Source organism: Malania oleifera, chromosome 3 (genome assembly GCF_029873635.1).
Source record: "Malania oleifera isolate guangnan ecotype guangnan chromosome 3, ASM2987363v1, whole genome shotgun sequence".
Taxonomy (NCBI): domain Eukaryota; kingdom Viridiplantae; phylum Streptophyta; class Magnoliopsida; order Santalales; family Ximeniaceae; genus Malania; species Malania oleifera.
The window spans coordinates 23,310,185-23,382,273 of NC_080419.1; the positions used below are offsets into that span (position 1 = coordinate 23,310,185).

The window sequence follows — 72,089 nt, forward strand, 5'->3', positions numbered from 1 at the left end:
GGGATAATATAACAAGTAATACCTTATATATCAAAAGACTAAAAATACCCTAATAGGTAATATTAAATGTCCTAAAGATGTCATATTAAGCAGTACCTTATATATTAAAATTCTAATAAATACCCTAATAAGTGATACTAAATGTAAATGTAGTAATAATACCAAATATGTACCTAAAATACTATAATGAGTTACGTATACTAAAATATCAATAAAAATATACACATAAAAAAAAACAAAACAATACCATAATATTACTATCATGTCAGCATACCAAATATATAACGTAATACATAATACTAAGAAGACCATAATAATATCACATATATACTAAAATACTAAAACACAAACAAATGCCATGGTAATATAATATCATATTGATAATGAGGACCCTAACACAATGATAAACTGGAACCTTATATAGATATACAGAACTTGAATATTGCGTATTAAAAATACGACAAAAAATTATTACATCCAAATATTTAATAATGGAAATCTTACCTCCATAATAAAAATAAAAATCCTACAATAATGAGAACAAACAAATTAGTATTTATAAATATGGACATTAATTATTGAAAATCCTAAAACAGTAAATATAAGCAAATGTTAATACCAAACAAATACCAAAAGAAATTTAAACTTTAAAACAAAAAAAAATGTGTGTATGTGTATTTACCCGCTGTGTATTTTAACGTGTGTGAACAGTGTGTTTGTGTGAGTATTCTGTGTATTTACAGAGGGACTTACTGAGGTGTGTGTGAGGCTGTGAGTCCTACAGGATATACACACAGATGCAGAAGTAAAATATAAAAAAAAACTTAAACTTTATGTAATAAAACACAAGCTGAATCAATATATATATATATATATATATATTTGTATGTGTGTGTATGTATATACAGCAGAGGGGCAGGGAACTCAACATGGGTTCTCGGCTAGAGGGACTGGTCCTGGAGCAGAGGTTCATGGCCGGAGGAGGTTGCAGAGGCTGGTTGGGTAACTTGGCCGCGGGGCAGAGGAGCTGTTGCTGGGTGGTCTCGAAGTTGCAGGCGAGGTCAGGTGCTGCAGATGGTTGTTGCTGGCCGCGGACTTCAACTGGAGTAGAGGATATTGTAGAGAACTGGCCGTGGGGGCTGACCGTTGCAGGAGTTTGGTTTGTGGAGCGGGGAAGATGCCGGAGACGACAACCAGCGCAAGGTCTCCGAAAACTATGGCAGTGGGCGTCGTCGGAGTGTTGCAGCGACTTGGAAGTTGTGGCTAGGCCGTGGAGGATCTGGTGAATGAGCAGTGGCCAAACGGAGATATGGGGAGACCTGAGTTGCTGCTGCCGCTTGGTGTCAGACTGACAAAGCCGTGGTCGTAGGGCGACGACGATGGCGACGGCGTGGGTACGATGGCGGCGTTCGCGGCTTGCGGAGGCGATGGTCGTGGAGATATTCTCGCGATAGCTATTAGGGCTGTGGTCTGGTATTGAAGCTGGTGGGAGTCACGGCTGCAGAGGGAGAAATTGGTGAGAGAGAGATTGGAGAGAGCAGAGGATCGAGAGACGCGCAGGGCTCGTGTAACTGTAGCAAGATCAGTTTTTTTTTTTAGGGTTGCCTCCGGCGCTGTGTGTGCCCCCGGCTGTGTTGTGCAGCGCCCCCCCCCCCCCCCCCCTTTTTATAAAAACTCAACCCTAAAAAAAAAAAATCCTTCTTTTCTTTTCCTTTTTCATTTTTATTCTCTTCATACTTTTATGGTAACAATATATACAATAATAATGATAATAATAATGAAAATAAAATAAATAATAATAATAATAATAATAATAATAGTAAATATGATAATAGTAAAATGGTAATAAAATAATAATAAATGAAATTTTAAAATAAAATAACAAAGATAATAAAATAATAATAATAGTAATATAATAATAATAACAATAGCAAGATAATAAAGTGATAATAATAATATTTTAAAAATATTTAATAACAATAATAATAAAAATAATAATAGAATCAAAATAATAATAATAATAACATAATAAAATGAAGATAATAAAAACACTAATAATAATAATAGTAATAATAATAATAATAGCAAAATAATAATAATAATATTAAAAATAATGATAATAATATTGGGTCTGGGTAAAAATGGGGTGTCTACAGGTATAATTCCAGAAACTCGGGTAAATTATAGTTTAAAAATGCTGAATATGTGGAGTTGGGGAAAATATGAATGTGATAATTGTTATGGTAAATTCAGTTGTGTGATTGGGAATTATATGTGTGTTATGTTGATCTTATGGGTCACGCCCGGTTTTGATTATGACAAATACTCATTGTATCTAATGAGTGTTTGAGGTTTTTGTGCAGGAACTAAGGGTGATAAGATCAAGATGTGCACAAAGTAAGAAAAGCTTGAAGACCAATTTATAATTCAGCATTATAATATATTTATATTGGTCTGTAATAGTAAGTAGGTATTTGGTTTGTAATAAGCTCACACACATCACATGTATGATTTACTACATAAGCCAAACAAACCATGAATGAGAAAATGACATAGAAAGACCTTAGGGTTTTCCCTTCGGTCGACCGACACCGGACTTTTTCGGTGTCTTCAAATTGGACCCCAAGTGCCCCTAGGACACTCACACTTTCACATATATTTGTTAGGCTCTTGAATAGGGCTTGTTTGCTTCAATACGGGACCGAAATGCACACACGATGTACTTTCGGTCAACCAGCCAAGCCAGTTCATTTTGGCCTGGTCAACCGAGACACCCTGGGTCAAAGTTTGACCACCTGGTCGACCAGCAAAGGTAGTTCAAAAGGTCCTGGTCGACCGAAACTCCCTTGGGTCAAATTTTGACCACCCGGTCGACTAGCAAAGGTAGTTTAAAAGGGCCTGGTCGACCGAAACTCCCTGGGGTCAAAAGTTTAACCAACTGGTCGACCGAAATTGGTAGTTCAAAAGGCCCTGATCGACCAAAACCCTCCTGGGTCAACAATTGACCATCTGGTCGACCGAGAACATTTGTTCTCCAACTACCTGGTTGACCAAAGGGTCCTCGGGAGAATTCCCAACAGTCTGGTCGATCGAACCAGGCAGTTTAAAATGCCCTGGTAGACCGAAACTCAGAAAATTAGGAAATCGCCCTGTCCTGGTCGACCAAGACCTCAGTTCAATATTCCCCTGGTCAACCGGACCATTTGAAACTTGGTCGACCGAAACATTTCTGGTCGACCGGACCTCTCGGGTTGCCCTGATTTTTTACCGCAATTAACATTTTTTAAACAGGGTTAAAATGCTTTAAACATCATTAAACTTTTCTAATAATACCCAATAGGTCCCCAACAGTCATATTTTCTCCCATGCCTATATATATGAATTCATTTGAGAAAATAATAAGGGCTTAGCCACCTTGATTAGGGAAGAATTCTCTTAAAAATAAAAACCATATACTACTCATTTTCTTACTCAAATCACTTATACTTGCCTTCTTATTGCCTACATCATTTGTAAGTGGATTGAGTGTGTTTGAATAGGTTTGCTCTCCTTATTCTGTTTGCTTAGTACGATTTTATTAGAGAGCAAAACCTAAGGATTCTTAGGGGACTTTGTTGATAAGTCTATCCTAAGAAGACCTTGTTAGATTTTCTAAGCTTGCACCTTCATTACAATATCCTGAGAAGATCGTATAGTATTTTGTTTGCAAAAGCTTTTCAAAATCATCTTCAAATATCTAGTGTGCTTTATATTGATAAATACATTTGAAGAGATATTTGTTTATGAGATAGTGCTCTTTGTTGCAATATTCTTTCACTCGTATATTATTTGCTGAATACAAAGATTACGCATCTTTTGCAAACCGAGCTTATACTTCATTTAATACTCACATGCTTGAGATATCTTGCTGATTGAAATACTGGAGACATGACATCTTTGTGTGAACTTATTTGTTGAATAGCTTGTGATACAAAGATTGTTTGTTTGACACTCTCACGTATGCATTACACTGATAGAAAATACTTTGAGAGTTGAACCATCTAGACCACATTGAGCTTACATATTATTTCATATTGTGCTGTATGTTATTACGCGCATTTGGGTACATATCTGCTTTACACGAAAGCTTATTCATTGTACCATTTGATTGTATTTCAAATACTGTTGTATTTCCAGGCACGGGCCTGAAGAGGGAGACTAGCCCTGGAATAGTCCCGGATTGGCTTAGACCCAGTTAGGAAAGTTAGGTGCATCGTCTTGTTAAGGCGTGTAGGTTGAGGTCAGCCCCGCTAATTGACCTGGTTAAGGTTGAGGTCAACCCTGTGTTAATTTGACCTGGTTGTAAACAGTGCCGCTCCACCCTTAAGTGAGCTATTAGTGGAATCCTCCGACTTGCGAGCTAGAGGCGGGGACGTAGGCACAATTGGCCGAACCTCGATAACACATCGTGTGTTCATTTACATTTTCGCACTTTATATTTACTGCACATGTATGTTATGGGTGAATGATGCATATGACTTAATTTTCACATTATATTTATCTACACATTTTGAAATTGAATAGACTGATCCTAGGTTGTGTATATACTATCGTTGGATAGATTAACCTAAGAGAAAAAGTTTTAAATTCCAATTCACCCCCCCCCCCGGTCTTGGGAATACACCAATTCTAATATGTTATTTCAGGGAGTTGAAAATTATGAAATGCGTAAGATTATTAAATAGTAGCTAGAGCTAGATAGCCAGGTAAGGGGAATACATGTTATGTCAACCTTATTATCAGTATAATATAGTATTTTATCAAAACATGAAAATTATACAGTTTTACAGAACATATTTATAGAGTTTTATTGAAGTGTGGCATGAGAAATACTGGAATATTATAGAATATGTTATACAGTTTTACAGAAGCATGATTATATAGCCTACAGAGTTATGAAACATAGCTTATACAGTTTTAATAACAAAATTACGGCTATAACAGAATTATATATGATATACAGTATTTTACAGAATCATACTTATACAGTATTTTATAGAATTATGATTACGTAGTATATTTTAAAGCATGATTGTATAGTATTTTACAGAGTGATTATACAGTGTTTTTATTACCATGATTATACAGAAATATATAGAACCATGATTATACAGAATTTTATAGAACCATGATATATAGAAATACAGTTCATATAGAATATAGAAATACAGTTTATACAGAATATAGAAATACAGTTTTTACATAATATTGAGTCATGACATACATCATACAGAATTATAGCTACAGAATATACAAATATACAGTTATTACAGCATCATGGCTATACAATTTATACAGGATCATGGTTATACAGAAATACAAAATCATGGTAAAATAGACAGATTTATCTAGAAATATTATCATACAATATCAGAACCCGATGGAATACAACAGTTTACAGAGTACAGTACCGTTGCGTTACAGTATAGACAGTGCAATCATACGTCTCAAATAGAGTACAACTAATTGTGCCCTCAAGTAGAGTTGTGAGCTCCTTGGCGTCCGGACCAGGTGGAGCATGCCTTTCGTGCTATAGGCATCTAGATATGCATACAGTTAGGCTAACACTAGAGGGCCAACTAGTATTTAGCCCTGCCTACGGGCTGCACAACCCAGTCATGAGGGGGTAAGTCATCACATATAGCCATCCAGAGGGAAGTTTACAGATATATAGTTATGTATAGTACACACAGAAAGCAGAGATTATGTATTATAGATAAAAGTACTTTTAAATAGATAACTCAGAAATTTTCATATTCTATATGATATAAGCATGTGTTACTATACAGATGTTTTTCTTGATGTATATCGTATACAGTATAAATTAAATGATATGTTGTCAACTATATCATATGCCACACACTAGTAATAACATGTTTTTCCTTACTGAGAGGTGTCTCACCTCAACATTATTAAACATTTTAGGTAATCCAAAGAGGCGAACAGGGCCGGCTCAGAGGTAAAGGTGGTGTTGAGTAGGCATAGCTTTTGGGGTGAGTTTTGGGCTGGTCTATGGAGCTCATAGTATTTTTGGGATTTTTGGGAAGTGTTATGTATATATGTGTATGGGTACAGCTAGATATTACTCTAGTGTTGTATTTTGGTATTTGACGAATATGTGTGTACTTCTACTGTTTAGGTGTTATATGAAATGCATAGGATACCATGGTCCCACTTCGGGCCATGATGATGTCAGCTATGCTCATGCAAGGTGTCATAAATCATATTTTAATATAGAAAAGAAAAAAAATGGATGGAAATTTCAGGTCTTTACAAAATCACTTCGTCCCTCATTACTAAGGAGATGGTGAATATGATAGGGGGAGATGTGTCGACATCGATCGCCACATTGAAGGAGTTCATAAATCGTCGCTTCAACTATTCGATCTCGTATATGAAGGTTTAGTTGGGCAAACAGAAGGCAATTGTCAAAGTATTCGGCGATTAGGAAAATTCCTATCAAACATTGTCGAAGTGTATGGAAGTGATGTGCGTGTACAATCCTCAAACTATAGTCAGGTGGAGGTGGACTCCTATTTTAGGTAACAAGGACATTGCAACCTTTGTATCCGTACTTTGGTCATTTGCAGCATCTATTCAGAGTTTTCGTCACTACCCTCCTGTCATATGTGTGGATGGGACACACTTGTATGGTAAGTACAAGGGCAAACTCCTAATTGTGATGTGCCCAAATGCAAATAAGTAATATTTTCCCTTGCATTCGTTATTATCCAAGAGGAAAGCTTGGACACGTAGAATTGGTTTCTATGTTGTCTTTGTTCCATTACCGATAGGGACAACATTTGCCTTATATCAGATCGACACCCAGGAATTCTCGCTGCAGTGCAGCGCAATCCTGATTGGCAACCACCACGTGGCCACTACCGATTCTGCCTTCAACACGTGATCAACAACTTTAATACAAAAGTACGAAGTGTCAATCTAAAGCGTATGGCTGAGCGAGAGGGAAGGGAACATCAGGTAAGAAAATTTGACATGTGGATGGAGAGAATATTCGATGAGGGTGGGGAACCAGCAAAGTCTTTTTTCAATCAGATCCCTCCTCATATATGGACTTAGTGCTGACGCTAACGGCAGCCACCCTGAAACCGGAGACGACCCCTATGCGGCACCGAGTAGTCTGCTCAATTTTTTTTATTTCATTTGTAAGGCTTCTATTTTTTATTTTTTCATTTGTACAGCATCTATTATTTAGTTTTCATTTGTACAACATGTATTTTTTATTTTTTTTCATTTGTAAAGCATCATTGTATTATTTATGTATATAATTAGGAATATTTATTCATTTTCCACAGCATATGTATATGTGAATGAATGTTGTGTATGAAAAGTATGAATGAATGTTGTTTTTATTCCCACCTCCCCGATTAAAAGTTGTGTATGACAGGACTGAATAAATGAATATTTATTCATTTTATAGTTATTTAATACGTTGAATGTTTATGAAAGTTGTGAATGAAAATTATGAACATACTAATATCGTTTGTATACGAAAAATATTTTCTTTGAACAGGTGTATGGATTGGATATGGTCATTTTTTAAAGGTTTTCTCTGCGAAATTTTTACAATTATTTGATACGTTGAATATGTATGAAAGTTGTGAACATACTGGTATCGTTTGTATACGATAAATGTTTTCTTTAAACAGGTGCGAGGATAGGATATGGTCATTTTTTAAAAAGAAGCTTTGCCAAAATATTTACAGTTATTTGATACGTTGAATATGTAAGAAAGTTGTGAACATACTAGTATCATATGTATACGAAAAATGTTTTCTTTGAAGAAGTGTGTGGATGGGATATGGTTATTTTTTAAATGTTTTCTCTGCAAAATTTTCACAGTTATTTGATACGTTAAATGTATATGAAGGTTGTGAGCATACTAGTATCGTTTGTATACGATAAATGTTTTCTTTGAATAGGTGCGTGTATAAGATATGGTTATTTTTTAAAAAGAGACTCTGCCGAAATTTTTACAGTAATGATTGTTTATATAATTTGATGCATAGACCACGCTAAATGATATTATTCATTTTATAGAAAGTTGGTTCAACAACAAAGGAAAATTATAATTTAAGTTTTGTAACAACGAATGATAAATTTATAATTTAATTTTTTTACATTAATAATAAATTAATTATATTTTAAGAATTAGTTAACCAGAACGTGACCTTGTAAGTTGTAAAGCGGATATGTATAGCAAATTTTGAGCTCCAATACTTACTTGATATTATTCATATTATAGAATATTGATTCAACAACAAATAAATAACTCAAAGCGCATGGTTGAATATAGGCAATGGGAGTCACTAGTCAACAATATATCAGTCATAAGTTATAAATATACACAAATAACAAAATTATTTTAAATTAAAACTGTTCAATAACCATCATTTCAATAGTTACAATTGCCCAAATCTACTTACACATATGATGTATGACTGAACAAGATCCTGCAAGTCTTCTGTAGAAAAACCAAACTCATCTAACAACACATGATAATGTGTGGGCATTGTGGTTCCCTCAATCTACTTGTAGATCTCAGGCATCATGTCTTATGAGTGTGGTCCTTCTTATGGAGGGATTCCCCCTCACATTGCTTATAGATAATAGAAGAAATAAAATCATGGAAAAAATTATTATAAATTATTTTTACTTTGTAGAGAGTTCTAATGATGAGTTGTGTAGTTCTAGTTTGTTTGAAGTACCAATTTTTGCACTGTTTGCTACCTCCCAGTCTCTGTAAGTAAAAAGATTTCTATGTACATTATTTGTGAGCATTATATTGATTTTTGTGAGTATCAAACTGTTTGAATAATTCTAGAAACATATAGTGTCCATTTAGTTTTGGAAAATAGTTTTTATTTTTAGTTAATAAATGAACAATAATAAATAGTTTTGGCACTATTTACTTGTGACTGTTATTAGTATACATTCACACGTTTCACATACATTTATATTTTTAATTAAATTCAAAAATTAAATTTATTCTATGTGAAAATTTAAATTATTAAATAATTCTTCGCTCAAAAATTTTAATTTATTATTACTATAATAACTAAATAAAAAAGGAGAAAACAAAAAATTGAAAAAATCCATGTTACAAATTATAGTGAAAAAAGATTTTTGAAAATGATATACTCTGAATTATTAATAATAAAAATAAATGTATAATAGATCTCGTTACTTGATCCAGTAAGATTTGTTATGAATGCACAATAAATCTCATTGTTTGGTCTAACGAGATTTGTTGAAATCTCGCTGGATACAGCGAGATTTAAATGGTAGACTAATTAATTGATTGATGCGTGACAAGTAAATCTCGCTGCTTGATCCAACGTTAGGATTAACGCATGATAAATCTCGCTGCTTGGTCCAGTAAGATTTGTTTAAATCTCGTTAGATCAAGTAGCGAGATTACGTTAGAATCATTCTGAGAATTATTATTATTATTATTATAAATAGGTATTATTTAATATATTTAAAAAAAGATAAATTAGGAAAAAATTCTAATTATTTATTTTTTTATTTATTTTAAAATATTTTTTTAATCTTTTTTAGTAATAATACATGTTCTTCTTCACCCTAAGAAGTAAAAAATGACAGGCATGCAGAACCACGTCACGAGAAAGAAATTGCCACGTGGGTGCATAGAAGCCAGCCACGTGGATAATCGTTCTTCCTGAACATTTCCGCTTAAAACTCCATAGTCCTTCACCACCCCAAGCTCGTCTGTCGGACCGAGCCCGCAGGCCACTGCTCGACGCACTCTTCTAGGGTGTCTCAGATTATACGCTTGCAGAGCTCGGTTTTCTTTCTAGGGTTTATTTGAGCTTATCCTTGCACATTGCTTAAAGTTACTGAAGAACCCCAACACACTGCTTGTTTCTTTGTGGTTTTGGAGGTCAGAAGATGGGTCAGGCATTTCGTCGAGCATCTGGAAGGATCCGGAGTTCGAGTCTTGACACGACGCCGTCTTCGTCAGCGAAGAAGGCCATCGTTGACCGCCATCCTGCGGGTCCCACCGACAAGGTTGAGATTTCGAAGGCTGGGGAAAACGGCGGTCTTGGCTCCGGTGAGTGATTTTGATTGAGCTTTGTACGATATTTCAAAGGTCGTTTTTGAGTTATGGGAAAATGTCGTAAAAGAATAGTGGGTAGAATTTTGATTTTTGAACTTGTCATTGTTTACAGAAAGGTTTGGTTTTTCAAAATTCTATTGTTTCTCTTCTGCGGAGTTTTCTGAGTAATCCCGTAGGGAATTAATTGGAGGCTGAAGCTTCGTGATGGAATTGTCTTAAATTATGTTCAAACTGGTACTCTTGGTGGACTGAATTGGTCATTTATGGTTATTAGCTATAGCTTAAATTTAAGGGCAGTGTCAGAGATTACTGAAATGAACGTTGTTAGGTGCATGAGAGGAAAATTGCAAATATTTCGTTTCAATGTATGATTGTGGAACAGCCGCTTACTCTGAAAGCTAAATTTCGTGGAGAAGAGTAATTTTATTTTTTAGATTTAACTAAAAAAAAAAAAAAGGAGAGAAGATATTTAATTTAGAAGAAAGTACAAAGGAGGATAAGACATCTTCTTATAAGAAAAAGAAAAGAAAGAAGGAACCACAATAAATATAACACTGCTTTCTTATCTCACTGAGAACCCAAAAAAGACACTCCTTTAAAACATTTATCTACAAAGTACCAAAGTGAAGTCCAATAGTGAATCTTTTCCCATAAGAAAGAACAAGTGACCTTCTTCCCTATAAAAGTATGTGCATTCCATCCGAACCAAATTCCCCACAAAATTAAATTGCCAAAAAATAACATTTTTATGGAGCAAATATGTCTCCATCCTTCCCAAATCCTGTCAAAGAAATGGTCAACAAATCCTCCACCTCCAAGCAAACCCACTCATCACCAAATATACCAAACAACTTTCTTCATATCCTCCAAGAGAGACAGCAATGAGAAAAATGATGAGATGCAGATTATGAATTATCAAAAGATAAGTACATAAAAAATCATGAGATAGTGCCTTGAAAAATCTCCTACTCTGCCTTAGATTGTTGGTGTAAACTCTATTAAAAACAATGAACCAAGTAAAAGCCTCTATCTTAGATGGGAATTTAGCTTTCTTAATACTATAACGAAGAGGAAAGAACACATTAATTTTAGTCAAATGCTCAAAGAAAGATTTACAAGAATAAACCTTGAAGAATCTAAATCCCTATAATGGAGTGTCCGTCTCGTTTGAAAGATGACATTCATCCAACAAAACCAACAAAGAAGAGAGTTCCTCAACCTCCTTATAATTCAGAGACCCACGAAAATGGAAACCTCAAGAAGTGTAAACCCCATTGGAAACAAGAGAAGAAGCAATGACTTCATTATACACCAAGGACATAAAATAGACGAGCAAAAGAGATGCAACGTGCAGAATTACTGAGTATCTCCCCATAAATGAATTCGAGACTCATTTCCCACAACATATTTGATGTTTAGGAGCAGAAAGAGAGTAGGTCTAAGCAATACACCTCCAAGGATTCATAGAAGAACATCTCAATCCCAAATTTCCATCTCATCAATTATCCTACATGCCAAATTTACTTTAAACTTATGCCGAAAGGGAGTCCTGTAATGAAATGCCATAGCCATTTCCCCAATAGAGCAATATTTTTGCAAACCGCATTACCAAGACCTAGCCCTCCACCTAATCAAATGACATGTTTCCTCCCCTACCCCTGGCCAACAAAAACCTCTTATAACTTTTTTCAATTTTACTAGCAACTCCTACAAGAGTTCTAAAAATAGTCAAAATATATAGAGAGGGGGGGGGGGTGGGGTTGGGGATACTAGAAAGGAGTCCAACTACCTAGACACCTTCTCCACCATAGGATCCCCAAACCTAGCATTCATAGAATTATTGTTGTTTATGGTGTGGCTCTTATACTTTGGATTTCATAAACAAAGAAGGAAGAAAAACGTAGGGGGGGCAACACAGCAAGGACTCGTCGACGAGTGCCCTGTCCTCGTCGTGGAGTAGATCCTCACAGCAGAAAAATCTTAGAGTTCTGGAGATACCGAGAGCAGAAAATGGGGTCGTGGATGAATGCCCTATTCTCATCGACGAGTGTCCTTCTCTGGATCGTCGACGAATCTCATGTACTCGTCGACGAGTGCGCCTGGATTATGAGCAGTTTTTTTGAATTTTGAATTTGAGCGTTGGGGTGGTTGGGTAATTGGAGGGAAACCTCCGAGGGACTTTTATACATGTCATTCTGGGCATGTATTGACAAGTAGAGTGATCATTTGAGAAGTGTATTGTGTACTTTGAGATTTTCTTAGTGAAATTCTTGTGTCATTGCTTTATGTGGATGTAGGCTTTGCCGAACCACATAAATTTTGTTTTTGTTCTTGTTGTTTATCATTGTTTGGTTGAGTTTCATTTACTCTTTGTATTTATTCTGCTGTGTTTCCTAGTTATCCTACCCATATTACAACAAATTGGTATCAGAGTGAAGTTGTTATGGCATTGGGATCGTCTTCTGCAAGATTTGACATCGTCAAATTTGATGGAACCGGGAACTTTGGTTTATGGTAGAGAAGAGTGAAAGACATTCTTGTACAACAAAGAATGGGAAAGACATTACTTGGTGTTCAACCGGATGGAATGGATGAGGCAACATGGGCAGAATTGCAAGCAAAGGCCGCTTCCACAATACGCTTGTGTTTGGGCGACGAAGTACTCTATCAGGTGATGGAGGAGGATTCTCCAACGGCTATATGGTGAAAGTTAGAGAGCCGGTGCATGTCCAAATCTCTCAATAATAAACTTTTTCTTAAGCAACGTTTGTATTGGCTTAAGATGGTTGAAGGATCAAACGTAGATCAACATGTTAATGCCTTCAATCAAATTATTAGTGATTTGATGAGAGTTGATGTTAAGTTTGATGAGGATGACAAAGCTTTGATGTTGTTAAACTCTTTGCCCTCAACTCATACTTATGAAAATCTTGTGACCATTCTTACGTGGGGAAAAGAAACTCTTGATCTTGAAGTGGTAACAAGTGTTTTGCTAAATTTTTATCAAAGATTAAAAATATGTGATGAAAGAGAAGGACTTGTGGTAAAGGGTAATAATGAGCGAGGCAAAGGAAAATCCAAACATGGATCAAGTCAAAAATCCCGAAATCAATCCAAGAAGAAGAAAGAAATCCGGTGTTACAAGTGCAGTAAAAAGGGGCATGTGAAAGCGGAGTGTCCGGATTGGAAGAAAGAAAATTTTGAGAAACATGAGGGTATTTCAAAATCTATGAATGTTCTTCAAGAAGGAGGTTCAGCGTGTAGTGATGGTGATGTTCTATCTGTTTCAGTGGGGTCGGATAATCTAACAGACTCTTGGATACTTGACTTGGCATGTTCTTATCACATGACTCTGAACAATGAGTGGTTCAGCACTTACAGGTTAGTGAATTCTAGATCAGTTCTTATGGGTAATGATGCTTCTTGCGAGATCATTGGCATAGGAAATGTAAAGATAAAAATGTTTGATGGTACTGTAATAACGTTGTGTAATGTAAGACATATACCAGAGTTGAGAAAAAGTTTGATTTTATTCGGTACTTTGGATAGTAATGGCTTTAATTACAAGTCCAAAGGTGGAGTTTTGATGGTATGGAAAGGTAATTTAACTGTAATGAAAGGGCAGAAACTAAATGGGAATATCTACATATTACAGGGAACTACCATTGTAGGTAGAGCTGCAGCCATAGATGTTGAATTAGATGAGACCGTCTTGTGGCATATGCGCCTTGGGCATATGGGGGAACACAACATGAAGGAACTACACAAGAGGAAACTTTTGAAGGGCTTGAAATCATGTCAGCTGAAATTTTGTAGGATTTGTGTTCTTGAAAAACAGAACAGGACAAAGTTCAAATCAGCTATACACAAGACAAAGGGTATTCTTGATTATGGGCATTCAGATGTCTGGGGCCCAGTTAGAGTTGCATCAAAGGGTGGACATGTGTATTATGTGAGTTTTATTGATGATTACTCACGGAAGGTCTAGGTTTACTTCATGTGTCACAAATCAGATACGTTTGCCAGGTTTAATATTTGGAAGGCTGAAGTGGAGAACCAGACGGGGAGGAGAATCTAATGCTTGAGATCGGATAATGGGACCGAGTACACTAATTCTCGGTTTATGGAGTTTTGTGCGGAGCAGGGCATCAAGAAATATTTTACAATTCGCCGGACACCTCAGCAAAATGGTATGGCAGAACAAATGAATTGGGCTCTTTCTAAAAGGGCTCGGTGTCTCAGGCTTAATGCAGGGCTACCAAAGAACTTCTAGGCCGAGACAATGAGTATGGCTTATTTTTTGATAAACTGATCACCAAGGGCATCACTAGAGGGTAGAGTGGTAGAAGAGGTTTGGACTAGAAATGCAGTAGACTACTTCGGATTGAAGGTATTCGAGTGTCCAGCCTATGTTCACGTACCTAGTGAGAAGAGGTCTAAGTTTGATCCAAAGTCTCGTTGTTACATTTTTTTGGGATATCCAGAGGGTGTAAAGTGGTACAAGCTATGGGACCCAGTGGTAAATAAGGTGGTGATCAGTAGGGATGTAGTTTTTGATGAGAAGGCTATGGTGAAGCGTACTCAAGAGTGTGATGAATAGAAATAGGAACTAGAAAGCTGGGGCAGTGATGAACATGTTGTGCAGGTGGAGTTGGAAGCTCAGGGCAACAGCAATGATTATGGTCCAATGGTTGCAGGGAGCTCTAGTTCGGGAAACCAGCAAGTCGACAATATTCCTATACGGAGATTCAGACAAACTATCAGGCTTCCACCAAGATATGGATTTGAAGAGTTAGTATCTTATGCTTTCCTTACTTGTTTCAACGATCCAACTACATTTCAAGAGGCAGTGCATGGCCTGGAGAAAGATCGGTGGATGGGTGCGATGATTGAGGAGATGAAATCACTACATAAAAACCAAACTTAATATTTGGTGGAGCTTCCAGATGGGAAGAGACCAATAGGTCGCAAATGGGTATATAAGAAGGAGACAATTTCAGAAAAGGAATGAAAGAAATTCAAGGCACGGTTGGTGGCAAAAGGACACTCACAGAAGAAGGAGATAAATTATGATGAGATTTTTTCTCCAGTGATCCAACATACTTCTATAGGAATTGTATTGGGGTTGGTAGCCCATTATGATTTTCATTTGGAACAAATGGATGTAAAGACAGCGTTTCTTCACGGTGACTTGGAGTAACAAATTTACATGGTACAACCGAAGGGATTCATTGAATCGGGAAAAGAAAATTTAGTTTGCAGGTTGAAGAAATCTCTTTATGGGCTGAAACAGTCTCCAAGGCAATGGTATACACGGTTTGATTCTTACATGATCAAGATTGGCTACAAAAGGTGTGAGTATGACTGCTGCGTATATGTGAAAAAGCTTGAGGATGGTTCTCTTATTTTCTTGTTATTGTATGTCGATGACATGTTGATAACTGCAAAAGATTTAACTGAGGTGAATCAGTTAAAGGACCTGTTGTATAAGGAATTTGACATGAAGGATGTTGGCTCAGCCAAGAAAATACTTGGGATGGAGATTCGTCGGGACAGAACTGCAAGGAGGTTATGGCTATCTCAGGGCGGTTATGTACAAAAGGTGTTGTAGAGGTTTAGCATGACTAATACAAAACCGATGTGTACTCCTTTAGCAAATCATTTTAAGTTGTCTACAGTAGGTTGCCCAAGTACGGATGAGGAAATCCGAGACATGTCAAAGGTCCCCTATGCTAGTGCTGTGGGGAGTTTAATGTATATCATGGTGTGTATGAGGTCAGATTTGGCTCATGTTGTGAGTGTGGTAAGTAAGTTTCTCTCTAATCCAGGAAGGCAACATTGGGAAGTCGTAAAATGGATACTCAGATACTTACGGGGTACATCAGGATATGGCATCATGTTCGGCAAGCAATAAGGTTGTCCTTCAGTTATGGGATTTGTAGATGCTAATTATGCTGGAGATATGGATGACAGAAGGTCTACAACGGGATATGCATTTACCCTTGTAGGAGGACCGGTATGTTGGAGATCTATGGTACAATCTCTAGTAGCATTATCCACGACTGAAGCGGAATATATGGCAGTTGAAAATGCAAAGGAAGCCTTATGGCTTACCGGTTTAGTCAGAGAGCGGGGTTACAGTAAGATGGAGTGGTGTTGCATTGTGATAGTCAGAGTGCTATTTACTTAGCAAAGAATCAAATATACCATGCTAGAACCAAGCACATTGATGTGTGGTGCTGCATTGTGATAGTCAGAGTGCTATTTACTTAGCGAAGAATCAGATATACCATGCTAGAACCAAGCACATTGATGTGAGGCTCCACAGGATTCGGGAATTGATTGCTTCGGGTGAGCTTGTGTTGGAAAAGGTTCACACATCTGAAAATGCAGCAGATATTCTGACGAAATCAATTACTTCTGAGAAATTCAAGCATTGCTTGGACTTACTCCATGTCTCCAATTGATAGAAGGGAGACAAACCCAACTGAGCGGTTCAAGTTCAAGGTGAAGCAGTTAGATATGTTTTTTTTCAGGATTCTCCTAAGGGGCGTATAATCACTAAGGTGGAGATTGTTGTTTATGGTGTGGCTCATATACTTTGGATTTCATAAACAAAGAAGGAAGAAAAACATTAGGGGGGCAGCACAGCAGGGACTCGTCAACAAGTGTCTTGTCCTCGTCAACGAGTAGATATCGAGAGTAAAAAAATCTTAGAATTCTAGAGATATCAAGAACAGAAAATGGGCTGGTTGACGAATGCCCTATTCTCGTCGACGAGTGTCCTTCTCTGGATCGTCGACGAATCCCATGTACTCGTTGACGAGTGCGCCTGGACTACAGGCAGTTTTTTTGAATTTTGTATTTGAGCATTGGTGTGGTTGGGTAATTGAAGGGAAACCTTCAAAAGACTATTATATATGTCATTCTGCGCATGTATTGACAAGTAGAGTGATCATTTGAGAAGTGTATTGTGTACTTTGAGATTTCCTTAGTGAAATTCTTGTGCCATTGCTTCCGTGGATGTAGGTTTTGCCGAATCACGTAAATCTTGTTGTTGTTCTTGTGGTTTATCATTTTCTAGTTGAGTTTCATTTACTCTTTGTATTTATTCCGCTGTGTTTCCTAGTTATCCTATCCATATTACAACAATTATCCCTTGAAAGAACCCCTAAATAAGTCTAAAGGACACACTAAAATACCACACCTAGGTAAGGAAGCTAACTCCAAGGACTGGTTAGAACTGAGATTATAGTTGCAATCCCACACTTCCACAAGCTTATTTTGAAACCAAAAATCTTCTCAAAAAGTTGAAGGATAGAACATTCAAGAGTGACTCTTTGATCACCTTAAAAAAGGAATAATGTCATTTGCAGCTCAAGATGAAACACCGCTACGCCCTCACTACCCTCTCGAATCCCCTTAGAAGACCTCCCTGCTTATCAATCTTCTCAAGACATCTACAGAGAGAAAAAAGTTAACAAGCAATAAAAGGAGATAACAGACCCCCTTGTCTAGCTCGGTAGCTCCTCTAGAGGCCCTAAACCCCTCCTTAGGTTCACCATTGGTAACTTTAATAAGAAAGCATTTGACAAGCACTCTCTTATCCAAGCATTCCACCTCTCCCAAAAACCCTTTCTAGCAAAGATCTTATCCAAGATTCGAACAAACCCAATCATAAGCCTTTTCAAACTCCAATTTAAGAATGAACCCCCTCTCTTTTTGACATAGAACATCCTCCACTACCTCATTTGCTACAAGAATGGCATCTACAATTTGTCTTCCTGTAACAAAAGCACTTTGGGCTTGGGAATGGTATACCCCAGCACTAAACTCAACCTATCTACTAGAACTTTTGCAATAAAATTAGCCAAACTTAATAATCAATCCTTCTTAGGCACCAAAGTGATGAAAGTAGAATTGATGCTTCTATCCAAAACCCTATTAAAGTAAAATTCATTAAAAATCTTCTTCAAATCATCCCTAATCACATCTCAACAATCTTGCAAGAAAGTCATATTAAAAGCCATCCAGATCCTAGACTTTATCCCTACCCATACCAAACACAACAGCCCTAATTCATTCTCCTCAAATTTCCAACTAACTCACTTGTTTGCTAGAAATAGGACTCCACTCCAACTCCTCAATCATTGACCTACTCTCATCCTCCTCAGTAAATGAACGGAAAAAAAATCCACCAATCCCATTAGCTATTAAATGAGAGTCTGAAGTAACTACGCCTCCCCTCTCAAATTTCTTCCTATCTTGCCACTAGCCAGCCTTTGTAAGAATTATATGTTGCAATCACCCTCCCTAACCCATAAACTGTCTTTTGCCTCCAACTCCACACTTCCCTAAAATCCACCTCCTCTAATTCATTTTTCAGTGACATTCGCTTGCCATCTCAAACTCCATAAGACTTTCTTCTTTCAACATTCCACTTCTTCAAATCACTTTTAAATGTTTTGAGCTTTCTCATTTTTTAGTGACATTCGCTTGCCACCTCAAACTCCATAAGACTTTCCTCTTCCTCTTTTCAATCCAAATAATCAGTATCCCATAAAATGTTGGCCTTATTCGCCCCAATATCTCCGCAAACTTTACCATTCCACTTCTTAAAATCACTTTTTAAATGTATTAGCTTTCTCACAAGTCATGAACTACTCTCCCGCCCTCTCCTATACACATCGTTCCAAGTATTTTAGCCAAAGGATAGGAAGAGTTACGATCAAGCCACATGTTTACAAATCGAAAAGGAGTAGCCCATTTAACCTTGCTAGACTTTGGAAAAATTGGAAATGACCAGACATTACTATACACAAAGCTACTTGAGAAAGATTGGGAAATTCTTCCTCTAACTCACTACAAAGCAAGAGCTTATCTAGACAGCTAGCAACTCCTCTCTCCCCACCCACTGACCAAGAGAAACAGCAGAATCCAAAGAAATGTTGCTCGACCTTCACTCCCTAGTAGGGGGTGTACATGGTTCTAACCAGTTTGGTTTTAGACAAAACCAATGACAGATATGGAGACAAAAATGAGTCTGGGGAGAGGATCTTAAACTTTGCTATGTCATATGATTTTAGTATAATGAATACTTGCTTTAAGAAGAGAGAAGAACACTTAATAACCTTTAAAAGTGGACAAAATAGAAGTCAAATAGATTTTTTTTTAACTAGGAGGGTAGATCGTGTATCATGCAAGGATTGTAAAGTTATTCCAGGTGAAAGTCTAACCACACAACATAGAGTCTTAGTGTTAGATATATGCATTAAAAAAAGGAAGAAAAAGGATAAAATAAACCAGTGTAGGAGAACTAGATGGTGGAACCTAAAAGGAGAAAATATAATAAAATTTAAAGATAAAATGATCAAAGATGGGGATTGGACCTTAGAGGATGGGATAGATTCAAATACTCTTTGGAATAGATTAGCTAGCTCTATTAAAAAGATAGCAAAAGAAATTTTAGGCGAATCAAGGGGAAGATTCTCAAATAGCAAAGAAAGTTGGTGGTGGGATGAAGATGTACAAAAAATCATGAAGACAAAAAGAATTTGGTATAAAACGTGGCAAAAATGTAGAAACAGCGATAACTTTGAAAAATATAAGGAGGCAAGAAAAGATGCAAAAAGGGCCGTTAGTGAAGCTAAATATAGATCATTTAATAGTTTGTATGATAGATTAGGTACAAAAGAAGGGGAAAGAGATATATTTAAACTTGCTAAAGCTAGAGAAAGGAAGAACAAGGACTTAGGAAATGTAAAATGTATAAAAAGTGAAGATGATATTGTCTTGGTTAAGGACGAAGATATTAAAGAAAGATGGCAAAGTTACTTTAGTAAGTTGTTTAACGAAAACCAAATAGAAGGCTTAAATTTAGAATTGTCAAATGAGGAAAAGACTAAAAATATAAGATTTATTTGAAAAATTAGAGTTAACGAAGTTAAGTTTGCACTAAAAAAGATGAAAAATGGGAAAGTTATGGGATCAGATAACATCCCAATTGAAGTTTGGAAATGCTGGGGTGAAATGGAATTATATGGTTAACTAATCTATTTAATACAATTGTAAAAACTAAGAAAATGCCAGATGAATGGAGGAAAAGCACTTTAATACCTATATACAAAAATAAAGGAGATATTCAAAATTGTAATAACTATCGTGGAATTAAACTTATGAGTCATACGAAGAAACTATGGGAAAGAGTAGTTGAACAAAGATTAAGGTTAGAAACGAAGATCTCAGAAAATCAATTTGGTTTTATGCCTGGGAGATCTACCATAGAAGCCATTTATCTTTTAAGAAAATTAATGAAAAAGTTTAGGGAAAAGAAGAGGGACTTGCATATGATATTTATTGACCTTGAGAAAGCATATGATAGAATACCTAGGGAAGTTCTATGGTGGGTTTTAGAAAAAAAGGGTGTATGTTGTAGGTATACCGATGTCATTAAGGATATGTACGATGGAGTAATGACTAGTGTAAAGACTATAGATGGAGAAACTAGAGAATTTCCAATTACCATAGGTGTACATCAAGGATCTGCTTTGAGTCCTTATCTTTTTGCTTTAGTGATGGACCAATTGATCCATGGTGTATGTTGTTTGCAGATGATATTGTATTAATTGACGAAACTAGGGATGGAGTAGAGGCTGAGTTAGAATTATGGAGAGAAGCTTTGGAATCTAGAGGCTTTAAGATAAGTAGAAATAAAACAGAATATATGAAATGTAATTTTAGTAATGATAGGAGGAATATTAGAGACAAAGTTAAACTTGATTATGAAGAAATAAATAGCACTTGTAGATTTCGATACCTTGAATCTATTATGCAAGTTGAAGGAGAAATTGAAGATGATGTAATGCATAGAGTTAAAGCAAGTTGGGTAAAATGGAGAAGTTCTTCAAGTGTTCTATGTGATCGTAGAATACCCTTAAAATTGAAAGGGAAGTTTTATAGGACAGCTATAAGACCAGCTATGCTATATGGATCAGAATGTTAGGCGACGAAAAAACATAATATCCAAAAAGTAAAAGTTGCCGAGATGAGGATGCTTAGATGGATGAGTGGTATAACATTGAAAGATAAATTAAGGAATGAACATATTCGTGGTAAGTTAGGTGTAGCTCCTATAGAAGATAAGATAAGGGAAGGACGACTCAGATGGTATGGACACTTGCAATATAGGCCTTATAGTGCACCTGTGAGGAAGAGTGACTTAGTTACTGTGGGGGGCAGTAGAAGGGGTAGGGGTAGACCTAAAACAACTTGAGAGGAGATAGTGAGTAAGGATTTAATATCTTTGAATTTATCAAAAGAAATGGTCCATGATCGCATAAATTGGCGGAAAAGGATTCATATAGCCAACCCCACTTAGTGGGAATAAGGCTTGGTTTTGTTGTTGTTTTGTTGTATATTGAGCTGCAAATCAATGGTTCAACTAATAAATGAATGGTATTTCATTAGTTCGGTTAAGTTTTAATTATTTTCTTTAATAAATTGTTCATTTAAACCATCATTGTTCACAGAACAATCGATAAAAGGGCTAATAAAATCAGGCCCAAGTTCAGGATAGAAGCTTGGCTTAAGCTCATGATGGGAATTGGCATGTACGGAGGTGGCTTGGTGGATTTTTATAACGGAGAGAGAACTCCCCATCTTTTATGCAACCAATGTGGGACAAATCCTCAACTCACAATAGGCGTTGCAGCTGTAGCAATCTAAAGTGCTTAGAAGTGGATGTTCACCATACAAAGAGGGTGTTCACTTCTTTTGAGCCTTGGCACATGTTTATTTATCTATATGAACAATTTCTGTTTTTTAAAATTAAAATATTAAAATTATTTAACAAATAAACGTAGACATAATATTTAAATGTAAATAATTGGAATATAATTCAGTTATTTGATTTGGTATATTCGCACAACCGAAACCAAAGTCCAATTTTGAAAGACATGAGAAACTAAAACTGAAACCTAAAACCACAACAGAAAAACCAACTAAAACATGAAATGCTTTGGTTTTTTAGTCCAGTTTTAAGTTTTTTGGTAATTTTTGTACACCCCCACTCCCTAGTAAACCTGTCAAAACTCCACATGCTCGAGTATCCTCCCTCTCCCTTTTGTCCCCAGGAAATCTCACTACTTTTAAAACGTCTCCCTACAATCCTCCTAGGAGAAAAGAGGGGGGGGGGGGGGGGGGGGGATTGAACATCACATATAACTCATCCCAAAGTTAAGATGTAAGAGCGGGCCTAATAAGATCGTAGACTAAAGTAAATCACCACTAAGCCCTACCTCTTAGGCTCTTACCCCCAACAACACTAACAAGGGAAAAAACACCTACAAAATTGGAATACCCTCAGATGCTTCCTGACGGAATTCCCACCCATTCCATGGTCTAGACCTGCTCTCTAATATACTTCTTATCCCCCCCCCCCCCCAACACACACAAAAATCAACCCTCTAAAATTTAGTTTCTAGGAGGAAAACAATATTACGATAACCAAAACTTCCTTAATCATCCCCCTCTACCTAAAATCCCCTAAATCGATAACCAAAACTTCCTTAATCATCCCCCTCTACCTAAAATACCCTAAACCCCTTATATTTCAACTAATAATCTTCATAACACAATAACCTTACCTCCCCCCCCCCCCCCTCCCCCCCCTTAACTAAACCTCTCCCCCTGCCCATAATTTGCAGAGGTTGCCCTCAAAGCCTAGCATACAAGTAGTACCATGATATCATTGACAGTATCATATCCAACTCTTAACCCAATTCTTTTGGAACCCTTTTTTCTCTCTCTCTCTCATACGTCGTAGGAAACCCAACCATGATCAATTCTTTTCCTAAAAGACTCACTAATTTAATACTTATTCCATCTAAGAGGTCCTGTCGATCATGGTTGTCTCTCTTAACCCCCCCCCCCCCCCCCGAGCGAAAGGGACTGATGGCTACGACGACACCTCCTGCAGTAATTTCTTACCTTACCTTTGGCATTCAAAAATATCAAGATACAAGAATTTTTTTGGAGCAGGAAGAATACTTTTTTGAGGCTGAGAATCCTTTAGATCCTCTATTGAAAGCTCTTGATCACAACTACCTGTCTCAATATGTGTGAGTGGAACAGTTGAATGATTGTTGGGAATCGGAACAACATTCACAAAGACGAACATAGCCAAAGAACCTACCTGTGGATTAAACTAGCTACTTCCTCTCACGTGTGACTCCTAATTGGATTAGCCGAGCAGGAGTATTTTCTACATAATTTTTTGTGTTATATTTATTCCTACCAATGTTTTAAAAGGCTCAATCAAGGCTCTCCTTGAGGCTCACCTCAAGAGGAGGCATACCTAAAATGCCCTGAGACAGTCTAAAACCAATACGTTGTGCACTAAGACTTGTGCATTTGTACAAAAGGTGTGCCTTTATACCTTTTTATTTGAGGCTTAGAAATTTTCAGGTGTGTAAATCTCAAGCATGGTTTTAAATCGTGGTAGTGGGTGACGTAACGCAATGGTAACGGGTGTAACGAGAAGTGGGAGTAGCAGATGTTACATAATGGGAAGCAGGTGTAACGGCCGTGAATTTTTTTGAAGCACGCACAACCTTGTGCATATTAGCTTACTTGCATGTTTTAAGCTTTGAGCCATTCTTAGAAAGAGTTTTAGTATATTTTGGATCCTTTAGTTCGAGTAGCTAAGTTATTTGGTAAGGGCAACGAGTTTACATTTGTTTTAAACCACCATTGATAGAAAAATTACGTGTGCGCGCGTATTTATACTTCTCATTGTTCTTATCTGTGATAAATTCTTATGTGTGCTAAATTAATTAATAAAACAAAATACATTATATGCTCTATTAATCTATTAGACACATAAAACATATGAATAATATAAATATAAAATAGCTAGAAAAGAAATAAGGTTGAAGTTGAAAAATATTGAACACAAATATCACATTACTGATATTATCAAAATAAAATATTTTCCTAACAAGTTAGTATTTTCAAATTGTTAATTAATGCATCTATTATGAGTATTTAAAGAAATAGTAAATTTTGTATCATTGTCATCCTCTTTATAATCTTTTCCCCCTCTTGCCACTTGATATATTGAGAATGATATATGAAAGAGAGGGAAAAAGTGAGAAGAAAAAAAGTAAAAAATAAAAGAATTTTTTGGTGTAATAGTCCTGTAGTGGTTGCGTAACGGCCATAGCGGCCTTTATGTAACAGTCACGGTCCGTAACGGCCGCTACGGCCGTGATTTTTCTTCCCACCAGTTTCGCAGCATGTAACGGTATCAGTAACCCAAAAAACCATTATGTAACGTTGTGACGTAATGGTCACAGCCTTTATTTAAAACCACGATCTCAAGTTGACTTTGCTTAGAAAATTATAACCACGTGTTTATAGTAAGGAATGTCTCAATACTAGTTGATCTCTAAAACTCTTGAACCTCAACATTTCCAAGATATTTGAGAGATGTATATTAGATCATGAAAAGAATTTGAACTTTGCAATGTTATGACTATCTCTTTGCATGATTTACCCAATGAATTCAAGTTACTATTCCTAGAATGGCCAATAAATTATATTTGTTTTTTTTAAATCTAATGTAACATTTGTTTATTTATTAAAATATATGTAATTTTTCTTTCCATATTTTTTCTAAAAATTAAAATTCCCCAAAGGCTTAATCCTCAATCCTTAAGGTTTATGCCTTGCCTCATAAGGATTAAAACACCTTGCCTTAACCCCCCCCCCCTCCTTTTTTCAAAACATTGATTCTTACAACTATAATAGCAACTGCATGTACAAGTAAAAGGCAAATTTTTTATGTACCTGTTCATAATTTTGAGAGCTTGGATAACCAGACTAATTGTTGAAATTCTTTGATGGGGAGAAATTTTTTATTGCATCACTGGTAGAGGAAACGCAGCTGCACCAGCTATGATATAATCTTTATCATGTTTGCTTTTAAGATCTCTGCAAAATGAGGGACATGCAACAATGTATGATTTTTATTTATATGCCCTGTGCATTTACTGGCAATGAGAATCCTTACTTTCATACATGTTGATGGATACATTTTTCTTTGTTGAAGATGATATCTCAAGAGATAATTCTGACCGCACTCTTGAAGAACGGGATCCAAAGTATGATGCCATGCTCAGTCAAATGGTGGGTAGAATTAGGTCAAAGCCTGGAGGGAAACTTGAGATGGATGAGGTGAGTTAATGAAAATTTCTGATTTTCTTTATTTTTGATCTTTTCTTGATAGTACTACACAGGCAGAAAAATTTTGTATTTTCTTTATTTAATCTTCTCTTGATAGTGCTGCACTTATGCTTTAAATCCACATTGATATTCTCATTGCTTGATGGAGACGTCATGGAGTGCAACATTGGGGTCAAATTTTCCTGTGTTGTTGTTGAGGAAATTTATTAGCATATAATATATCAAATTTTTTATTTGGAAGTAATTATGCAAGCATATGCAATGCAAACTGGGTTGTGGAATCGCTTTAACCTAATACAGTCAATCTGAGCGGAACATCTGTTAATCACAATTTGTCAACTCATATTCTTGAATATGGGTCACAACATATATTGTTTTTTATTGGTATTAAATTAAGTTGAATGATTATAATTCAAAGTATGTGTGTGCACACGTGTGCATGCATGTGTGTGCGCGTGTGTGATGAGATTATGTCATGAATTGTGTAACATAATTTGTTGCCACTGTTCTGCTTTTATTTTGCTATTGGCTTGTTCTGCCCTATGTAGTGTAGAAAGCACATACGGTTTCATACAGCTGTATATATTCTCCTGGTTGAACTTCAGAGGGTCAGAGACTTATAAAGGTCTTGTTGCAGTGCTTCTGTTTATGGCATAATGGCCTCACAGATTTAAAATATGACTTGCATTTTTCATCAACATATTTATTCTTGCAATATTTGACTCTTCATGCATTTTGAAGGCAGTTTTTTCATTTGGTTGCAAGCAAGTGAATTATCTCTTGCCACCCTCGGTATTGTTGTTACCAGGGGCAAATGTAGAGGAGGGTTACAAACTAAAGAAGCTCATGGCTCCCTCAGAGTTCTGAAATCTTATTATGCTACACCGTTTTCACAACTTAGGGCCTCTTGTATTTTTTGATCAACATTTGCCTCTGGTAACAACAATACCAAGGGTGGCAAGAGAAAATTCACTCGCTTTAGTCGGTCAATGTGATGTTTTTCTTTGTGTTTTCTGCGTGAACATTCAGCTCAAATAAGATCTATTTGCTTTCCATCATTTTTTTCCTCTTCTTTGTTTTTTTTTCCCTTGTCCTTTTGTGTTTTTTTTTTTTTTTTTTTTTTTTGGGCTGCTGGTGTTGGGGGGGAGGTGTCTTATCTTTTTTTCCTCATTTTTTTTCCCATTTGAGAACAATGGAATGATGACAAAATTACCAAAGATTGGCATACCAAAAAAAGAAAAAGGCTATCTCTATTACTTTGAGAAGAGAATCGTTGGTTTGACTGATGGATTACGTGGGAAATACGAGATCTAGGCAAGCCGCTACATGTTCTCCCCTTATGCATCAAAAGGTGCATTTACGGTTGCTATGGAATACAATTTGGGGGTGTTGACGACGTCAACGAAGTGCATTTGGTCCACATTTTGGAGATTGTAAGATGGAAGACACTATTGAGAATATTCTCTCGTGGGGTGTGAATTGGCTACATGAATCCTTTTCCACAGTTCAGTCTGGGGCAATATTTTACAGTAGTTGAAGTGTTGTCAAATTCTTGCTCACTTTTTCGATCTAAGTTATATTAGGTCTATCCTTTCCCAACTTATTTCCGCTCACATCACACAATAACCAACTCATTCATCTTAGAGTTCTAATTTATGCAACTTTCACTCTTATAGATGTGTGTTATTTTGTTAGTTGTCTAGTATTCTGACCAATATAGCAATAATTATTCACATGCTAGATGACTTGAAATGCTCACTAAAGATGACTTGAAATGCTATGCTGGCACTAATTTTATGTGATTCCAGTATCTATTTGGATTGTTTGCCTTGCAGTCATGTCCACTACAATCCAAATCATAGGATGATCATCTGGAACGCAGTAGTTGGGTTTGTGATCAGCCCCCGTTGGTTCACCATTCTTTGCATTATATCAAACTGGTTGGGTTTTTGACTTGCACTAGGGTTTTTTTTTTTTTTTTTTGGTTGGAGGTAGGGTTTGGAGGGAGGGTGGTGTGATCAGCACCTGTTAGTTCACCATTCTTTGCATTAACATCAAACTGGTTGGATTTTTGACTCTTTTAAGGATTCTCCCACAGGCATTTGTGGCGAAGAGGTACAATAGACCCATGCCAAAACTGCGGAATACAAAACCAGAGTCCAGCAGGTATGAGGAGAAATCTGTTCCAGCGGGGACCCTGAATGTTGCACAGATGCGCCAGATCATCCTCCTGCGTCAAGGCAAGGCTGATGATCACGACGGACCCATGGAAATCCACCAGATTGCCAAGAAATTCCAAATTGATGCTGGACAGATTCAGAGAATACTGCAGTACATATCTCTGCCACCAGAGGACACCACCAAACAGAAAAATGATCAATAATGAGACTTTGTTTGCTCAATTGCAGTATGTATGAGATTCTGTAGAGATGAAGAGATGGCTCTTCATTCAACTGCATCTGAGTAAAATGTTGAGTTTATGTGCAGAGCTTTTGTAAACGTGTAGGAAGTTTTGTCCTGACAATTCCCATATACTTGGGGGAAGTGGAACTAATTCAACTGGCTCAAGATCTTTGCCCCAACCAAACAGTCATACTTGAAATTAAGAGTTTTGGAGGATACATGCGTATGGATACTTGAAATTCCCAGCTGAATTGTTTTGAGAGCATGAGGTGTAATGCTATCTTGTGCATTAATTTGACCAAATGCTTGACATGCTTTTTCAATTTCATTAAATAAGAGTATGACATGCTTTTTCAATTTGGGACCATTTTGAATTGGGTGAGTTTGAACAAATATATATATATATATTATTTAATATAAATTTAAATTTAAAATCCCTCCAAATATAAGGTTATTGAAATTTAAAATTTAATTTTTAACACGTTATCATTGATGGAAAAGATACAATTCCCGGATACAGTTGCATGTGATTAAACATGTCCTCTCTCTCCCTAAATTCAAATTATGCCCTGCTACAGCTATAGACTTTAGCCTATAAATAATAACTAAATCAAATGGAATAAAAAATGAGCCTTCCAAAATTCAAATACAAAGAAAAAGGAAAAAAAGAAATGAATGAGATTTAACCCAAAAGTGGGGTGAAAACAAAATGGGGTCAGCCTCAAGTCAAGATGGATTCTAGCCAGTCGGATGTATATTCATATGCCACAAATGTTACAGCACCAGCAGGTGCAGCTTTGACAACTGAAGGAACAATGCCCTTGTAAAAGCCAGCCCAACCCTCACTTCGCAAGATCCTGCTTAGGGCATCAGACATACTTCGATAAGCATGGAACTCAACTCTTGCCCCATACTTCGGATGCCTCTGTAGTCCTTCAATCTGAACAACAGAGAAGAAATATGATCAGCATAAAAGCCCAATTGCCAGAGGAACCATACCAACAAGAATTACAAAACTAAAGCATGGTGCAATGGCCTAGTATGTAAGAACTAGCTGAAACGTGAACTTAAAGAGCCTTCTAACAAAAGTGCTTTTCCACTTGACTACAAGATAAAATTTAGTTTGAGAAAACTTAACTTTATGACAACTTGAATAGGCAGGAGTTGCACAACAAAACTCAATAGACTGCAGTTTCAAAGATCATTCCAAATTGATTTAGGTTTACTTATTTCACTCGCCAACACAATTAGAAGGCAAAAAGTTCTCAATGGATGATGGTGAAGGATGAATGGTTCAACCAAGGGACCACATGATCGCAAGTCCATCCCTAATGTAGATTATAGAAACTGTCCGGAATTAGAGACGCATCTGTAGGAAAAAGCCTAGTTTATTCTAGGCCAGCCAAAAGTCAAGCTTACTTTTGACTCCTTAATAGATTTGCACTACAATACCCAAAGATATCCAGATTCTCATAAAGGTTTTGCAAGGGGAAAAATAGGTGAAGACATTTTCAATATCTTCCCATTCTTCTCCCCCAATAATTGGCTCATATGCATGGCATTGCATGACAAAAGCATCCTTGATGCCTTAGATGTTCTTACCAAAGAGAACAAATAATTCAAAATGGTAGGAGATCTACCTGGAACCTCTTCTTGACCACATCAAGTGGATGGCACACTGTTTTGGCGCACGTGCCAGCCGCTAAACCACACAAAAAAAGCTGAAAGCTCGAAAGGCCATCATCTGTACCATTTACACTGGTGCTAGAAGATCTGTGCCGATTCCAGGCCTGCAGACAATACAATAAACTATATCAGGTCCAGAAAGAAAAAGAGAAAGAAAAGCATGCATTATCAACTTGTTTCAGTATTCCTATTTCAATTTACAGGAGGGAAAAATACATCTAAAATAAAACCTATCTTAATGCAAAATTTACATTAGAAAAAAAAAAAAAAAAGTTGTGCCAAAAGATTCCAATTCAAAGTCAGAACTCAATATCCATCCAATTCAACCATCTCGTCCAAATCTGGATCTGGCAGATCTGGTGACTTGCCAATGCTTCAGACCATCGAAAACACTAAGCTTAGCCAAGCAAAAAGGAATTATATCATGCTTCTCTAGCTATATATGCATACTTGAATTCAACAGGAGTGCACTAAAAATCAAGCAATTTTGTGGCTAACAAGAGGTGGGCAGTTAAGAGAAGCATGTTTTGAGAATGAGGCTACGTGGGTCAAACATGTGGAGAGGGCTGGGTGAGTAATACAAAAAATATGGAGAAATTATTTTATGAAAAGGCTGGGCAGCCTGCCGGTGCAATGCGCAGGCAATCTTGAAGCCTTGGGCATAATATACAAGCTCAGAAGCTCAGTGTCAAGCCCACCTCCACCTGATGTATGTATATACATACATGTTCTATTCTGAATCCAAAGCCAGGAAACCTGTGGGGGATGGAATCAAATTCAGATCTCTCAGCTCTTCCACCAGAGTGGCTAGAGATACCCTTTGAAAAAACAGAAATAGTTCAAGCCATTAGAGATTGCAATTGGGACTGCGTGCCTGGCCAAGATGGTTTCTCTTTGTCATTCTTTCAGTCAAACCAGAACGTTCCCAAATAGGACATTATCAACACCTTTGAGGAATTATTTAGATCAGGTAGATATGCGAACAGTATTAATGCCACCTTTATAATCTTGATTCCGAAGAAAGTTGGAGCTGAAAATATCACGTATTTTCATCCAATCAGCTTGGTGGGAAGCATCTATAAGATCATTGTCAAAGTCCTTGCTACGAGGATAAAGTGCTATCCCAGATGTCACCGAGCAGCACCAACATGCCTTTGTGGCTGGTAGACAGATCGTGGCTGTTGCCCTTGTTGCTAACAAAGTTGTGGACTCCTATCAAAAGGAAGGAAAAGTGGTGTGATGTGCAAGCTTGATATGGGGAAAGCCTTTGATCACATCAATTGGGACTTTCTTCTGTATCTTCTCAGGAGAAGGAGCTTTCAGGAGAGTTGGTGTAGCTGGATCACTCAATGTATCAATAGTCAAGCTTCTCAGTGCTCATAAATGGCTGTCCATATGCTTTCTTTCGCTCCTCAATAGTCTTGAGACAAGGGAATCCCCTGTCTCCTTTCTTGTTCATCATGCTGATGGAAGTGATGAGGCCGCATGCTGAATGAAATAAGCTACCGGAGGGCTTCTTAAAGATCTCAGAGTGGACAAGAATGGGAGGTCCATGGAAGTGTCACATTTTTGTTTTCGAATGATACTATCATTTTTTTGTGAAGGCCCTCTCCACATACTCAATCTTTGATGCATTTTGGAAGGGCTTGAGGCTGTCTCAGGCTTGAAAGCAGATCTTGGACAAAGTGAGCTTATTTTAACTGGCGATAGCACTAGCCTTCTGAGTTGTAAGATAGGAACTTTTCCCATTAATTATCTAGGGCTTCCCCCCTGGAGCCAAATTAAAAGATAGTGTCGGAGCCCATTATCAAGAAGTACGAAAAAGATTGGCAGATTGGAAAAGGAACTTCTTTTCAAAAGTTGGCAAAATCACTCTTATCAGAAATACCTTGACAAACATTCCTGTCTATTTCATGTCTCTTCTTCCTTCACCGGCTTCAATAGCCAAGAGACTTAAGGAATTCAACGGAGGCTCCTATGAAGGAGCTTGGGGGCGGAATACAATTTTCAACTTGTCAAATAAGGCATGGTTAAACAATCTATTTCTACAGGAGGATTGGCGTTTGAATCCTCCACGCTTTCAACAAAGCATTTCTTGGGAAATGGTTTGTGGAGATTATGAAGGAGAAAGACCACCTTTGGCAGGGGATCACTGCCTCTAAATATGGGCTTGAGCATAAAGAATGGACAACTTAGGCTGGTAGAGGGCCATACTGTGTAGGGGTTTGGAAATTCATTAGGAAAGATTGGGATGATTTTTCCCCTTTTGTCAAATTACAAGTGGGGAATGGGGAGCAACATTCACTTTTGGCTCGATGTGTGGCGTGACTGTGAGGCTCCAAGTGTTTTATGGCCATCTACAACTTCACCTGCGATGAGGAAACCCTCATCAATCATCACCTTCAGATATAAGATCAAGGGATGTTCTGGAGGATTTGCTCTTTTTCTTTTAAAGAAATTAGGCAAATTGAAAAGTCCATCTCACTGATTTTTACAGAAATCTCTAAAACTTCCAACATCAAAACATTCCCAATCAACCAGAATGGACTTTAGATAGAAACAGGGTCTTCATAGTCAGATCCTTTACAGGAAACTCTCCAATGGGATCAAACCGCAGCAACCTCCCATGGATTCACATTTGGAAGATAACTGCCCCTACAAAGGTTGCTTTTCTTGATTGGGAGGCAACACACGGAAAGATTTTAACCCTGGACAACTTGCAGAAAAAGGGTCTGACCATTGCCAACAGGTGTTTTCTTTGCATGGCTAACAGTCGAGCACATACTCCTTCGCTGCTCCTGGACTAGGAATCCTTTGGAATATGGCTCTAACCTTGACCGGAAAACTGTCAGCTATGTGGAAAGGGAGTTCTGGGCTTGGAAAGGGATTCAGGCAACCAAGGAGAATAAAAAGGCATTGTCTCTCATATCACAGTTGATGCAGGATTGCAAGAGTCCCCTAAGGCTCCCACAATTCTACATAGATCAAATGCCGGCTTGGGGTCAAACCCCCACCTCTACTCCCCAAGCACCACAACCTAAATTGATCCATGAGGGGCTTGCCTCTATGGCTAACTTGGAGTCCTATTGAGTCCGAACACCCCAATTAAGTTTAAATTTTTTCTTAAATCTTATAGGCAAAATAAAAATGTATTATCAAGGACTAGTAGGTGTAATCATAAAAAATTTTCTTAGATTATTATTAATTTATTACATATAATTTCATGTGTGCGAGCAAGCACATGCACGTTTATTATATAGGAGAAAAATCTTCGCTGAAGGGCCTTGTGGGTGGACATGGACACATCTATTTTCTCTTTCGGTGGGCCTGAGCACAAGATTTAGGCCTGATAATCAAACTGGGCCTAGGCTATGCAAAAAATTTTAAAGCTTAGGCTTAGACCTCACCTGGCCCATCCAGTGCTCAGATCTAGGCAACACGATAAAAGACCAACATGAGATAAAATTTACTACAATGATCTGGTTGTGTGCAGTGAAAAACTACAGATGCGCTGTTAGGGAAGAGGGTATTTCCCAGCAAAGTAAAAAAATTAAAAAAAAAGTACAGTTGAAACAAAAACGAAACACTATAAAATTAACCCAGATATTTGCACAATATGCTTTGCTTCTAATGAAACAGGAGGGCAGTTTTTTCAGCGATGTGCCATGCGGCATCAGATTAAGCACCTTACCATTTTTTGGGGAATGTGGGTGTGTGCTTATGATGTGAGTGATTTTATACAGATGAAATTTTGGGGCTTTTGTTAAGAGCAAGAAAGGCAATCTTTGTGGTAGTGTGCCTGGTTTGCTATTATTTTGGGCAACATGGAAGGAGAGTAATAAAAGAATTTTTTCAAATTATGCCTTCCTTCTCACTAGAGTGGTTTTTCTTGCTTCTCTTCGGGCTTCAGCTTCAAAGGTGCTTTGAGGTGTCTCTTGAGTGAGATGCAATGTGATTGAAGAGCAGTTTCCTATTAATTTTTTCTTGACATCTTGTTCTCTATCTACTGTACTTAGTTCTTAATGAATTTCTTTCTTTGTCAAAAAAATTTTAAAAATCCTATAAATTTTAATTTAACAAAAGGGCTACCCTAAATATAGTGGAATGAAAATAAAAAGAATCCGTATAGGCCACCACAAGTAGCTCGTTTAGGGGCTTACTTCCCCATTGTTATGGAAACATTACTCAGTTAGGAGATTGCAAGAGGTACGTATTATATAACAACAACAACAAGCTTTAAGCTGGAATGATTTCACTTCTCATTTCAGATTTCAAGTGGGGATGGGGGACAACATTTATTTTGGCATGACTCGTGGCGAGATCAAGAAGCTCCTAGTGTCTTATTTCCAACCATATCTATAACTTGGCATGTGATAAAGATGTCTGCATCAGTCAACACCTTCAAACCTCAGATCAGGGGCTCTTTTGGAACATCCCCTTAGAAATGTGGAAGATTGGGAATTCAACTAGCTCGCAGACTTTTACAACTTTCTTTACAGCTTCCAACACCATAATAGCACTGATCTTCCTATTTGAGCCTTAGATGAGAAGGGGGCCTTCACTTTTAGATCCTTCTACAGGAAGCTCTTCCCTCTGGAGTCAAACAACTTTAATTCCAATTGGACTCAGATTTGGAAGACAGCAGCCCCCACAAAAGTGGACTTCTTTGCACGGGAGGCAACCCATGGTAAGATTCTGACTATGGATAATTTGCAAAGAAGGGATCTGTCAGTAGCCAACAGATGTCCCCTTTGCATGGCTGATGCAGAATCTGTTCAGCACATCCCCCTTCATTGCAATTGGACAAGGAATCTCTGGAATATGGCGCTGACTCTGATCGGATAAGGTGGGTTATCGCTAACTGGAACTCTGGGCCTGGAATGGGAATCAGGCAACAAAGGAGAAGAGGAAGGCTATGTCCCTCATTCCCCTTGCAATTTTCTGGTGCATACGGAAAGAGAGGAATAGGAGAGTGCTTAAAAATTCAATCTCAGCAATCCAAAACAGAAAAAAAAATATTGGTTTACTGCGGTCAATAGCTGGCATAGTGAGACTGTTGTTAATGATTATGACGTAATCTTTGATTTGTGTACACCCTTTAGAGTGCTTGATTTATTGTAACATGGATCATCATCCCCTTGAGGCCTATTCAATAAAGTTTCCTTTACTTATCCAAAAAATAAGCAACAAACCAAAAGTCCCAATAGGAGGGGTTGGCAACATGAATTTTTTCTGCTAATTCACCTGATCGAGAACATTTTCCTCCTCTAACTTAAGAGCTATTAAATCCTTCCCCACTATCTCATTCCAAGTTATTTTAGGTTTACCCTTACACCTTTTAATACCAAAAACAATAAACTAACTCACTCCTCATAGGTGTGCTAATCAGCCTACGTTTCAAATGCCCAAACCAACTAAGCCGCCCTCCCTTATCTTGTCTTCAACCAATGCTTAGCCTAGTTTATTGTGTATATGTTCATTCGTTAATTTATCTTTTAATATATACCACTCATCCACCTTAACATTCGCAATTCGGCAACTTTTAATTTTTGTACAAGTTGTTTCTTAGTTGCCCAACATTTTGATCCATAAAGCATGGGCGGCGTTATAGCCATCTTATAGAACTTTCCTTTTAATTTTAAGAGTATTCTATGATCACACAACATGCCTGACACATGCCTCCATTTAACCCAACCTGCTTTAACTTTATGTATTACATCCTCTTCAATTTCCCCTTTCCACTTGCTTTAAAAGAGGTATGCATTGGGAAACTTATTTCCAAATGAGAGGAACAACATAAATATATAAAGGAGCGAACTAGAGTCTTACCATTGTCCAGCGCTTGAACGTATCATAGGTGCCAAACTGCAGCCCAGCATATGGTATAATCTCCACCAGCGTTGGTGATAACCCAGCATACAACCCTTGGAAGCCACGAGTTCTGACTATATCCACAAATGCAGAGCTCATGGTTGGGTACACCTAAACATGGGAACATCATTTCAAAGTCAATAAAAACTTCATTTAATGAGATGTATCAAGCAAGATACGCTCACTGTAGTATCCCCACCAATTAAATACTAACTCATTTTTTCCACTAGAAGGATTTTGGAAGTATGGAATCATATTGTCCTCTCAAGTCATGTAATATGAAGATGTTCAAAGTAGGTAATCTTTTCCTTATATGGCTAAAGAATCAAAGTTAAACTGAGATACATGCTTCAAAAATAATGAGTATTTCACAAGCAACACACAAAATATAACTACCAAAGAATGCGAGCAAAATTAGCGCTATCATATTGTTATTTTTCCTATAGCACTATCAAATTCTTACTTTTACATAGAAAAAGATGAAATTCATTGAGAAAGAAGCAATTACAAAGAGAATGAGACGTCCTCAAAAAAACAAACAAAAAACAAAAAGAAACCCAAAAATAAGCTAACAAACTCAAAAAATGAAAGCAAGAAACTAAACTGAATTGTTGGTGTTCGAAGCTGCAACAGATTGTTGGTGTTAATATCAAGTGGCAATCCACACAAAAGCCTTTTACCTATGAAGGAATTTCAGCTCTCCACAGACAATTGGCAATAGGAAAAGAATGGGAAGATCGAATTAGATGAGACAAAATAAAAAATACAACAATAATCCGAGCACCATACCAATATCCCTAGCATAAGAATTCTTAAAAAAAATTCAACAAAGCTAAGACAAAGGAAAGTCCCTCAGTCTCTCCCAATCATTCGGATCTTTACGAAATTTAAAGTCTCAATAAAACCCAGTCTTGTGAATAATGAGAAAAGAAGAAATTAAGTCCACAAGGTCATAAAATAAGACAAAAGATTGAAGGAAAAGCAATCGAAAAGCATAAATCTCCTAACTAGAGATCTTTCCAAGGAACCCTACAACCATCTCCCGCTTTATAGTCGATAAAGGAAAAAAGAAAAAAGATACCTACGATATAAATTTCCATGGGCTTTCATGAGTAACACTAGCAATAATCTTGACAGTGTGGCAGTTCAAAATGTGCATGAGAATTCAGTCGAGGGTCAAAAGGAACTCGATTTCCGAAAGAGGAATTCTTCCAATTCCTAATTTGTCAAAATTTACTGATATTCTTTGCGCCAAAGGGAGGAATCTAATGAGGGAGGAGTCATTGCTATTAGTCATTTTGGGTGGGGCTAAAGGCAGAGAGAAGGGGTTACAATCATTAAATTATCAAGATTATTAGTTGGAATGTTGAGGGATTAGGGGAGGTAAGAACAAGGGGATTGATTAGGGAGGTTTTGAATAGACATTCTCCTAAAAGTTTCCTCTCAAGAAACTAAACTTCCATAGTTGTTTTGCGGTGAGGCGGTTGTGAGAGTATTTGGGAGGGTAGATGTAAGAAGTGGGAAGTTCTCCCTTCTCAAAGGGTGCCTTGGGGTACTTTTATTGTTTGGGATAATCCATTTCTAGAATTGACAGCCTTGTAGGTTTCTTTTCCCTTTTGGTTTTGTTGGAGGTGAGAGGGGTAGATCCTTAGTGATGGTTCACTTTGGTTCATGGTCCTACTACGCCAACTCTTTGGCCTTATTTCTAGGATGAGTTACATATGGTCCATGGTTTTTGTTCCAGTAGGTGGATTGTAGAGGGTGAGCTTAATGTAGTAAGATTTCCAAGGGAGAAAAAGGGAGAGGTAGAATTACCTCAAGCATGCATAATTTTGATAGGTTTATTAAGGGGTTTTGGGTTGATGAATCTTCCCACAGAAAATGCTTTTTTATTACAGATTTTGGGTTGATGAATCTTCTGATGGAAAATGCTTATTGTCTGGTCAGTGTGTAGACAGGGGGCAGTTTCTAGACATTTAGGTAGGTTTTTGTTTTGTAACGAGTGAGAGGATGAGCTTCTAATCTTTGAAATGTTTTTGTCTAGACCAGTGTTCGACCATTTTCCTATTCTGTTAGGGTCCAAAAAGATTAAAAGTGGGGTCCTACTCCTCTCCAGTTTGAAAATATGGCTTAACCATGTTACTTTTCCTCTTTGGTTAGGAATACTTGGAGTAAGGATTTGGACAAAGGTTAGGAAGGCTTTAGGTTCATAAAAATATTCACATTATAAAAAGTTTTTGAAGAAGTGGAATATTAAGGTTTTGGGGAATATTAGGGCTATAAGATTAGAATTTTAAGCAAGCTTTGTCATTTGGATAGAAAAGAGGAAGGAGAGAGTCTATTAGATAGCGAGGCAACTGAGCAAGTTTCAATCAGGAATGACTCAAGTGATTTTTAAGGAAGTGAGGAGTTCGAGGCAAAAGATTATTTAAATGAGTTACATCAGAGAGGGTGACTTTAATTCAAAATTTTTCCATAGGTTGGTCAATGGAAGATGAAATGAAACCTGATTTAGGGGGTTGCAGCAGCTTTTTTGTTTTTTGCTTTTGTTTTTATTTTTTTTGGAGGGGAAAGGTGCTATTTTAGATGCTCATTTAGTAGTGAATGAGATTGCATAATTTTTTTGTAAAATTTATACTCAATAGGAGGGTTGTGGGCCTATGATTGAGGATATAGGTTTGAAACCTATTTCTAGAGCTTAGATAACTTTGGGTCAGCCTCTTGAGAAAGATGAAGTGTGGGTTATTGTGTTTGAAATGGAGAGGGATAATACTCCAGGTCTGGATGGTTTTAATATGGTTTCTGTCAAGATTGTTGGAATGTGATTAGGTTGGATTTGTTGAAGATATTTAATCAAGTATGGAATGGAATCAAATTTCAAGAATAGAATCGCATTCTTGCGTTTGGTTTGTGGAATCAAGGGCGGAATCATATTCCTGCCGGAATACAATTCCTGCAAATGGGGGAATGCTGATTCCAGTCTAGATGGGGCTAGAATCTATCTTATTTCATGGAATAAAACTCATTTTATAATTAAAATATTATAAAAACAACAACAAATGCTAATAGTGTTAATTATTATTACTATTATAATCAAAATAATAACAACTGATAATAATTGCAATAACAATAATATTTATTATTATAAAATAATAATAACATCAAGAACAATATTAATATTAAAAAAGGGAAAAAAATTATTATTATTTTAAGGATAATAATTATTATAAAAATAATAAAAACCAATAATAACTACAATAAAAATAATTTATTATTATAAAATAATAACAACAAGAACAATAATAATAAAAAAGGAAAAATAATAACTATTATTATGTTAGAGATAATAATTATTATAAAAATAATAAAAATAGTAATAACAACAATAAAAATAATAATTAAAATAATAATAATCACTATTACAAATATAATAAAAAATAATCAAACAAAAACAACAAATAATAATAATAATTGTTATTATTATAAAAACAATAGCAATAATTACAATAAAAATAATAAAATATAATAATAATATTTATTACTATTAATAATAATAATATTTATTACTATTAAAATAATAACAAGAAGAAAAATAATAATAAAAAAGGAAACAAATAATTATAATTATTCTAAGGACAATAATTATTACAAAAATAAAAAATAATAACTAGTAATAATTGCACCGGAAATAATATTTATTACTATAAAAATAATAATAAAGAACAATAATAATAAAAAGGAAAAAATTATTATTATTTTAAGGATAATAGTTAGAATAAAAAACAAAAAATAAAAATAATATTAACACTAATAAAAATCACAATTATAAACAAAAATAATAATACAAATTCAAATAATTATGTATTAGGGGTTTTATTAAAAATGACTTATTTTTTATTGTTATTATTATAAAAACAATAGCAATAATTACAATAACAACAAATAATAATATTTATTACTATTAAAATAATAAAAACAAAAAGAAAAATAATAATAATAATAATAATAAAGGAAAAATAATTATTATTTCAAGGACAATAATTATTACAAAAATAAAAAATAATAATACCTAATAATAATTGCAACGGCAATAATATTTATTACTACAAAATAATAATAACAAAAAGAACAATAATAATAAGAGGAAAAAATTATTATTATTTTAAGGATACTAATTAGTATAAAAAAAGAAAATAATAATAACAGCAATAAAAATAATATTAACACTAATAAAAATATTAATAATAAATAAAAATAATAATACAAAATTAAATAATTATGTATTAGGGGTTTTATAAAAAAATGACTTATTTTTTTGTCCCTTATAAAAGCCACTAAAAATACCAAATGTTGAAAAGAAATTGAAACCGGATTCTATAGTCATTCCATGTTACTAACCAAACGCAGTAATTGCATTCCGAAAGCAATTCCATTCCTACCTTAATTCTATTCCTCCCTTGATTTCTTTCTTACTTCAATTTTATTCCACAAACCAAATGGGGGGTTACTCTATTAAGGTTATTGAGGATAGGTTGAGTCTGTGTTAGGAGATACTACCAAAGTGCTTTTGAGGTAGGCAAATTGTGGCCGCTATTTTGGCAGTAAATAAGGCTGGGGAGGATGTTCGTCAGATGAAGAGAATGGGGTTATTAAACTAGCTGATAGGGTTAGTTGCATCTATCTTCAGCTATTCTTTTCTTATGTAATCATAAAAAATCTTCCTTGAATGTTATTGCAATCCTTAAAATTTCTGAGCGCATTTTTAGTTTGAAAGTAATTTGAGGAAGAAAGGGATCATTACTGTTAATCTTAGTTCTAATAGATCTTTGGAGTTGGCATCTTTATCTAGGCGTGGTATTTCAAAATGCCATTTTTGACTTATTTAGGGGTTCCTTTGGGTGGTAATTCTAGGCTTATAGGTTTTGAGGATCTAGCGGTGGAAAGGGTGGCCAAGCATCTGAATGGTTGAAAGGATGCTTTATTTTCTCTAGGCTGTCCCATTACCCTCATTTAGGCTTGTCTTCATACTATTCCTCTTTACTATTTGTCTATCTTTAGAATTCATGTTATGAAAGCTTCAGTCTAGGTTAGGGAGAGGAAGGATCATTTGGTTAGCCAGGAGACTGTGTAGGTCAAAGATGGATTGGGGTTTGGGTCTTAGTAAGTTGGTGTCTAGAAACATTGCTTTAATGGGTAAATGATTATGGCATTTCTCCTTGGAGGAGAACATCCATTGTGCCATAAAGTTATTAAAAGTAAACTTGGCATGGAAATGAACGGGAGGGATGCAAATTTGGGAACAAGATGTTTTAAGAGTCCTTGGAGGTTTCTTCTACAAATTTACTCTCTCTTCTTTCCTTATACTAAATTTTTTTTAAGTAATGGCTCTTGAATTTGCTTTTGAGAAGATATTTAGTTGGGTAATACTTCATTGTTCATCTCTTTCCTCATCTTTGTCATCTATCGTTGGTGCATGATGATGTAATTTCTTCTTTATTGATCTTTGATGGTCGTAGTTCCTCTCATGGTCTTAAATTTCCACGAAATTGTCGAACTTTCCACGAAATTTCCACCGAAATTTCCAATTTCCATCACCCTCGAAATCAAAATGGCAATCGATTTCCGTCTTGCATAATTTCCGTCAAAATCTCAACGAATCATCCGAAATTTATCGAAATCTCAAAATTTTAATGAAACTTGTCGAAATTTTAACTATACGATGAAATTTTGTTAGAATTCAAATGAGAAATTTAGGACTGAAGTGAAAATTCTATCTTAATTTATTTTATCAAAACAGCAAATTATTACAAGTGCTTTTGAAATTATATGAAAAAATAAACTTACAATAACATTTTATTTAACCATTCATGTCTAAATTATCATTATTTGTATAATAAATAATATTTAAATGATTTATGAATTTCATTTGTATTAACTGAATATGTTTAATGTACATTATTTTACAAATATGTTTGATACACATACTATTTTACAACTTTTCCACTATTTAAATGATTTATGAATTTCATTTGTATTAACTGAATATGTTTAATGTACATTATTTTACAAATATGTTTAATACACATACTATTTTACAACTTTTCCAATATTTAAATGATTTATGAATTTCATTTGTATTAACTGAATATATTTAATGTACATTATCTTATAAATATGTTTGATACACAAACTATTTTACAACTTTTCCACCTCATACAAAACATAGATGTATTTAATTTGTAATATATTAGTCCTCAAACTTATATTATTATGTTTGTTAACCATTTCTAAAGTTTCACAAAGAATTTCATGTTTTACTACTAGTTTTCGTCATTTTTTCAAATCGAAATCGAAATTGACATCGAAATCGAAATTTTCGTACTCTTGGAGCTTTGAAATTTGAGTTGAAATCGAAATTTAAGACCTTGGACTTCCTATTGGGATTTTCATTTTCATAGTTCTCTTAATGATATGGATGGGAGGAGCTCTCTTCTTCATTGGTGTTATTGGAGGGTGGTCATCGTAATAGTACAACGGGATGGCCAATCTTGGGTTTTAGATTCTGTGGGGCCTAATCTTGTAATCTTTTTTTGATCATTTGATAGAGGTAACATGTTTTTTCCAGCAAGGCCTTTAAAGGAATTATCACCAGAGAGTTTGAAATAAATTTTTTGGGTTATTTGGAGGGAACTAAGTTTTCTAGATTCAGTGATTTGTTCATTATTTTCTTTGTAGGTTTTGGTAGGCATGAAGATGCCTTGACATCATGGATGTTGTTGGCCTTACAAGGCTCCCTTAATATCCTGTTTTGATGCTAACAAACAAGTAGAACTTAACATGCTTTGTTTAAGTGATATATTTTCAGAACCTAATGATGAATGCAAGGTTAAAGGATTCATGAAAGCTTGTACTTCAAATAAGGATGATTATATCAAGCTTAAAGTATGGATTCAAAAATGGATTTAAAGATAAAGCTTGAAGATCATGAGAGCATGAGGATTAAAGAGAACTTGATGAAAGCTCAAAGAAAGATGAAACAAGTATAAAGGCCTCAGGGAATTCAAGAATTGAAATTTGAAAGAGTTTAAAGGAAATTTCATGTAAATACTTCAAATAATTTCAATATGGATACATGAAACTCTTAGGTTAATTTCTTGAACCTAGATACCTTTTAAAATACTTGAAAAATATTTTTAAAAGGTCAAAAATTATTTCAAAAAGGTTAAAATCATTTTTGGAATGAAAAGCACCCAAAAGAGGATTTTCTAAATGCTGTTAATTTTTCTACATCCGCATTGAGGTGCATGTTTCTCTATCAAAAGCTCCTTATTTTAAAAAGTGTTCAACATGAAAGTTATAGAATTTTCTCTTAGCTTTCTTTTGACACCAAGCACGTCAAATTTAGAGTTATACAGAAAACGTTATGATCAAAAGACTGAAGGGTGCTCGAAGCTGACAGAAGCCTTGTGTTCCACCAGTAGACTGCCTGAACCATGACAGGCGCATGGGTGGTCAAGCCAGGCGACTGCCTGTGTCTTGGCAAGCAACTACCACCCTACTGCCCCTTTAAAATAAACTAGGCAGCCAACTAACTAAAAGAGCCAGTCTATTGCCACGCGGCAGTTTTTAAATTTTCATAACGGACAAATTTTTTAAATGAGGTTGCTTGGGGCTCAAATTTTGTGAAAACTTGAGGAATACTCCAAGTCACTTGGGGATCAAGTTACATATTTTTTCAAGTCTATAAATAACCCTCAAAGATCATTGAATTAAAAAAACCAAGAACCAAGAATTCAAATCAGCATTCAAAAAATTCTCTCAATTGCTCTCAACACTCAAAGGTTCTTTCACTCTCATCTTGTCTATGAAATTTGCTAAGGTCTTACTGATTCAATCACCAATCTTGTGCTACAAATTCTAAATCTTTCAATCATTAAAAGAATCAATCGGTGATATACTTCCTTGAACTTCAAGTTAAATTCCATATTGTTTTTACTTTAAAGTATATTATAGTGCTGAATTGTTGTACTAATCAGCTCTTTGTGTGAGCAATTCTTTGTACACAAATATTTGATTTGTATCTTGTAGATTAACGATTCCAAGGATTGTTTGGATCGTTGGCTAAGCAAGGGGATATTACTTAGAGAGGCGGGCTCCAGCCTAATCGAAGGAATGACCAAACGAGAGTATATCATTTGGAGAGGCGGGTTCTAGCCTACTGAAGGAGTGTGTAAACAGTATTGTTCCGCCCGGCAAAGGAACTGAATTTAGTAATCCTTTGGTGGTTTGCCAAAGGCGAGGACGTAGGCTGGGTATAAGACGAACCTCGTAAAAATCTCAGTCTCACTCTCTCTTTCCCTTACTCTTCACTTTTCAGTAAAGTATATAAATTGCATGGATGCTTTATAAATCTCTGAATTCTAAGTGTTTGGTTGTTAAATAGATCACAAGATAATTTGTTTTGGTTTGATCAACATTGATTGCGAAAACCAAAAGGAACTACGTTGGTTGATCATCCTTAACTTATTAAAATGAAAGTTTATTTAAAAGCTGAACATTAAGAAGAAGTGTGATTGTGAATGTTTTGTTGAAAATCATATTAAAGAAGCAAATCCATATCAGCAAGCATAAATTATCATTCACTACAGGGCTTGGTTCAAATTTGTATTCATAGGGCTTATATAAACAAACAACCATCTTAAGTTCTTATATCACCAAAGTGCTGTATATTTTAAATCTTGGTTTGGTTGTTTACTTTCAAATTGTGGTTGATGGGTTTGGTTGAATGATTACTTGGATGATTGATTTGGTTACTTGGATGTTTACATAGTTGTGTTGTTGATTGTATAAAAGAAATTAAGTTCTTGTGTATTTGGTAAAACAATAAGAAAACAAGAATTCATTAAAAAGGACTTAAAAGAAGTTTAAGGATTATTGAAGGGAATTAAAGAAACTTTTAAAATCCAATTCACCCCCCCCCCTCTCTTGGGACTACACCTTACTTTTCAGATGCAGCTTTTTGCAGTGCTGTGGAGAATTTGGTTGGAATGGATTGTGCACGAAAAGGTCGATGTATTTAGTATTAGGTCTTTTCCATTGCTTTAAAGTAATTTTTTTGGATCAGTAGCTGGATTGGCAATTATTGTAATCTTGATGTATGTTCCCTTTTGTAGTTATTTTTACTTCATCTGAAGAAAGAAAATCCATCATCCTCTCCAGGCAATTCACAAACCCCATTGGAATCTTAAACAAGGGGAAAAAATACAGGAGAATCAAGAAAGACACACCTGGATTAAAGTAATGTGAACCCCCAAGAAGAAAACATATACTTCCACCCATCAAAAAATTAAAAAACCTTAGCAATCATCCGATCCCAAAACCCTTCAAAATGAGAATTCCCACCTAAAGGAACTCATTAAATAATTCAAAAGATCACTATAAAATCCCATGACCTACAAGGATAGCAAACCAAGAAGAGACTGCCAGACTTAGATTAATAGCATTTAGGCCACACTTGGCAAAGTTAATAATGAGATCAGAAACTAACTCGAAGACTTGTAAAATGGTGAAAACACTACAAAAGAGTCTCTATCATCCCCACCAAAAAGAATATTACATTAGTGCTGTCATAATGTTGTGTTAAATGCCCTTGATTCTTTTTGTCTTTCTGCTAAGTGTAAAACAAAGGGCAACCCAATGCACAGATCACTCACATACACAGGGTCTGTGGAAGGGGCAGACCACAATGGGTCTATAGTACGTAATTTTACCTTACATTTTTGCAAGAGACTGTTTCCACACCTCAAACCCGTGAGGTCACACAATGACTACCGTTGCGACTAGGTTCCCCTTCAAATCTTTCTGCTGAGTATGAAAGGAGAATTTAGCTTTTGGATTTACCTGAGATTTGCCTGACTATTTCTCTCTCAAATCTTTCTTTACACACTTGACTCATGATCCTAAAGCTACAGCTTTTCAGTTTTCACTAGCATTCTTTCATTTTGAAAGTGAAGATTCCAAAAGTCAAGTACAGTCCTCGATAAAATTACTACTAACTATTCATTATGGAAGAGGGCCTAACAAAGCTTTACCTCCAAATAAATGAGTGCGCGTGTGCGTAATAGTTGTGGTTTTGCTCTTTTTCTTTAGAGAGCTTTCGCCTTCAGCAGGCATTGATAATTCCGAGGAGAAGCATAATGCTAGAATTTTTTGCCATTGAATAGCTTCCTTTGGTCTTTATTGATGCAGGAGCACCTCCTTAGCTTATTTTTGGGGTTTGGTTTCTTCAAAGGAGCGTTTCTAATCAATATGCAAAGAGATTGGCGAGCTTTGCTTCATAAATTTTCTTTGGCTGTATTTCTTTTTTTCTCCCTTTGAGAAGGATCCCTTATCTTCCTTTCCAATCACTTTCTTTTTTATTTTCTTTGGCTGTATTTCTTTTTTTCTCCCTTTGAGAAGGATCCCTTATCTTCCTTTCTGTTCACTTTCTTTTTATTTTCTTTGGCTGTATTTCTTTTTTTCTCCCTTTGAGAAAGTCCCTTATCTTCCTTTCCATTCACTTTCTTTTTTTCTTTGCTTAACAAATCCCTCATCTATCTGAAAAACAAATAAGATGCCTAGCTAAAATGTGACAGTAAATAACTAATAATGAGAATCTCTATCAACCATTCACTTGCTTCTGTTTTTTTCAATCAAACAAAAAGTAGAAAAGAAATGCCAAAAGAATCAAGAGATATATCTTAGTAGAGTAATTAAAAACTTTGTACCAACACAAGCAGACCCCATACGCTCTTTAATCATTAATATTTAAGTTTTTAACAGTTAAAAAAAATAGAAACGAAAATTTGACACAAAGTAAATAGCTGAGACTTCTACTCGCACATTCATCTAAAAGATAATTATATGCATTGAATGAGATGCCTTGGTTACACAAAAATAACATAGCTTGTTACAAAGAAATGCCATACCTTAGGCTCACCCTGTGAAGCTAATATAGTTCTTAGAAGATCAAATGGATACGACCCAACAGTAGCCGCACATCCTGCCAATGCCCCACTGACATAAGACAGATAAGGGCTCAAATGAATGTGATCCTCTGCATCACAACAAAACAACAAGCCAGTGACGTGTAAGACAGTGTAAAACAGCCTAAAAATGAACCTTATGTAGCGTCAAAAGTTTTGCCATCTTTAAGAGAATGCAGGATGTTATTTAGAGCAATGCCATAGAAAAACACAATACATCTCTCATAGTGATTTCATTAACCAGACAAGATCTTATAGCAGCTGTTTGGCTTGGGTTGTCATGCAAGACTCCCAGGACTATGAATGTGATGTCTAGAATGTCAAATGTCTACATTTACCAATTCATGGAATCCTGTGTGAAAAGCATCTTGGATTCCCTAAGAACGCAAGATGCCCCCAAACATGGATATTTAATATCCACCTCTTGTAATCTAGGATTCTCATAGGAATCGAACTTCTTAGAGACAAAAATTTCCCCAGCATGAGTAGCATCATTGTTTTTGGACAAAATTGCCCCTTATTGTTTTCTGATAATAATGTTTGAACCTCGTACTTACTTCGTTGGAGAGTGGACCACATGGATAAGTCAAGATAGAGTGACCCGAGTACCATTGGTTATGAAAAATTATAATAAAAATTAGTAATGAAAATAATAATAGTTATTGGTTTTCAATATGTTAATTATTGCATTATCATTATTAGTTTTCGAATATTATTATTATCACCATAAAAAAGTAGTATTAAAATAATTATATTATCATTGGTCACTTTTCAATATTCTAAGTATTATTTAATATTAACACTAATAATTATGACAATTAAAATATGGGTAAAAGCCAAAGACGTCCCTGAGTTCTCTCATATGACACTGAAACCCCTAGGTTTCAAACAACTACCAAGATCCCCTACTATTATAATTTTATTGACAAAAACAAGCCTCATCCACTTAATATATGTTGAGATTTTGATTAAAATGAATGACCTAACTTGACGATAGATCTCTCCCTTTATTTATAATACAAATTAAATACATTCTAATGACAATAATACCCTTACTAACTCTCACTAATTAACATACTAACACACTGATGTAGGACAAGAAGTAAGACCTTTGGAAGATCCTTGCTGGAAAATAATTAAGAAGAGTTGGGTTAAGGAATTCTGGGAATAAGTTAATAGTTTATTATGTGTGTTTAGTATTAACTAGTACAGAATTATGTGTAGTTGGGGGTTGTTTGTAATATTTGTGTAAAGTACGGGCATATTTGTAATGTAATGTAGTTTTAGGGATTTATGTGTAATTTCAAGTAAAGAAGCTTTCTTATAAATAGTGTGTGAAAGTCATGTTGTAGACAGTTGTTGATGACTTTGAATTGAATTGAACGTGAGTTTTCCCCCTGGTATCTCCTCTCTCCTCCCTTCACCTTCCTCCTTCTCTTCTAATTTCTCCTTGGCTGCAAAATCCTGATGCTGCCCCTACATCACACAATAATAATAATACTAAAAGACATAAATAACCTCTAACACTCTCCCTCAAACTGGAGCATAAATGTCATATGCTCCTAGCTTGTTACAAATAAATTTAATACAAGCACACCCCAAAGCTTTGATAAACCAGTAAGTTGTATATCAGACTTCACATAAGCAGAAGTAATGAGCTTCTGCGCAAGTTCCTCTCAAACAAAATGACAATCAACTTCAATGTGCTTACTCAACTCAAGAAAGACTGGGATGGAGGCAATATGAAAAGCAGCTTGATTATCACACATCAACTTCATAGGCCGAGAATGCGAAAAACCCAATTCTTCCAACAGGTTCTTCAACCAACAAGTTCACAAGTAGTTTGAATCATAACTTTATATTCTAATTCAGCACCTGACCTAGCCAACACAATTTGTTTCTTACTTTTCTAAGAAACCAAATTACTACCAACAAAGATATTACACCCAATTGTGGATCTTCGGTCGGAAGGCGACCCATTCCAATTTGTATTTGTATATTCATCGGTATAAGTGTGACCCTAATCATGATATAAAAGACCCTTCCCAAGTGCACCTTTGAGATATCTCAAGATGCAAATTACTACGTCCCAATGACTTGTGCCCTTGGATAATTTAGAAATTGACTCACAACAGTTGTTGCAAAAGATATATTCGGCCAAGTGACTATAAGATAATTCAACTTTCCAACTAATCTCCAGTATTGTCTAGGATTAGGTAGCAAAAATCACCCATATCCGCACTAACTTGCTATTAGGATCCATGAGTGTATCAATTGGTTTAGATCCCAACAATCCAGTTTCATCCAACAAATCAAGAACATACTTCCTCTAACAAAACAGTTCTGATACGAGATCTAGATACTTCTATACCCAAGAAGTATTTCAACGGTCCCAAATCTTTGGTTTGAAACTTAGTCTATAGAAAAAGTTTGACTTTGAATAACTTTATCATCATCACATGTAATAACAATATCATCCACATCAACAACAAAAAGGATCCTACCCGATGAAGTATGAAGGTAAAACAAGGTATGATCCACTACACACACCGTTGAAGACCAAACTCAAGTACTACTGCACTGAAACGACCAAACCATGCTCTGGAAGACTGCTTTAAACCATATAGTGCCTTCTTGAGCCAATACACTAGGTCAGACTCCCCCAAAGCAACAAACTCAAGTGGTTGCTCCATATAGATCTCCTCCTCAAGGTCACTATGCAAGAAGGCATTCTCCACATCTAACTAATGCAAAGGCCAATGACAAGTAGTAGCCAAGGAGATGAACAGGCATATTGATGTAAGTTTGGTAACCGGAGAAAAAGTATCAGAATAATCCAGACCATACATTTGAGTATATCCCTTAGCAACAAGGCGGGCCTTTAGACGAGCCACAAATCATCAAGGTTGACTTTCACATTGTAAACCCAGCAACAACCAAAAACAAACTTGTCAAGAGGAAGAGGTACCAAGTCCCAAGTGCCATTGTCATATAAAGCAATGATCTCTTCAACCGTAGCATTCCTCCACCCAGAGTGGGCTAAGGCTTTCGAAACAAATTTAGGCAGGGTAGTAGATGATAGAGCAGTTACAAAACAATAATAAGAGGGTGATAAAAAGTCATAACAAACATAGTTGGAAATGGGATGTTAAGTACACATGTCTTTACCTTTCCAAACAGCAATGGGAGGATCAACATCATGGGAAATATGATCATCAGACAAGGAAACCAAAGGTGTGCTAGTAGAAGCTAGAGGGACTCTCTTTCTTGGAGCCAACGTCGTGAATACACCTACAAATTAGGATGATCAAGATGATGAGAAGGACTCGAACTACATGGAGACTCAGATGGTTGGTTGGGCAAGGACAGCAAAGTGGAACCTGGAAGATTAGGTAGAGGAAGAGACTCATTGAGCTCAGAAGCACTCAAGGACTAGGTGTAGTAAGGTGTAGACTCAAACAAGATAACATCGACAAAAACAAATAAGCAATGCAGCACGGTACTACAACAACGATATCCCTTTTGAGTATATTAGTAGCCTAGAAAGGCACATTTTATAGCACAAAGTTCCAACTTATCCACCCCAGGAGTTAATTAATGAACAAAGGACACACTCCCAAATATACAAGGTGGGAGAGAGAATAAAGGCGAATTATGAAAGAGAATGGAGTAAGGAACTTTACCAATAAGAATGGAGGATGGCACCCTGTTGATCATATAGCAAGCAGTAAGTACAGCATCACTCCAAAACACTTTAGGCACATGAATTTGGTTTTCGAACTGGAAAACCAAATTGAGTCTTTATTTTAGAACCAAAGGCACAAAATACATGAAATAACTCGAAACAATCTTTTATTAAATATAGCCAAGTCATTCTTGAATAATCATCCACAAAGGTTACGAAGTACCAAAAACCCAACTTGGACACAACTCTACTAGGACCCCAAACATCATAATGAACTAACATAAAAGGACTTACAGCCTGTTTATTGACTCAGAAAGCGAAAGTGGCATGATGGTGTTTTCCCAGCTGACGAGACTCATAATCAAGACTAGACACAAAACTAAAATCAAGAACAAGAAGTTTTAACTTTTGTAGTGAAGGATGACCAAGATGCCAGTGATTTTGGAGAGGTGTGGTAGCAGCAATGTAAGTGGTAGATGGAGATAGCAGCTCAAAGTGATAAAGTCCACTAGCTTCATGCCCTCCGCCAATCATCTTCTTCGTCTTCAAATCCTGAATAACCACCGACTTAGGGAAGAATGTCACTAAACAATTCATGGATTTAGTAATCTTTCCAACGATATAAAGAAAAATTTGGACTATACAAAACTGAAGGAAGAGAAATAAAAGAAGTGGGATTTATAGTCCCAATTCCCTTGACTACAGTGGTGGATCCATCGGCAAGAGTAACATGAAAAGTGGAGAAGAAGCTAGGTATACCCATGATATAATTAGTGGTAGTGGAGTCTATGACCCAAGGATCAGGGCCAGAAGTACTAGATGACAGGCATACTATGGGATTACTTGTTTGGGCAAAAGATGCAATGGGAAGAGAAGCTTTTTGTGATGCTTGATACTACTGGAACTTGGAATAATTTTCCTCTAATCCTACTAAATAAACCCAACTAGCTTTGGACCATTAAACATAATTCTTTCCACCCAACTTTTGAGTCGTTATCTGTGTCAGTGATAGGGGAAACACATTTTTGGGATTCGTGGACTCCATCCCAACATTCACAAACTTGCAGCCGCATCAATGTCAAACAAGAAGAACAATCAAAACTAATCGGGACAATTACAAACTATGTCAAGCACCAACACAACCACAGATGAGGTAAACAACTCACCTACTAATATAGCACTACCACGGCCTCACAACTTGACATACGAACACTGCCATTGCACCAAGAAACTTACAAAGAAGCCTTTACTAACACCGAACAGATATTAACGAATAATCGCGAGTGCATGGTCGAAAAAGGTTGGATTTTTTAGCAAAAAACGTGCCCAACAACTTGATAATGTTATCTAGAGAAGGAATCAGAACATGACACAGGGAAAAAAATAAAATAAAATAAAATATGGTGGCTGGAACTCTCTCACACACCAGTGCATGGGGTCGACACTGCCGGAAATTGGCCGGAGCGTGGCGGTACATGGGGCCTTTCCAATAATGGGGTTTTGTGGAGTTCAGCTTTGGAGGGTTTTGTGTTTGGGTATATGGTTGGTTTTGTGAAATAATGAGGGTTTGAGGTGGATCTGCGAAGGACAGAGACGGGAATATGTTTCCAGCAATGGCTGAGTATAGTAGGGTTTAGGTTGGATCACACTCTGATACCATGTTGAGATTTTGATTAAAATAAATGACCTAACTTTAAGATAGGTCTCTCTCTATTTATAATACAAATTAAATACATTCTAATGACAATAATACCCGTACTAACTCTCACTAATTAACATACTAACACACTTAATAATAATAATACTAAAAGACATAAATAACCTCTAACAATATGTTTATTTTCCCATCACATAGATTACTTCAAAGAATGGTAGTTTTTGAAAACGTAGGGATGCAATATTATATTCAAAAAACTCAGTGGGGGGTATTCTGAATTTCACCCTTAAAATTATTCTTTGTTTTAATTATTATAATTAAGTAATTGTTGTTGTTGTTGTTGTTGTGGTATTATTATTGCTATTATTATTTATTATTTATTTACTTTCTTTATTATGATTATTAATATTAAAAGAAGTTATTAAAGAGTATTTCAATCATCATTATTATTTGTAATATGCACATTACAATAATATACATAATAATTATCATTACATGTTAAGGATATTCTAGCAATCTAATTGAAATAACATTCAAATGCCAACAATATGCCACGCACTGTCCAGATGAGCGAGTCAACAAAAATATTCCCATCTAATCCTATTCTGGGGCATAATATCCCAAGAAAGGGAATGTAGGAGGGATTTAAGATAACCCAAACCAAAATCCCCCATTGTGGTATCCAACTAAAGCCCATGAATCCTTTGCCTTCAACAATGGAACAACAAGAAGTTCATCATTGTCTTGCCTTGGGTTTGTTCTGGTCTGGGCAAGCATAAAAGGCACTGCATTTTTCCCAACCCACAACCCAGCAATTTATTAATTTGGTTAAATAATTTAGTCCTCAACCAAACCCTTAATTTATTATTCAAGAAAACTTAGATAGCCTGTTTGACCATCTTCTCCTTTAACAAAGGTAATTGTTGAAATATGAGCAGAAAATAACATTTTTGTGCATGGGATGGCAAGTAATTGGTCTTTATATTCTCACTATTCCCATCAATGTAAATGCATATTTATTTTAGGATTTGTATCTTAACAAATATAAACATTATATTAAATAGAGATATTATTGGCATAGAGACTATGGCACTGATTAACAATTCAGACAAACAGTTAGAAGTCAATAAAACTAAAGACTCCCCTTGAGAAGTAATGAGGCTAAAAACTCTCTAATTGGGTTTATTTCCTAATGATACATGTCCCATAGTCGTAACTTGTTGACCCAGTTCCTCCCAACCTGTTTATGGATGTAGTGTTCTTTCTAAACACAATTCAACCCCAAAGCCTCATGGGTTGGGTTAGGGTTGCATAATTGATGAGGTTTAAACTAAGAAAATTCCTCCACTAGCAATTGGCAACAATTAAAGAGAGAGACTCCAATGACTCAATCATCACTTCTGCCTAATCTTGGATTCCCAGGTGAATCGAAAAGCAATCAATCAGAACAACCAAAAAGTCAACATATTCAATTTTTTTTGTCAAAAAACAGCTCTTAATGCATCCCATTATGCAAAAAATCTAATTCATTATTTTAAATAACGCCAAAAGAGTGGGGGGGGGGGGGGGGGTTGACTATCATAATTTTGAAGACACACCTGCCTTGGATGAACCAGCTACAAATGTTTTCAATCGGTGTAACACCGTAAACTGTATGGCAGTATATGGCATAACCATAAGTAAAGCTGGGATATTACCACGCCAAAAACCCTGCATAAGCGACATATCTTGAATAAAATGTAGAAAAAGGTACAAGATATCCCCAGAATTAACAAATCAGACCACCTTGTAGATAACATCCTACGTAAAACTTACAAAAGTAGTAATAGAATGTAACAATATACAAAAGCAAACAAGGTGACGAATGGGTACCTAGCATTGTCTAAAGACATATGTCGTGAAGTTTTTGCAACTTCTACAAATAAGAATACTTGGTTTACCTCCACTATCCATCATATAAACTAATAAAAACATGTTTTAAAAGTTTTAGTTCCAATAAAATTCAACAATTTAACACGGTGTACCTCTTCCATGCATGTACAAAACATAAACTACTTAGAACTAGAACTCCCATCAGTTTCAGGAATACACCTGAATAAAATAAAAAATAAAAAAAGAGCAATAAAGGCTTTTGGTGTAAGGAAGAAGAAAATACTACTTAAGCACACTCAGCCATCTTGAAGCGTTAAACCAATAATGTCTAAAGACACATCTCGAAGACTCCCAGTAGCCTCCATACTTCTAGTCAACAGGTATAAGTTTATCCTACAGTTTATCACTTCACTTGATCAAATGAAAAAAAGTAGTCTGTCAAAAGCTGGGAACTTGGAGTCCACCACATGGACTAACGGGCCCGGTTTCTCAGAAAACAAAGCAAGTGCTTTGGCTGTTTAGACACATTTCTAAGTTCAGGTGAGCTGACTTGCTCGCTTTCTTGACAAAAGAAGCATTGTACACTAGAAATTTATAAAGTCCTAATAAATACAAAAGGACTGAATGAATAATACATTGAGACAACAAGGAGAAAAACAATATTATTAAGCTAACATGGAGGACTTGGTACCCGTAGACCTTCTTCTCTAAAGATGTCCTTGGATGCTTGTAAGATCCCCGTATACTTTGATCTTGTGTGCAAGTCTCTGTGAAGTAAATCCCATGTAGAAGTGGGCTCCAGTTGAACCTTTCAAAGAAACCAATAACAAATTTCCTCAGCCACCACCAACATTAAAGATGTCTAAAGCAATAAAAATTATTTTTTGAAAAAAAAAAAAGTATGCAAATGCAGATGCACAACAAGAAGAAGGGAGCAGGGAGGGGAGGTATGTTTGATAAAATGGCCTGAGCAAATAAACAATTGCAAATCAGAATGAAATAAATTAGTGGGTTCTTATAAGTTTTCTTCAGAACTAAGCCTTTAATATAAGATAACCCAGCTAAAACATGATACACTAGTTCAAAGTCACTACAAGCATTCTATAGCATATAACTAAGTACATATATTCTCATCATTCCACAACAAACTTTAACAGGCAAATGTGTTATCCAGCAAAAATGTAAAGAAAATCTTGAATGACCCTACCCTTACCATACAGAATAACATGAAGAAAGAATTCAAAGGATACAGAAGTAGAGTTTCAATTTGGATTGTTATTTACAGCATATTCCCTTCATAAAAATGACAATCCTTTGCTAACTAACCAATTCTGTTTTCCCTTTTTTTTTTTTTTTTGGGGGGGGGAGTGTGGGTTAGGAAAACAATCTATATTAGAAAAGCAAGGAGAATAAAATACAACGAAGAGAACAAGAAGACCTCACCCCAACCTGAAAGTCCAAAGAAAAGAATAAAATACAATCAGGGGGGGGGGAGTGTGGGTTAGGAAAACAATCTATATTAGAAAAGCAAGGAGAATAAAATACAACGAAGAGAACAAGAAGACCTCACCCCAACCTGAAAGTCAAAAGAAAAGAATAAAATACAATCAGCTCAACAAAGCCTTCCAACCCTGGTTGACATCCTCAAACCAGCCGCCCCATTGAAACAGCCAGCACTAAATGCTCAGGGAATGCCAAATACCTAACCCTGTCCTGAAATAAATATAGAGGCAGCCTCTTGCCAGAAAATATACTAGCACTTTTTTCCAACCAAATACCCCACAAAATAGCAAAATTCACAACCCCCTTCTTCCCCTTCCCAAAACCCACAAAAGAGATGCCCAATAGCTCCTCCACTGACTTCGGCTACACAAAAGTTCACCAAATACTCCAAATAAACTAATCCACGGCCCCCAAGCAAACAAGAAGAAATTCATGCATGTCATTATGTTGATGAGTAATAATCTATTCCACAGCACCCAAGCAAACGAACAAAAATTCATGCGTCATTATGTCAATGACTAAGAATAATTCATGCATGTCAATATGTCAATGACTAATAATAATTTGCGAGAACTTCACATCAGCAATAATAATACATATGCATATGCATACGCTTATGGTAATTATCAATTCAGGATGTGCTCGAACGGTGATTGAACAAGACGAGGAAGCAAAAACAGACCTGGAATCTAATCTTGATGACATCAAGCGGCGAAGTTAAGGTCCGGGAAACAGCGCCAGAAATTGCCCCGGCCGTAGCATCAATAATCGTCCGTTTCAGCTGCCCCGGCTCTTCCATCACCGCCGCGATGCTAACACCTACAACCCAAGACCCACAATCACACTATCTTTCATTCTCGCAAAAAAAAACCCAGAAAATAAATAATAGAGAGAGAGAGAGAGAGAGGGGGCGCTCCGGAAAACTAGGGTTTCACGAGATAAACGTGAAAGCGGGGGAAAAGGAAAAGGGCAGCCGAAAGGTGGGGAAAGGGGCAATGAAGAAATACCTGAAAAGAGGAAGGTAGGTGGAAGGAGAGCTCAGAGCAGCCGCCATTGAAGATTTTGGAAAGGCTGAGTGGAAGAAGATAGAAGGGGTCAATGACAGAATTGGGTGTGGCTTTTCTACCGCCTGCAGTGGAATGCAGGATTGAAGAAAGCTGAGTCTGCAAACGATGGAAGAATGGGTCTTAGATTGTATAAACTATGAACTAAAATTAGGAATAGGTTTTAGATTTTGAGACAGATTCCTCTCACAATTGGGTCTTTTTGGGCTTGACTGCCAGTTTTTGACAAGATGAATCTTTCTTGACCGTTGTTATTTATTTATTTATTTATTTATTTATTATTATTATTATGCTTCACAAGATGAATAAGGATAATAGTTTTTTTTTCAGTTTATCTATATTTTTCCCAAAAAAATACCATTTTTGTTGGTTTATTTATTTATTTATTTATTATTGTTGTTATTATTATTATTATGCTTCACTAGATGAATAAGAGAAATAGTTTTTTTTGTTCCGTAAATATATATTTATCCTAAAACAAAAGGACAATTTTTTTTTGTTGGTTTTCTAAAAAATTTTGAAAATTATTGTTGAAACTTGTCAAATTAAATTTTGACAACTTGAAATTACATTTACAATTATACTCATGAATAATTATTAATGTACTCATAAATGCTTCTTGGATAATCTACTTTCAAATTACACACCTTGCATACCGACTTCAATTTTCATCATTTATGGCATCATTTACCAAAAGATTTTAAAAATGACGTCACATTTCTAATTAGTATAAAAGTATAAATACAATGAGGGAATATTACACATTTTTTTAATTATTTAGCCAATATTAAATTTGACATCACATAGATGACTGTACAATGACGTATAATAATAATTTTATTTTTGACGATGATTATTAGTTTGAAAAAAAAAATAAAATAAAAATAAAAATAAATCATGAACATGAATGAGATAGAATGTGAACATAAGAATAGTGCATTAATACTTTTTTTTTTCTTTTTAGATTTACATTTACCTTCCTCAATATTTTTTAAAATGTATTTGAATTTTTAAAATTTAGTGAATATTTGCATTAATGTGGCTTGTATGCATTAACTTGTCATATCAAAACTAGACTTTTAAAATTAATAAATTTAAACTTTTAATACATTGAATTGTGATAGAAAAGTAAAAAAATAAGTAGCAAATAGTAGTGAATGAATATTTTGCTAAAACCCACTTATATTTTGTACCATTCACTTTAAAATGTTTTGTCACGTTTCTTGCTGTATTTGTTGGGCATTCGGTACATATATATAATGCAACTCATGGTAATTGGTGAAGCATACAAATTTCATTGTTTTCAAGGAGATTTAAGCAATTTGTAACTCGAGCTTAACTCATTAATGAATATAGCAAATTAATGTCTGATACAATAGTCACTCTCATTGATTATACAAATATGAAAAAGTTCAAAATTGCACATAAAAAACAAATTGATAGTCAAATTCTCTACAATTTTGATTGTGTGAATAATGGAAGGAGAATATATAGTACTAAAAGGTTTGGTTATAGGCACACAGAACCCTTTACAATATATGAATATAAAATACATTTGGAGTATATAGTCATTAATTCTTAATATTAGAACGAACTGTCAACTCTCCACTCATTTTAATAAAAATACATGCACAGATGTTATTAATCAAATAGGGGTACTTATACGTGATGAAAGTGTATTTGTATTGAGCATCCACCGAGTGAAACAATAATATTCACTCCACAATCAACAACAATCTCAAACTTGAATTAAGACAACTTACGAGGAACAAAATATTACTAATAACACATAATATCTAGGTGTCTACGTGAGTTTTAATTGCGAGCATATTTAGCCTTCTCCAAAACCTTGCTACAAGAGCACATATAGAAAATAAGCATAATTCTCCTAGAGGGCGCCAACACTCTCAGACTCACATTGATGAAATTTGTCCACTACATGCATAAGTGATGTAGATTTTTATTAAAAGCTTAAAAGAAAAAACTCAACCTCCCACTGTTAAATAATAAAAGCACTTACACCTTAGGGATGAATTAAGTTATAAATAATGGTGTACTTTTTATGACCATCATATGATTCGTTCTACCACTGAACCTAATTATAAGATATATAATTCTTTGATTGGGTATCCTTGTACGTAATTCATGATTATATGGGCCTTAGGCCACCTCCTACAGTATATTCTAAGACTCCAAGTCGCTCTTTTTCTAATTCCTCACTTAATGATTAACAACATTATCACAATATCTTATATAATTCACAATAACAATACTACAACTTAAATAAGATCTTATAGTACTATGTTTTTGTCATAAGTCTAGATTCATTGTTGCATTAACAATTATTTACTCAAAAAGTTACAACAGTGTTAAAATAAATTACGACAAGTAGTATTGGTTTTTCATATGGAATTTAATATAATATATATCTAAACCACTTGATTTCTCGTAGGTTGATATTAAGAATAATCTTGAATATCGTAGTTGAGTAAGCAATTATTTTCTTTTCAAATTCTCAACAAATAATGCCACCACCTAAAGAAAAAAAATATAACTAGTTTGAGTGAATTGTCAAATTGACATCACTAAAACTTCGTACTGCAGTAGGATACCTTTTATAGTTATCTTCAATACTAGTTAAATATTTTAATATAGAGAATGTGGACGTTCATTATTTGTGTAATGCCTCGACCCGACACGTGAGCCCAGGGTGCTACTTTAGTGACGTCTGAGTACCTGATACCATCATAGCATACACGATATGCAGCGGAATAATGAAACAATCTCAACATTCTATTACTAGAGTCTAAATCAACATATATATCAAGGTTCTGTCCATACACATATTACATCCCAAAAAACGAGTTCACATACTCGATCCACATAACCAGCGATACAAGCCCGAAGGCATACTACAATAACTACTCATATCCGAGTTCTTGAAGATACTCACAAAAAGTAACTAAACTAGTCTCCACCCCCTAGATCCCACTAAACTTGATATTTGGGATTCCCTGAAAAGATATGTTGTACAACGGGGTGAGACACCTCTCAGTAAGGAAGATTAAGTTAATGACAGTATGTGGCAGCATGTTTTTCGGTGTATACTAGAATCATGCCTCTCTTTTTTACTGAACATAGTATGTATATTCATTTCTCATTTCTCATAACATAAATCAATACTAGAAAACAATTACATCATTACATAAATATACAGATATGCATAAAAGATACACCTTGGAACTAGTCGCCATGTATAAACCCCCGTGGTCAGGTTTATGCGACCCGAAAGTTGGATAAAAACCCAGGGTGATCAACCCAAGCCAAGTCAACTCTCTACACACTCCACCAACAGGCTTCCACAAGCCCGCTTGTGGGTCCGATTGCCTTACCACTTCTGAGAATGATACAACATCTACCAAGGTCAATCAGCTAGGAGCACACAACACCGCATACTCGTAGATGTGGGCGCATGTAGGGGTGAGCATAATTTGGTGAAAACCGAATTAACCGAATTAATAGACTGAAATTGGTCGGTTCAGTTCGAGTAAAAAACTCGGTTTGGTCGGTTCAATTGGGATTTTACAAAAAATTCGGTTAATTGGTTTCAGTTCGGTTAACAACAAAAAATAATTCGGTTAACCAATTAACCGAATTATTAATTAATTAAATTTTAAGTATAAATTATGAATATAATTGTTTTTTATTATGAACATGGATATACTTGTCGAAATTAATGTTGTCATCGAAGGGGATGACGGCGCCGAGCTTGGTGCGGCTGCGGAGGAAAGTGATGGTGTTCCGGCAGATGGGGAGGAGGATGAGGGTCATGTTGAACTTGAGAGTCTCGGCGGCGCCCTTGGTGGTGGACTGGTGGTGACGCATAAGCCCATGACGTCGAACACCGCCCGGTGCTTGTACTAGATGAACTTCCAGGTAAAGAAGGTGGCGCAAACGGCGAGCCACAGCAGGATCACCCACACGCGCTTCCAGTTGTCCTCCACGAAGTACTGGAGGTTGCGGTAGCCTCGCCGGAGCAGGTTGGGTACTTGGGTTCCGTGGTGGGCATCAGCTTCTGACTCAGTACTCGGCTGTTCGTCGCCAGGTTCGCTGACTGCCCCGGCGCTTGCAGGCTTGCAGCAGCAGCCTATGTGATAGAGTAAATGCATTGACACAATTATTAAAATAAATTAGTTATGAAATTTTTATTTAATGTATAATTGAATAAATTTGGTTAAAATTAGTTAAAATCGGTTAACTGAATTACTCGAACTGGTAATTCGGTCAGGTTCGGTTCGGTGTGATTTAGTAGTTCGGTCGATTCGGTTAACAGCATTATTTAATCGAATTTTTCGATTAATTCGGTTAATTACCCGAATTTGGCCAAACCGACCGTTTGCTCACCCCTAGGCGCATGCGGTCAAATAGTGAAACTTTCTCTCTGGTAATGGTATCGCGCTCACAACACTAGGTTCATAGGTTTCCTAAAGCATATCATACAATTTAAGTAAATAAAACTATACTTTAAAACTTGTTTCATAAAACCCGGCCACTCTTCGTTTAACACCACTTGGGCCTCTGCCCTCTCATAAAGTACAAATTTCGAGTTTTGACCCCTTTGTTACAACTCGGCCGTACAAACTTTAGCCTCAAAATAGACTTTGTTATTTATAAAACCCGGGCTCGATCATTTAATACAAACTCAACCTTGGCCCTCTCATAAGTTCCTGCAATTCTCAAAACAATTCCAATATTTTCGCAAACAGTTCAGTATCACACAAACATATCCATCCTGGTATTTATATCACTCTCCACACAAATTTTCATATTTAAAACATATCCTATAGGCAGCCATAGAAAACACTGAATAAATGGTTTGTAGAATCAAACCGAACTTTCCACTGTTCATTTCTACTCAAAATATCATATTGTATATCCTAAGTTTAGAAATAAGCTTTTTGAACGGTTGGTTTTTAGAAGAACAACTGAAAACATAAACATACTCACACCATAAACATTTCCACCAGTCAAAAACAACAAAACACTACATTAAGCATAATCCCCTTACCTGATTTCGAAACAGAAATCGAAATGCTCGAAAACCAAATCCCGACCTTTATCACCAAACTTAAAATCTAATCCGCTAGAACTACAAATCCTACCTCCCTGATCCTAGCAGTAACTTTTGATTGTCGAAATGGTCAACGAACGACGAAGAACTGTAGAAAGAGAGAGAGAGAGAGAGAGAGAGAGATAGAGCTTTTGGGATTTCTTAGCCCTTAAGTAACGAAAAATCCTATTTATAGGCCTTTTGACCCTGTCAAATTCGTCAACGAACTATAGAAGTTGTTTGTCCCCAAACCTCATCCCTCGTCGATGAACCCAAGCCTGATATTTTCCCTATCGGTCAGGATCTCTTTATCAAAGAGACTCTGAATTTCGGTGACGAAGCACTGAATTGCCTTGTCACGGCCCGCTCATTTTCACATATATATATATATATATATATAATTTTATATATAATAATATCAACATCACACATCTCTCATACCAACTCAGTAGGTCACAATCCACCTGGACCCGTGGGTACCAGGGATACATCAGAACATACAGCAGAAGCCTACGCAGCAGAAAGTATAAAATCATATACATCTCATCATAATGCGCAATACAACATACCAGAGTACTACAATCGATATCTCTCCGTATATACATTCCAAAAATGGAATCTAGGGACAATTCCCACAAAAACCCAACTGTCCCTACCAAAAACTTACCCTTCCAAAAAGGACTAATAATCCACACTATGTCAGCGGGGCTTTTCCCGTTCTCCTATCTGGGGCTCCTAAAAAGTTAATGAAATTTAGGGGTGAGAAACCTCTCAGTAAGGAAAATAAACTAATATTAGTGTGTGGCAACATGAGTATACCGTGTTCTACATATACCATACATATCATACTCAGTATTGTTTATCAAATTTGGGAAAACATATGTATATCAAAATATGGCAGAACATACTGCATTTTCATAAACATTTTTCATCTCATATCATAATAATAATAATAACATAAAAACCATCTTGGTAGGTTAGCTGGTTGTTGTTGTCATGTATGACCCCCACATGATTGGGTTATGTGGCCCGAAGGCGGGACCTGACAAGGGTTGGCTGACCACTGCCAAGTCAATAGTCTAGTCTGTAGGTCCGATGGGTCTACCCAGATTGGTCTGTACACCAAGGGCGATAACAGCACACTTCTTGAAAATAACCACATCGACCATCCAATCTCACACCACTCCGTACAGTGGCATTAACACAGATATCATGATCACGAAGACCATGGACATATAGCAACGGTACCGTGCAAGTGCTAGCCTAAACCAAGCCAACCAGGTTCTTATATCATATACATATACTAAAATTGTGATACATAGATATCTCATATCATTCATTTTCACATCAATCATATCATTTCACATATATACGTGTATCATGAAAATCATCGGCCCGTATGCCGGTATTACACATTTTATCATAGCACGGCCCGTACGCTGGCAAATCACATAGCACAGCCCATACGCTGGCAAATCACATAGCACGGCCCGTACACCCGCAAATCACATAGCACAGCCCGTACGCTGGCAAATCACATAGCACGGCCCGTACGCCGGTAAATCACAAAGCACGGTCCGTACACCGGCAAACATATCCACATATATATATATATATATATAAACATCTCGGCCCGTACCCCAATTTTCCATCATAAAAATTCATATCATCCACATTCCCAAAAAACAGCATTTCACAACATTTTTACTCATGCCACACAGTAGATTTTCCACATATTCAACATACGATCATTTTCATAGTATTTTGCAAATATAAATCATATATATATAAACATATACATTTTCCATAAATCAAATGACAACTATATGTATATAAGCATTTTCCAAAACAGTATTAGCTTAGTTTATCCCCTTACCTGATTCCTGGAAAGCCCCTAATAGAACTGCCCCGCATCCGCAGGGTTCCTAACTCAACACCCTGAAAATGAAAAGTCTCAGAATTAAAGTTGAGTATTTCTAAGCATACAATATTTTCCTCAACTGTCAAAAACTCAAATATTGAGTAGAAAGTTTTTACCCAAAAGCATTCAAGTTTAACACCTGAGGGGTTACCTGACCAATACCCTGAAACTGAAAATTCTCAGTATTAAACTTCAGTATTTTCATACACACAACATTTCTTATAACTAGCGCAAGACCAAATATGGTTTAAAAAGCCTTATCTCAACTTTGGGATGATTTCCAACTAGCTTTCATTGATGATCAGCTCCAGCAGATTCGGAGAGAACTCTGCCAAGAGCATCGTGGTGACTTCGGATTGTCGATCCGGCGAAGATCTGGCGTGAAATCGACAAAAGAAGGAGAGAGGACTGAAGGGGAGAGAGAGGGAAAAAAGTTAGCTTCTTAAAGAAGCTTTAAACTTCCGGATTTCCATATTTATAGGACAGCGGAATTCGTCAACGAGTCCTTCACAAATTTCGTCGACGAGACCCTGTATTCATCGATGAAATTCAGGCTGCCTCAGAACCCCTCTCGGCATTTTCTCGTCGACGAAGCCCTGTATTCATCGACGAATTCTCTTAAGCCTTCGTCATCGAAACCCTGTGTTCGTCGACAAAGCTTGGCAGCTTCCCTTCTTTCCCAACTTTCATTTCCCTTTTCTTTTATTGTTTAATTTCATTTAAAATCTGGGTCGTTACATGCCTTCGTCAACGAAAACATTGGTTTCGTCGATGAAGCTTACAAAATCCCTTTTTTATCCTTTTCTTATTTTTTACGGGTTCGAGTCTCTACAATTTGACTTGCTTGCAAATCTACCAATCCTATGTTTGAGAAAGACATTGGATTTAAATTTGTGTGAATTTGGATAAAATGTAATACAAAATTGTATCATTTTTTTTCAAAATGCACATAATTTTAAATTTAAAACTTGAAATCTTGCTTTCCAAATGAAGTATCACTGTATTTGGGAGTATGAATTTTGAATCTCAGACTTGGATTTGGGTGGATTTGGACAAATTTTAATATAATTTTGTATGACATCTTATCCAAATCTAATACAAATTCAAATGTAAAGTTTGTAGTAACCGGGAAAAATAAATTTTTTTTAAAAAATAATATAATAATAATAAAATAATAAAATAATAAAATAATTAAATTAACAAGTAAAATAAATAGTATGATAAGGAATATATATATATATAAAGTTGCATAAGCTTCTCCAGGAAGCTTTGCTTCAACTAGTAAGTAATTATGATATTAATATATATATAATACTACAAGCTTCTCCAAGAAGCTTGCTTTAATTAGTAGTCATTATGATATTAATATATATATATATATATATATATATATAATTGTTTAAGGAAGCCCCATTGTCTCTCTCTCTCTCCTACGACTCTCTCTCTCTCTCTCTCTCTCTCTTCGATTTCGGGTCAGTTTTTACCCCGAATCGACAAATCAAAGCCACCACGACGCTCCTGACGAAATTCTCTACAAATTTGTTGGAGCGGATCGTTGGAGAAAGCAATTTGGAAATCATCCCTAAGTTGAGGTAAGACTTTTTAAGTCAAATTTGAAGTTGTGACAGTTGAGAAAAGTGTTATACGCATTGAAATATTAAAGTTTAATACTGGGAGTTTTCGTTTCCAGGGGTGTTGATTGGGAAGTTGGGAATCATCCCTAAGTTGAGGTAAGACCTTTTAAACCGAATTTGACTTAGTGATAGTTATAGAAAATGTTGTACGTACGAAAATACTGAACTTTAATTCTGCAAGTTTTCATTTTCAGGGTGTTGAATTGAGAACCTTGCAGGTGCAGGGGAAATTTTCTTAGGGGCATTTTAGGAATCAGGTAAGGGGATAAACTAAGCTAGTTTTGTTTTGAGAAAATGTATGTGTGTATATATATATATATATATATATATATATATATATATATATATATATATTTAGCATCTGATTTGCGGAAAATGTATATATATTTATATATATGTTTTATATTTGCAAAATACTGTGAAAATGATCATATGATTGAATATGTGAAAATCCATTTGTGTGGCATGAGTATAAAATGTATGAAAAACTGTTTTCTGGGAATGTGATTATGGCACGGGTTTTTATGATGGGAAAATCGACGTACGGGCTGAGATATTTTTATATGTATATGTGATTTGCCGGTGTACAGGTCGTGCTATGTGGATAAGATTTTCCAGCGTACGGGCTGTGCTATGTGATTTGCCGGTGTACGAGCCGATTTATGATAAAATGTGTAATTCCGGCGTACGGACCAATGATTTTCATGAAATATGTATATGTGAAAAATAATATGATTGATTTGATAATTATTGATATGAGATATCCATGTATTACGATTTTTAGTATATGTATATGATATCAGAACTTGGTTGGCTTGGTCTAGGCTAACACTTGCACGGCACTGTTGCTATATGTCCATGGTCCTCGTGATCATGATATTTGTGTTAACGCCGCTGTACGGAGTGGTGTGAGATTGGATGGTCAATGTGGTTATTTTCAAGAAGTGTGCTATTATCGCCCCTGGTGTATGGACCAGTCTGGGTAGACCCATCGGACCTATAGACTACTGTTTGACTTGGTAGTGGTCGGCCAACCATTGTCAGGTCTCGCCTTCGGGCCACACAACCCAGTCATGTGGGGGTAAAACATGACAACAACCAGCTAACCTACCAGGATTGTTTTATGTTATTATTATTATGAGATGAGATATGTTATGAAAATGTAGTATATTCTGCCATGTTTTGATTTATATATAAGTTTTCCCAGATTTGATAAACAGTACTAAACATGTTATGTATGATATATGTTGAACACAAAATACTCATATTATCACACACTAGTATTAGTTTATTTCCCTTACTGAGAGGTGTCTCACCCCTAAATTTTACAAACTTTTTAGGAGCCCCTAATAGGCGAGTGGGAAAAGCCCTGCTGACCTAATGCTGGATATTTGCCCTTTTTGAAGGGTAAGATTCTTTTTGTAGGGACAGTTAGATTTTGTGGAAAATGTCCCGAGATATGATTTTTGGGACGTATATACTAGGATACAGTGATTATAGTAACTCTGGTATTGTAATACACATGGTGATGTATGATATGATGGTATGTATATGATTATACATTTTCTACTGCGTAGGCTTCTACTGTATGTTCTGATGTATCCCTAGTACCCACGGGTCCAGATGAATTGTGACCTGTTGAGCTGGAATGTGAGATGTGTGGTATTGATTTTATGATGATATTATTATAAAAAAAAATATGTGGAAAAATGAGCAGGTCGTGACAAAGTTTCTCCAAACATAGAGCTTTATATTGCATATGAAATGTTAAGAGTTTAGTTGAATTATTGCATATTGTAGGTCATTAATAATGTTATTATATTGGCTTTAGTTAGTTGCTTCATCCTCAATCTCAATAGGGAAAAAGTGATTGTCGAAATTAAAAGAAGCAAAAACATATTTACAATTACATAGACATATTTACTCAAAAATTCCCAATGTGACGCAAGTGATTAAAAAAAATTATCATACGTTTTTGTAATTTTCATGCTTAAAATAATATTAGTTTTTTCTTGAATATTTAATTTTAAAATGCTTTTTAAATATTTTTTTATTTTATTTATGTAGACACCCCATTTTGTCCCGAGGCTATATAGTAGAAATTTGACCATTCCATTTAATTCATAATTATTCTGTACAATTTCAAAAAAAAAAAATGAATACATAAAAAGTAAACAAATTGAATACACGGGAAATGAAAAAAAATTGAATTAATAAAAAATTAAAAAAAAATACAGGAAAACATAATATTGTGGGCCAGCTTCTTCATGCTTGCACTTGTACACAAAAAGAAGATTTCAATTAGACATGTAAATAATTGCAAAATCAGAATTAAAAGATAAAAAAAAATAATCAAATCAATTTAAATTTGATTGATCAATCAAATTCTAATTGATCAATTGAGCTTAACAGGGTTGTTGCCCTTTGAGCCTATAAATAGTGAGGTTCAAAAGGCAAAGAGGCACAAATGGGAAAGGAATTGCTCACTAAAAAAGTGTTAAGGGAAGGAAATTTGGAGAGGAACTGGTGGTTGAAAAAAATATTTTTAAGATAATTGAATACAGAGAGGTGAAGGAAAATTTGAGTGATCAAAGACTAGAGATTGAAAAGGTTCAAGTTGTTGAAATTGGAGAAAACTTGGCAGTAGGAACTCAAAAGCTGGATGGTGGAGACTTCGAAGAGAGTTCGAGCGAAGGAAAAGCCGATTGGCATAATTCTATAATAGAGGTTGATATTAATCAGTTTAATTCTGTTTCAGTTCTTGGCATTATTGAATTTTAAATTCAAGTTGGGATTTGAGTTTGAAACAAAACTCTGAACAAAATTTAACATTATCCCAAAATCTGAATAACCATATTGAAAAGCTTAAGTCCAAATTGGATCTGAAAAAGCTCAGATATGAATACCCCTTGATCCAACTAGAGTGAAAGTCAAATGACACGAAAACCCAATACCCAGGTTAATCTTGACCTGAATCTATTGACCTAAATCTAGTGACCTTAGAATCCAAGAACACATGTGAAATCATATTGGGTCCGGCTCAATTGGCCAAGCCCCAATTAAATTTAGACCAAGCCCATTTAAACTTTAAACGAAACCCCACCTAGTTACCTGGACCCAAATTAGCATATCAGCCATGTAGTAACCCCGCCCAAGAGGAAAAAAAAATTAATTGATTAATTAATTAATTAATTAGGTGACTAATTAAATAAGGTAATAAACTAAATAGCATAATTCATAGGTGAATGAGGTGATAGGATATATGTATATATATAACAAAAAGTTAAAAGTAAGATATTTATAAAGTAATAATATAATTGTAACGACCAGAAAATTCATACCATTTTTTTTTAAAAAAAAAAATACTACAAAATAATATACTTTGATACCCCTATAATATCTGCTATAACATCTCATACCCCAGGTGAGCACGAGGAAATTTTTGTTCACAGAATAACATACCTATGCAGGGGAAAACATAAAGTTATACATCCATATTTACAATACCAAAATCCAGTATTCTCACAAAACATAACATACATGATTACATCATCCTAACATCATTTACCCAAAAACTCCTGAATGTTACTCAAAATATAATTCCCTGATAACACTTACCCTACAGACAGGGTAGTGTAGACGTCCTTTCTACCTGCGAGCTTAAGTTGCTCGCGTAACTGGATCACTTGAAAAATGTTAAGTTACTAGGACGAGAAAACTCTCAATGAGAAGAAATATGCTATTACTAGTGTGTGATAACTGAGCTTACATAAATAATTTACTGATAAATAACTAAATGAATGTTCATATAAAATATAATACTATGTAATTCACACCTATGTGGCTTAAAATACATCTATAATATCTTAATTTTCTATTTAATCATACTGCTAGTATTATAATATATCTTTTGTGAATCTGTAAAATTGTATATATATAAATAACTGTGAAAACTACCCTAAAAATTTGTATGTCATGATTTAACCTTTCATGACAGGGTTGTGTGGCCCGTAGGTGGGACTTAACTCTAGTTGGCCCACCAGGATAAGTCAGTTGATACTCTATCAATCATCAAACCGGTCTCCTCAACCTAGAATACTGGGGAGCCTGCAATCCCTCCAGGCACGATAATTGGTCTCTCCCTCGTTAAACTGGTCACCTTAAACTAGATTTCTAGGGAGCTTGCAATCCCTCTAAAGGTACAGTTGACGGAAATCCACACACTATCTGAGATATGTGGTTGCACTTTGATCTGAAATAGCAATGGTACCATGCTCTGCTAACTGAATCTGACTGAAATAATTCATTAGGGTCTGTATATAATACTAATATCTATAATTATCTTACTGTTTCATCATGATTCCAAAATAACCATAACATTGTAAATCTGATCTGTAAATATTGAAATAACTGTATATCTGATCTGCATTATATGACTGAATAAACTGTAATATCTGAGTGTTATGGTTTTGTAATTCTGGAAATCATGGTATTTTGTAAATATTATAAAATATTTGTCTATATAATATCTGTCTGTAAAATATCTGTCAGTATAATATCTGGTTGTATAATAATTGTCTGTATATACAATGTAATTTATAATTCTATAAAATCTAGTAAAACATATTTCTGTGTCAAAAATACTCTAAATCATGGTATTCTGAAAAACTGTATAAACTTTGAACTGAACAAATATCTACTCAGGCCACACAATTATTTAAAACTCATGTTCTAAAATCTGTAAAATTGTATAACTTATATCATGTATCTTAATAAAAAAATACCATAATTTACTGTAAAATTTCTGAATTTACTAGCATAGCATATTTCTCTTACCTAACTACTAAGATCCTCTACTAATTTCTAACTCACGCTCACGGCGTCCACAATACCAAAATCCATAAATTACACACACACACACACATGTATATATATATTCCTATCAAATAACTGAATTTCCCAAAATAGTTTCATACTCACTTCTCCTGAATTTTGCAAACTATTCATTATCTTACCTGGGTTCCTGGGAACACCCTCTAGGTCCCTTAACCTGCCTGCAATATAAGCCCCGAAACCCTGAATTCACAACACCCTCATAAGTCATCCAAAACACCAGTATAACAACGTTTACTACTAAATATGGGTTTAGAAAAAAACTACAAACCAAATAACCCTTAAATAATCTACTTACCCTAATTTTGGGATGGTTCCCAAACTTCTCAAATCGAACTTCTGCTCCGACTAAGTTGTAGAGAATCTCTCCAGGATCATCGTGGTAGCTTTTGATTGTCAAACCGGGGAGAAACAAGGCTAGAAATATAGAGAGAAGGAGAGAGGATTCGTTTCTAGAGAGAGAAAAATGATTCTTTCGCTAAAAACCCAATTTTTGCATATTTATAGGCGTCTTGACACGTGGCTTCGTCGAAGAGGCAAAGAAGGGAGTTTGTCGACGAAGGTAAGGATTTCGTCGACGAACCAATGGGTCCGAAACACCCCCTCTCAGTATCTCTTTGTTGACGAACACTAAACTTCGTCCACGAATACTTCAGGGAGTTCGTTTTCGTCGACGAACCTTGTTTTGCCCCTTTAAATTTCTCCTTCTTCTCTATTATTTAATTATTATAATTTCTAGGTCTTCACATTCTCCCCTCCTTAAAAAATTTCATCCTCAAAATTTACTATCCGTATTATATATCATCCTTTAAGAAAAATTAGCTACTTATTTTATTACTTACCCTCACTTATGGCGGAGGAATACCGTAATTACATTCAGGGGTCTAGGAGATTACAAATATATACATAAAATAAAACTCTCCCAAAACCAAAAACGCTATCTATCCTATAATATAACATGCAATTCATACCTTAACTATTATGCACTGAATTTAACATTACTGATTCTGTCTAATTTATTATTTCTAACTACTATCGATCCCACCAAAAAGGTGCGGGTATTTCTGTCGTATTTCCTCCTCCAACTCCCACGAGGCCTCTTCTACTGCATGATTCCTCCACAAGACTTTTACTAATGGAATTGTTTTAGTGCGCAATTTCTGTTTCTTTTTGTCTAGAATCTGCATTGGCATTTCCTTATATGCTAGTGTATCTCTGAGATCTATCTCCTCATAGCTAATCACGTAGGAGGGATGTGAGATGTATTTCATTAACATAGAAACACGAAATATGTTGTGTATTCTAGATAAAGCTAGTGGTAGAGCCAGCCTATAGGCCACTGGACCCACTTTCTCAAGTATTTCGAATGGGTCAATGAACCTAGGGTTCAGCTTACCCTTCCTCTCAAATCTCATAGCCCCTCTCAGTGGTGCTACCTTCAAAAACACCTGATCTTCTATCTCAAATTCCAATTTTTGGCAGCAAGTATTTGCGTAGCTTTTCTGCCGCCTCTGAGCTGCACTTATTCTGTCTTAAATAAGTCGAATTTTATCGTACGCCTACTGCACTAATTCTGGTCCCAAAACTCATATCTCACCCATTTCATCCTAATATAATGGAGAACGACACCTCCAACCATACAATGCCTCATAAGGTGCCATCTCGATGCTGGCCTGAAAGTTGTTATTATATGCAAACTCAACCAGCGGCATATACTGGGTTTAACTACCTCCAAAATCTAGCACACAAGTTCGAAACATATTCTCAAGTATTTGGATCATCCTTTTTGTCTGCCCATCAGTCTGAGGATGAAAAGCGGTTCTAAATGATAATTGAGACCTCAATGCCTCCTGTAAGCTCCTCCAAAACCGTGGGTCATGGTTTGAAACTATGGATACTGGCACTCCATGGGATCGAACTATCTCTTGAATATATATCTCTGCCAGTTTGTTCATAGGATAGCTAACTTTAATAGGTAGGAGGTGAGCAGTCTTCGTCAGCCGATCTACAATCACCCATATAACATTATGTCTGTGTAGTGCCGATGGCAACCATGTAACCAAGTCCATAGATATATGGTTCCACTTCCACTTAGGGATGTGGAGTAGCTGCAGCTGTCCTACTAGCCTCTGGTGCTCAGTCTTTACTTGCTAGCACGTCAAACACTGCTACACAAATTCAGCTATCTCCTTCTTCATACCATTCCACCAAAAAGACTCTCAAAGATCCCGATACATTTTAGTACTGCCAGGATGAACAGTGTACATGGATCTATGTGCATCCTCTAAGATAGCTCTCTTAACCTTAGCATTTGCAGGAACGCACAGTCTGGTACGAAACCATAGGGCTTCATCATCTAATATACTAAACTCCTCCCCCTGA

General features: G+C 35.8%; 2 protein-coding genes across 3 annotated transcripts; one reads left to right on the forward strand and one right to left on the reverse strand.

Annotated features, from left to right (window-relative positions):
- The first annotated feature begins 9,776 nt into the window (after positions 1 to 9,776).
- Positions 9,777 to 28,144, forward strand: LOC131151094 (uncharacterized). Its single transcript, XM_058102287.1, has 3 exons — positions 9,777 to 10,135; positions 25,251 to 25,375; positions 27,483 to 28,144. Exons 1-3 carry the CDS (start codon positions 9,973 to 9,975, stop codon positions 27,765 to 27,767), a joined length of 573 nt encoding a protein of 190 aa, XP_057958270.1. The 5' UTR covers positions 9,777 to 9,972; the 3' UTR covers positions 27,768 to 28,144.
- Positions 28,145 to 28,241: 97 nt separating this feature from the next.
- Positions 28,242 to 56,376, reverse strand: LOC131151092 (mitochondrial thiamine diphosphate carrier 2-like). Of its 2 annotated transcripts, XM_058102285.1 has the most exons (9): positions 56,340 to 56,376; positions 56,093 to 56,248; positions 55,768 to 55,904; positions 54,274 to 54,390; positions 53,309 to 53,420; positions 46,312 to 46,439; positions 35,303 to 35,455; positions 29,428 to 29,577; positions 28,242 to 28,727 (listed from the first exon to the last, which is right to left on the reverse strand). In XM_058102285.1, exons 3-9 carry the CDS (start codon positions 55,882 to 55,884, stop codon positions 28,509 to 28,511), a joined length of 996 nt encoding a protein of 331 aa, XP_057958268.1. In that variant the 5' UTR covers positions 55,885 to 55,904; positions 56,093 to 56,248; positions 56,340 to 56,376; the 3' UTR covers positions 28,242 to 28,508. The 2 variants fall into 2 exon arrangements, with proteins under 2 accessions (XP_057958268.1, XP_057958269.1); XM_058102286.1 differs by having other exon boundaries at positions 54,282 to 54,390; positions 56,093 to 56,374.
- Between the last annotated feature and the right edge of the window lie 15,713 nt (positions 56,377 to 72,089).

Coding starts and splice junctions, on each gene's coding strand:
- LOC131151094 (XM_058102287.1), top strand. CDS start 9,973: ATGGGTCAGGCATTTCGTCGAGCATCTGGAAGGATCCGGAGTTCGAGT. Junction 10,136..25,250: donor AAACGGCGGTCTTGGCTCCG/GTGAGTGATTTT, acceptor TCTTTGTTGAAG/ATGATATCTCAAGAGATAAT. Junction 25,376..27,482: donor GGAAACTTGAGATGGATGAG/GTGAGTTAATGA, acceptor ATTCTCCCACAG/GCATTTGTGGCGAAGAGGTA.
- LOC131151092 (XM_058102285.1), bottom strand. CDS start 55,884: ATGGAAGAGCCGGGGCAGCTGAAACGGACGATTATTGATGCTACGGCC. Junction 53,421..54,273: donor TTAGAGAAGAAGGTCTACGG/GTACCAAGTCCT, acceptor TCGCTTATGCAG/GGTTTTTGGCGTGGTAATAT. Junction 35,456..46,311: donor CTTCACAGGGTGAGCCTAAG/GTATGGCATTTC, acceptor TCCCATGTTTAG/GTGTACCCAACCATGAGCTC.